Raw genomic sequence first — 69,526 nt, forward strand, 5'->3', positions numbered from 1 at the left:
ACCAGCAGCAGTGATGTTGATGAAAAAATTAAGTCTCTTATTTCTCAGTACCACAGAAATAACGACGACAATATGAGTTGTTATCTGACTTTGGAAAATTTGTTATCATCAAGTTGCCACCCTACAAAAGAGCGATGACAACAAAAATTTACAATACTTTCTATCAGACGGAAATGAAAGTGTGTAGAAGACAGTATAAAATAGTAATTGTGGATATGCCAGGAGGATTGTCAACTGTAGATTCTCCTGTCACATTCATTGGAAGTGTGAGTGACACTGAAGCTGAAGAAGTTTCTTTAAAGGACTAACTTTAATATGAAAAAAAAATAAAAATATGGTCAATAAAATATATGTTTCAGTGATATTAAGATGATGGAATTATACAAAGATAAATAAATATATGATCAATTAATTATATGTTTAATCCTTCAACCAAATCTTCACAATGTGCCAGAACTATCTGATATGATTGGCTTTGAAATGTAGTATAAATGTGAAAGGCTTTTATACGAATCTCCTGTTGCCAAAAGACGAAGTGTAACAATTACCTGGAGGTTTTTGTGTGTTCCTGCACTATGCCTTTTAGTAGTGCTACATAATGTGCTTGTGTGTTCTATTTTTTGAGGGGTGTTTTACATCAAAGATACATGATTTACCTATATAATTGATTTACTTATTGTGTTTATTGTACTTTTCTGTAGTGTAATTAATATTTCTCTGCCTCGTGATGACTGGGTGTTGTGTGATGTCCTTAGGTTAGTTAGGTTTAAGTAGTTCTAAGTTCTAGGGGACTGATGACCATAGATGTTAAGTCCCATAGTGCTCAGAGCCATTTGTAATTAATATGTTCATGTGCTTTCACTTCTTCCTGTGTTTTTTTATTTTCAAAATTTCTTGTTTATTGATTTATTTATTGCATATGTTGCAGTCACAATGCAGAAAATGTATTTTGTGATTTCCCCAGTAATAAAGTACCGAGGAGGGTGGCGACACCAGTCTTAATGTAATGTACTCACTTTTGATAGGGCCAAGGTTTATTCCATATCTGGCCAACCTGCCTTGGTTTCCATAACATCCTCTTGTTGTTAAGGTGAATGCTGGGATGTTTCCTTTGATTAGCCCATAACAATTTACTGCCCTATTCTCACCTAATCCTATCCTAGTTTGTTACTGTTTTGTATGTATATACTACATCTATAGTGTTCATGACATGTCTGATACTATTGTACTAAATGGCCTATGGATGAATAAATAAATAAATAAATAAATAAAATAAAGTCTCTAATTCACAGGAGTTGCTTTTCTGAAATTCGTGTCTTTCTTTGAAACAACTGTCCCTGTAATGTTATAACTTCAAATTCACATGGTGACATTCTAGTGAAGTTAAAAAATCAGAACTGTCTTCCAAATTTAGTTCACACAGCGTATCATTCCTGCCATGTCTTCCATAGTGCGTTTTTGTCCACTGATGACGACTTCATCATTTCTTTGTCTGTTTGCTTTGTCGAACATTATTAATGCAGCACCACATATCATTAATTCTTCCTCTTCACCTTTCATAGATAGTACTTGGTATGAATATACAATATGAAATGTCTTCTGGAAGTTCAGCGTAGTGGACTATACCAATACATATGTACAAATATTTATCATTTGTGTAGATGGGGACGTGAACAAAGCACAATGTTGCCAACATGGTGTGGAACAAGTTGCAATGTGGCTTTATGAAAGCGTGGTTGTATAGTTATGTTTCGTTTTGCTTTGTCCACGTTAAGTAAGAACATTATATTAGAATTTATAGTTATTCAGCGACCATGAATCACTCTCATAATTGAATTTGATATTGGAGTTTCCATTTACATTAAGGAGTAATACAAAATACACATTCTGATTTTGCAAATGATAAACATGTTTGAGCTTGTGCTGTAGAATTAGAATTGATGAGAAGTTCATAGTAATACCATACACAAGGCTCCATCTGATAATCCTTTGTTATCTATGAAACAATTACACCCAAGTTCTTAACTTCTGAACAGAGTGATGTAACATAATATTAAGTGGTCATTTTAATTTAAATGTTCAGGGCAAATTTATTATACAGCTGTACTTGAGCCCCTTGCGTTTCATATAATGGAACTCTCCTTCATACATATAATTTATGATAACAGTTGTGGTAATCAGCAGTGCTGCTGTTGACAATATTCCTCTAGTAACAGCATTTAAATTACAAGACAAATGAATGGAAAAGGCGTTGAAGACTGATAAATGGGAAACGAGTTGTTTTGGCACACTTGGAAAATTTGTCACAACCTACTTGCCTTGGTGAAAACTGTATTATACTCTGTAAAGTAACCGACTGTTCCCAAGAAAAGCGATTCACACAAGTTTAATAAATTACAATTTGTGGTTTTTAAATTCAGTTTTTCAAGTATCTGTGGAGATATGGGAATCAACTGTCAGGGCTGCTAAACATCGCTGATCATTTTCCATAGCAGAAGTTCGTGATACAGAGCGCTGGTTGAAATTGTTTGATAAATCTCTCGTGCGTGGCGATTTCGAGACGAAAGATCGATTGCAGCGATGTCGCTTGCAACGGACCGCTGCGATCCGCCGCTGGTGCTTGGGGCCATATTGTTGTGACTATACCGTCTGCTGAAGCCGCACTTTCTACAACATTGAAAATGTATTTCTGCCGTTCAGACTGAGTATAGGAGAGGTCATGTGGTGGTTCCAGGGGGTACTCTGCTTGTGTAGCGAAGGCATTTGATGTCTATCTCCTATCTGATTCCTGAATTGTCCTCCTTTTACTTGCGATGGTATCAGTCTTTTGATTTGAGTGATGATTTTGAGGTGCGCCAGTTTGTGTAATAGCCCTGTATACCACATATTCTCAAACGCTCGTTCTATGTCGAAGAATAGGGCTAGTTTTCAGTTGCTCATATGATATCCATATCGTACCATAGTGAGTTTTGTAATAGGGGCACTAGTTGCATTTTTTTCTGAAGTATGTTTGGATTTTGTATATGATGTGTCTTCTGCATATCTTCTAAGGCGGTCTGTCATAATTCCACCACACGTAGTGAGCGGTGACATTTACATGATTTTGCAGCTTTTCAATGTCTTTTGTATGGTTTCTTTCGTTACACAGAACTTGACAATATTAAGTAGGGGCGCATTTGCGATGTCAGAGGGGCTTTCTGTAGGTGAAATCTCTTAGTACAGTTTTTGCCCAGTGCTGCGTTTTTTTTTCTTTCAGTCATTAGTGCCTCTGTTAGTTTCGCCTCTGTGATGTGGCTCTTAGTCTGATGTCAGCACTGTGAGATTTTGTTCTAATTGTGAATCTATTATTAAATTTTGCATCTTCAGCAAACGACTGTTCTTTCTAGTATCGTACTATTTTGAAGGTCTTGCTGTCTTGTGATGGCCTGTTGTGGGCTCGCCATCAACACGTCATTTCCTTCAGTGTGATTTGCATTGTAGAATGTTTCGACGTTCCGATCCGTCCCGTCATTTTCCGTTCCGTCAAGGGTGAACCGACAGTCACTGCCGTTGCCCTTCTGAAATGCTTTCAGACGATTTGTTTCCTTCGTCCTTACCTGCTACAAATTTCTGACCAATTTTGAGACCTCACTTCAAGCAGTTCTCTGGATAAGCAACAGCCGCTGGTCTTTCTTGCTCATGTGCTTACTGACATATTTATACCGGTCTGTGAGGTTGACACAGACTGGAATCGTTTGTTTAAATCTCTCCGTTGGATGATTAATATCTTTCATCACTCTCTCATGTGCTCAGTATTTTTTAACAGATCGTTTTTCTATGAAATTCGAAACTATCTCCAGATGGCAACTCATTCTTTGTCAGTACTTTTCAAGGACGATATAATTGACACTTCTATAAATTAAACACGTCATTTCTCCACTTTTAAAAACTGTTTAATAAATATGTTAGGTGGCCTCTTGCATGATGTCAGGGGCCCTTCCAGCAATCTGCACCCGTGGGGTGATCGAAACGCCCCCCATTCGCTCTCTTGTTGCTCTTTCATTTGTCTACAGGTGTGGAATTAGCCTTAGAGAAGGGCGGGACAATACTGTTCAGCGTGGTAATATCGTCCACCGCTATTTCCAGTTTCCTAGAGGGAATAAATAGTGTTGCATAGTGCTGCCGCACGCTGCAAAGAACTACAATCAGATCCAGAGAGGCCGTGAGCTTTTAACGGCACAGTAGGTTTCGACAGTTGGATGTGTTTGATTTCGACTGTTTTGTCATAAAACCAACAGAGTGCGAGTGCAGAGGTAAGCGAAGTATGTTAATATTAACAATATTTAAGAAGCTTCAGCTTAATTGCGCATTTCTTGGACTTGTTCTAAACATCAAATGTTAGAAGTTAAACATCGTGGTTGTTGGTTTGGAACTAAAAATTGCCGGTTCATGGTGTCATAGGACAATACCGCGGAATATGTACGATATTGCCCCATGGTGAACCCTGTTGCCCAATGTGGTATTTTGTTTTAGTATTTTCGTGAGCTATATTTTTGGAACTGTATGCCATCTTACAAGTTGTTTTTTATCGCAGACGGTGAGCAAAAGTATCAGAACGATGGAAAGGGGTAAAAGGTTGGATGGAACATGAAATGAACTGTGCACTCCACGATTTTATGGAAAATGGAAAGCCACAGAGAGGAGCAGCGAGGTTGTATGGAATACCTTCAGAGACACGTTAAAAACTGCAGACTGTTCTAAAGTAAGCTTAGGAAGAAAACGCACATTTTCTAACGAACAGGAAGATTACATAGCAAAAAATTTGCTTTTATTACCAAAGACTTTTATGGTATATCTTCAGTGAAGTTGAGAAGATTAATGTATAAATACGCTGAGACAAATAAAATTCAACATAATTTTAATAAATCATCCGAAATAGCTGGAAAGGATTGGCTGACTGGTTTTCTTATAAAAAATCCGTCAGTCTGGTTTCGAAAACCTGAAGCTACCACTCTTAAATGGATCTCAAGTTCTAATATAAATGATGTTAAACCTTTTTTCTCGAACCTCGCTGATGTAACTGGAGCATAAATTTGATGCCTCTGGAATTTACAATTTTGTTTAAATGGGGATATCAACAGTTAAAAAGCCAGGAAAAATTCTAGTACTCGGATGAACTAAGCAAGCTTGTTGTTCAGTGAGCCTTGAGCAGCCGCTGGTGAAGTATCAGAGCAGCAGCAGTGCAATAGCGAGTCGCATATTTAGCTTTCATATTTGTTTTGTAGTTTGATTCTTAATTTCCTTCTGAGTGTTTGTGCGCTTGCGTATCGAATTACATAAAATCCTTTCGTATTCTCGTGTTTGAGAGGAGTAATATTGCTTATTGATAGCTGTAGAGTATAAATTCGCGGAGTCGTTAGTCAGTTGTTTGTTTTGGACAGCCAGTGCGCTTTTGACACAGCTCAGTGAGCCTTGAGCAGCCGCTGGTGAAGTATCATGCAGCAGCAGTGCGGTAGCGAGTCGCGTATTAGCTTTCATATTTGTTTTTTAGTTTGATTCTTAATTTCTTTCCGAGTGTTTGTGTGCTTGCATATTTAATTACATAAAATCCTTGCGTATACTCGTAGTTGAGAGGAGTAATATTGCTTATTGATAGCCATAGAGTATAAATGCCTGTAGTCGTTAGATATTAGCAGTAGGATGGATAGGGTGTGTGCACGCTGTGTGTGGGCGCAGGAGGAACTGGCCGTGGTTTGCGAGCAGCTGTGTGTGCTGTTGGCCACGGTCAGCCGCCTTCAGGCTGCTGCCTCGAGGTGCAGCGACGGCAGAGGGTCTGGCATGTTGCTTGAGACACCCCAGGTGTCGCTTGCTGCGTTCACTGATTCAGCCGCCGAGGCACCTTCTAGTGTACCCGACGCGTTGGGGCCACCCTCACCTCAGAGTGAGTGGCGGACTGCAACGTGTTCGCATCACTCGAGGTGGAGGGCCAATGTGGAGGCTGGCCAGCTGCCCTCGCTCGTTCATCCTGTCAGTGGGCAGGTGGCCGCTCCTTCAGCGGGGCCCGAACAGGCACACGGGGGGCAAAGGCTTGCTGGTTATTGGGAGCTCCAACGTTAGGCGGGTGATGGAGCCCCTTAGGGAAACAGCATACAGGGCTGGAAAGAAATCCAACGTGCACTCGGTTTGTTTGCCAGGGGGCCTCATCCAAGATGTGGAGGCGGCCTTGCCTGCGGCAATCGTGCGTACGGGATGTACCCATGATGCCTGTCGCCTGGGTTCAGAGGCGATCCTCGGTTCGTACAGGCAGCTGGCGGATTTTGTGAAAACCGCTGGCCTCGCACGCGGGGTGCGAGCAGAGCTCTCTATTTGCAGCATCGTTCCCAGAGTGGATCGGGGTTCTTTGGTTTGGAGCCAAGTGGAGGGTCTCAACCAGAGGCTTTGTCGACTCTGTGACAGTCTTTGCTGCAAATTTCCAGACTTGCGCTATTGGGTGGGTAATTGTAGGACGCCCCTAGATAGGTCAGGGGTGCACTATACAAAGGAGGCGGCTACTCGGGTAGCAGAGTACTTGTGCCGTGCACATGGGGGTTTTTTAGGCTAGGCAGTAGTGCAAGGTGTCCTGATGAACACTCACCAGTCGACGTGTGGGCGGGGAAATCAGGACGCGCTCAGTGTAAACACACTTCAGCTATCATGATATTAGCAGTAAATTTTCAGAGTGTTCGGAATAAAGTTCCTGAATTTACTATCCTCCAGGAAGAGTGTGGCGCGGAAATTATTCTCGGGACTGAGACCTGGCTGAACCCTGAGATAGGAAGTTCTGAAATATTTAGTGTGGGTTGAAACGTGTATCGGAAAGACAGATTAGACACCGTAGGAGGTGGTGTCTTCATTGCAGTTGACAAATGTATTGTGTCTACTGAGGTCGAAGTAGAGTGTGATTGTGAAGTTATCTGGACACGTTTAACAGGGCTAGGGGAAATAAAGTTAATTGTGGGGTGTTATTACCGGCCAACAGGTTCCACTGTGACAGTTCTAGAATCATTCAAAGGGAGTCTACATTCTGGATCACAGAAGTACCCGGATCATGCTATATTAGTCAGAGGCTACTTCAACCTACCTAGTATAGACTGGGATGTCTATGGATTCATTACAGGTGGTACAGACAAGCCGTTGTGTGAATTACTTTTGAACACATTATCCGAAAACTGTCTTGAGCAGCTAAATCGACAGCCAGCGTGTAATGGAAATATTTTAGATCTGGTAGCCACGAACAGACCAGGTCTCATCGACGGTGTCACTGTTGAGACAGGGATTAGTGATCATAATGTTGTCATTACGACTATGGTTACGAAAGTTAAAAATTCGATCAAGAAGGCTAGGAGAGCATTCTTACTATAAACAGCAGATAAGCAGTTGTTAGCATCCCAATTAGTAAATGAATCGACTTCATTTACTTCCGGTACGATGGACGTGGAAGAATTATGGGCAAATTTTTAAACACATTGTAAATCATGCCATTGGACAAGTATGTGCCGAAAAGTGGGTTACTGACGAAAAAGACCCACCGTGGTTTAACAGCGCAATTCGGAGAATGCTCAGGAAGCAAAGGCAGTTGCACTCGCTGTACAAGAAAGACCGGGAGAATGAGGACAGGCAAAAGTTAGTAGAGATGCGTGCTGCTGTAAAAAGAGCGATGCGCGAAGTATTCAACCACTACCACCGTCATACCTTAGCAAAAGATTTTGCTGAAAACTCAAGGAATTCTGGTCTTACGCAAAATCGGTAAGCAGGTCGAAGGCTTCCATCCAGTCACTCACTGATCAATCTGGCCTGGCAACGGGAGACAGCAAAACGAAAGCTGAAATTTTAAATTTAGCATTTGAGAAATCTTTCAAGCAGGAGGATCGTACAAACATACCGCCGCTTTGAGTCTCGTACAGATTCCCGTATGGAGGACTTAGTGATAGACATCCTTGGGATTGTGAAACAGCTGAATGGGTTGAAAATAAATAAATCGCCAAGTCCTGATGGGATTCCAATTCGGTTTTACAGAGAGTACTCTACTGCATTGGCTCCTTACTTAGCTTGCATTTATCGCGAATCTCTTGCCCAACGTAAAGTCCCGAGCAACTGGAAAAAAGCATAGGTGACGCCTGTATATAAGAAGGGTAGAAGGACGGATCCTCAAAATTACAGACCAGCATCCTTAACATCGGTTTGTTGCAGGATTCTCGAACATATTCTCAGGTCGAATATAATGAATTTCCTTGAGACAGAGAAGTTGCTGTCCATGCATCAGCACGGCTTTAGAAAGCATCGCTCCTACGAAACGCAACTCGCCCTTTTCTCACATGATATCTTGCGAACCATGGATGAAGGGTATCAGACGGATTCCATATTCCTTGACTTCCGAAAAGCGTTTGACGTGGTGCCCCACTGCAGACTCCTAACTAAGGTTCGAGCACATGGGATTGGTTCCCAAGTATCTGAGTGGCTCAAAGACTTCCTAAGTAATAGAACCCAGTACGTTGTCCTCGATGTTGAATGTTCATCAGAGGTGAGCGTATCATCTGGAGTGCCCCATGGAAGTGTGGTAGGTCTGCTGTTGTTTTCTATCTACATAAATGATCTGTTCGATAGGGTGGATAGCAATGTGCGGCTGTTTGCTGATGATGCTGTGGTGTATGGGAAGGTGTCGTCGTTGAGTGACTGTAGGAGGATACAAGACGATTTGGGCAGGATTTGTGATTGGTGTAAAGAATGGCAGCAACTCTAAATATAGACAAATGTAAATTAATGCAGATGAATAGGAAAAAGAATCCTGTAATGTTTGAATACTCCATTAGCAGTGTAGCGCTTGACACAGTCAAGTCGATTAAACATTTGGGTGATTCCCGGCGGGGTCAGGGATTTTCTCTGCCTCGTGAAGACTGGGTGTTGTGTGCTGTCCTTAAGTTAGTTAGGTTTAAGTAGTTCTAAGTTCTAGGGGACTGATGACCCTAGATGTTAAGTCCCATAGTGCTCAGAGCCAAATATTTGGGCGTAACATTGCAGAGCAATATGAAGTGGGACAAGCATGTAATGGCAGTTGTGGGGAAGGCGTATAGTCGTCTTCAGTCCATTGGTAGAATTTTGGGAAGATGTGGTTCATCTGTAAAGGAGACCGCTTATAAAACACTAATACGACCTATTCTTGAGTACTGCTCGAGCGTTTGGGATCCCTATCACGTCGGATTGAGGGAGGACATAGAAGTAATTTAGAGACGGGCTGCTAGATTTGTTACTGGTAGGTTTGATCATCACGCGAGTGTTACGAAAATTCTTCAGGAACTCGGGTGGGAGTCTCTGGAGGAAAGGAGGCGTTCTTTTCGTGACTCGCTACTGAGGAAATTTAGAGAACCAGCATTTGAGGCTGACTGCAGTACAATTTTACTGCCGCCAACTTATATTTCGCGGAAAGGCCACAAAGATAAGAGAGAGTAGGACTCGTACAGAGGCATATAGGCACTCATTTTTCTCTCGTTCTGTTTGGGAGTGGAACAGGGAGAGAAGATCCTAGTTGTGGTACGAGGTACCCTCCGCCACGCACCGTATGGTGGATTGCGGAGTATTTATGTAGATGTAGATGTTCAATGACTGCCACTGGGGCATATATACCTCTCATGTTTATTTTTCCTCAGTTCAGAATGACTCCTGCCCTATAAGAGGGTGGGGGGGGGGGGGACAGGCACCAAATTCAATATATGAATGTATCAAGAATGGTTGGATGACCGAGGATCTCTTCCAAAGTGGCTGAAGCATTTTGCTAATATTGCCAGGTGACTAAGAATCATACTAGACTTTTGATTTTAGCCAATCACACTAGCCATGTGTCCCTAGAAGGCTACAACTTTTGCAAGGACAATGGAATACTAATGGTTACACTACAACCTCACTGGTCTCACAGGCTCCAATCTTTGGATGTGGGGTTTTTCCGCAGCTTGACGGCTTCATTTAATCATGAATGTGATAATTTTATGAAGCTTAGCACCCACAAGAAAATAGCACCCTATGATATTTGTCCTGTCTTTAGCAAAGCGTTCATGAGGATTTTCAACAATACAGGAATTTCTCTCTAGATCCAACCAATTTTTTAGTGACTTCAAGCTTTTGCACCCAGAAGAAAAGACAGTTTTAAGACCACCAGCTGTTGAGGATTGCACCGCTAAAAATGATGAAAGTAATGAGACAGCTGTGGTTTGTTCTTGAGAGGCAGCAACTGGTGTCCTCGATGTTGTGGACAAAGAATTACAAGTTCAGCCTGTAGCTGGGCTACAATTGAAAGATATTTCTACATTAGCTGGCCCTCTTACATTGAAGAAAAAAGCCACACAACAGCATTCCTCAATTTTCACTTTGAGTCCTGACAAGGTTAGTTTAGAAACAAGTTGAAGCCTCAGAGAAAAAGTAAGTTCAGAAAGTTCACATAAAAAATAAGACCTCATCAATCTGGCATAATGAAATGTCAGAACATTTCTCTTGAATCCTTATCAGATGATGATTTACATCCCAACATTGTACAAACTCTGTAGTGGCTAGGAGATGGATGACACTGACCCTTTCAGAGAAACTCCTGTTACAATAAACATAGGAACATTTACTGACAATGATTCCGTTTGCCTGCTCTATGGAGAGTTTGGGAAAAACAGGGAGGTGTGGTTTCAATGTGTGTTTTATAGTGGATGGGTTTATTCAGAGTGTAGTGGATGTGACGCTGCTAAAAAGTGTGTTTGTGGCTACTGCCTTGAAATTAGCGTTAAATGTGACAAGTTGAGTCGATCGTGTTACAATGTTATTTTACCAATAAAAGGACTCTTGATTTTTTGCTCTTTGTTGAAACTTTAATAAGTTCTGAGATTTACATTTTTGAATTGTAAATAAATTTTTTCAGTTGTTTTATTCTTACAGGGATTTTGCCATTTTATGTGCTATATTGTACTATGCCTAACACTGCATGGTATTACATCACCCCTTGCGGTAATACCTGTAGAAATGTAAATACATTCAATATACCAAATATGAAACCATAAACATATAGGGAATTGATTGCTTGACAAAATAAGATTTCACCATTTCAGTTTGGTTCAAAAAATAAGAAATATTTTAAAAATGGCTTACGTGCGCAATATTTCCCTCCCCTCCCCCATAACACAAAATATGTGGACTACAGGAATTTAATCTCAAGTAATATGGAATGGAAGGTTGGGAAAGCCTGTAGTGAGATAATGTTAACAATGTGCCAGCCATAAGTAGCATAGTATGAGATGGACAGGGGGGGGGGGTGAAACCTTTGAGACTATATTACCAACATGGTGGCCCATTTGCAAGCCAGTGTATGGGACAAAAATTTTGAAATGGAAAGGGAGTCACGTGGTGTATGAAAAAGGTAGAGAATCATACAAGAAAAACATTGGTGCCTTTCAAATGAGCATGATTTTGTTCATCCTTGACTTATGACTGAGGCTTCTTTCTTACAAATGACGTGAAAACTGATAGCATTAATACAACCTAATGCACTGGGAATGCCCTGCAGAGGGTTTTAGCCAACTCCACCCAGGCAGACCACCTGTTAATGACAATGTGATGTTGGAACTTCTTGTGAAATTCCATTAAACTTGCTCTGTCACAAACAAACCAAAAGCTGCATGGATGAAACAAGAACTGCTACACTGGAATTGTTCAGTAAGGGTCCAGAGCACAGTGTTTTCTCCATACCAGGAAACTGAGGTCAGTCATATGTCAGCAGTGAAAATTTTGATCACACATAAATGGCACCATTGCAAAATGCAAATGCAAATTTCACCAAATCTCCAGATCATTAGGTGAAGTATGCAGAATGGGTGGCATGCAAGCTGGATGAAATCATCATTTCCCCATGTAATGTGCTATTTACAAATGATGCTAATTTCTGTGTGAATGGAGAAGTGAAAAACAGTATAACAGATACTGATCAGATGTAAGCCCTTGCTGGATGAAACTGTCAAAGGTAATTGGCACATCAAAATTGATGGTTTGGTTTGGGAAATCAGGTTCTCATATTGTTGGCCCATTCTTCATACAGGATACACCAACAGCAGCCCGTTATCTGCAGTTGTTAGATAAAGGTGTCCAGCTGTCTTTGTTGTCTGAAGATGAGACATTTCTAACTTTCTTCCAACATGATGGTACACCACCTCATTATGGACTAGTTGTCTGGGCACTCATGTATACCAGTTTCTCCGGAGATGGATGGCTCATAGATGTCCATTGGAGTGGCAGCCATTTTCTCTGTATTTAAGTCCATCAGATTTCTATGCAGGAAATTGTGTATGCCGTAAAAATCAGAAATATTGCACAACTTATGGAACGGACTGTTGATTCTTGCGCTTGCATTCTGATACATGTGTTGGTTAAATTCCATGAGGAATGTGTGAGGCAGATAATAACAAACTTCAAATGTACTGGACAATATGTTGAGAACATCTTGTAACCTTTATGTGTTACAACTAGCATTTGCCTTGTTCTGTAAAAAATATAATGTAACTCAACACTGAATGAAGCTATGCTCTAAGGAACGACACATAAGAAATTTCTGAATTTAGGTGTCATAATGGGAGTTGTACTGAAAATTACTTGTCTTTTTTCATTTAGAGCACATTTTTGTAACTGGTTTTATAGTAAATAGTTTATTATAGTAGCAAGAACACTCGTCTATTCCATTAGCACAGAGCATATACCTTACAGCAGCAAGAAAGTTTTCTCTTAATAAGAAACAACCACACATATGAGAGCAGTGTATATCCAGAATAACTGTTAAAATTCTCTCTACAACATTTGAATAAAATTTTGACAATTATATACCTCAAGAAATGTACACTTTTTTCACATTGGAACTTAAGAAGGTTCAGTAAAGATGATAACATAGTAGTTTATTTCTTACTATAAACGTATGAAATGAAGTAATACTGGATGTGCAAATTGCAATTTTAACAACATTTGCACTAGAAAGTTAATTATTATTATGAATTATCATGTCAGTCTTATCATAAAAAAACATTCATTAGTGTATGCTTTCAATCAAGAGAGCAATTCCTTGGCCACCGCCAATACAAGCAGATCCAATTCCATATTTTGCTTTCCTCCTCCTGAAAAGAAAGGTTGGATTGCTTAGGACTGTTTATTTATTCATGTTTAAGCACTTTCATTTAGTCATTGGCATCACTTATACACATGTACTTATACAATAAATCTTAAGGATAATATAGAAATTTTTACTATATATATTAATATAAATTATAATGATATTAATATAAATTATAACAGATATGTCCTATAAAAATACATGTAACAATAATTAAATATAAATGTTTGCTGCCATGTATTATTCTGCTGGTTTTCGTTCTTGTGCGTGAAACAAGTGAGAGTGGATGTGAATATTTTCAGTGTTTTAAAACAAAATTTGCAAGTCTCGTCATATTCCTCAGATGCTCCCCAGTGCTTTCTTATATCAATTAAAACTTCTTTCCTCTTCAGAGAAATAGTCTGATAACCATTGCATTTGCATAAGTGAGGTGAGTGTAAGAAAAGGCATAGCAGGTATTCCATAAGAACTTGTTCAAGTTTACTTGGTAAATACGGAACTTAAATTAGCGATGCTGAGGTAGTTAATGTGGCATTCGCATGTAATTTTTTTTTAATTGAAAGAAAAGCAGAGGAGTTTAGACAAGACATCATAACAGTGATTGTCACATAGATGAAATTTTTTATCCATTTATTCTGTAGCATTTACTGAACAACCTGGGATATTCTTCAGCTTTTGAATTGAATATGTTTGAGTCTCTAGCAGTTGTAGCAACGCTAGTGTCACCTGTGTAAAGTGAGGACTTAAATAACTTAGTGCTGAACATTCACGTAAGCTAGTAAAATCAAAGGTCCATTCACAGAATCTTGTGGGACATTACATAATTATGAAAATGAACTTGGAAACATCTTCATTTTCACCTAAAAAGTGTATGTATGAGCTCATCCTTAAATAAAATAAAATTTTATGCTGCTCTGAACTGGTCACAGGCCACCACAATATACCTTCTAGTAGGAACAAACCTTTAATAACTCATGTGATTTTGTGCATGTAACATGCTCTTCTGCAAGTACATTTGTCAAGCAGTTCTTAGAAAATATTGCCTCGGCCAGACAGAGATTTTCCATCAGATAGCAACTTCCCTTTCATTTCTCTTTGTAGCTTCCTCAATCTAGCACCCATCCTCTTTTGCACATGTCCACAACACTCCAGTTTTGTTACCAAGGTATCGCCATGTTTTGCACCCATCCACTTTTGCACATGTCCGCAACACTCCAGTTTTGTTACGAAGGTATCGCCATGTAAAGTAAATTCTTTTTATTAACGTATTTAGAAAGAAGTTTTGTGTCAAATTATCAATCATATATGAGCATAATGTTATGTTTAGCTCTGTTTTTTTATTTTTATTTTGAGTCTCAACACTCGCACTTTTACTCTTAGGTGTTTTTAGAAGCTCCTTGGTCAAGTGACTTCTTGTGTAAACAGTGCTTCCAGATTCAGAAATAAATCTAAGTATTTGAAAACCAAACTCACCACTTTTTGTCAGCACCTGATCTTTACTGAGAATAAATAAGTTTTTTTCTCAGTAAAATACAAGACACCACAAACATTGAACTCATTAATTATATTGAAAGTTTTAGAGTCCCCATCGCCTAGGTACTTCGTATATCTAACGTTATAAATGGGCACTGACCTCTGAAAAATTTTTAGAGTTCCTCCACTGTAACATTCATAATTCTTAGAACACTGATGTTCAATATGTCCTTCACTGTTAACGTGACAGGTGTGGCAGTACTTAGATAAGCACTCAACATCAACAACTTTTCCAGTCTCCAGAGAAGTAGCACTTACAACACCATTCAAGGAATGATGTCCTCGATGTTGCCATGTCTCATTGAGTGCAACAGGAATGTCCCTGGTTCCATTAATATTTACAGTTCCTTCTACTGCACGTTTCATAGATGCTTTAGACACAACCGTCAAGGCACCTAAAAGTATTTTTATGTACTTGCAGAACCTACTGGGAGGAAGAGGAAGGTCCACCAAACCACAAAACGTTTGAGCAGCCTTTTTTCCTTTTCCTAATGTACCCATTGCATCCACTAACTTCAAATTCACATTGTATGAATTATGCACAATGTTTAAGTCAAATTCGCGGTAGATTTATTGCAGAATCTAACAAAACAACTAATTTTGATTCTAAACCCTCCCTGCTACTTTGTTGTTCAGTTATTTTCAGGCAGCCTACCTCACATTGTTTACATTTCGCCAATTCCTTTATCAAAGAAGATAAGATGCTCACATCAACAACAACAAATCCACCACAAACAGCGTCATTGTTAACACAAAAATTTGAATCACCAGGAGGTGCGCCATGTGGGAGTTTCTTCCCTGAAGAACTGATACATAGGTTACTTTCAACAGTGTGGCTTGCTTTTTTTGTGAACTGGTTACCACAGAATTTCCTTTTATTGAATTTCTTGATGTGTGGCATAGTTCGTATTTATTGCACACTAAAGGATACGTACTTCCACAAATATATGTAGCACTTGGACAACAAACATCCTTTAACATGTGGACAAACTGGTTCAGCGAAACAAAAGTAAATACTAGCAAAGATAATCATTTACAGCCACTAGAAACCTGCACTGTCATCAACATATACAATGTATCATACTATAATTGCTGGAAACAGAATGTTCACAGTTCTTTTCTAAATAATACTAGTTTCTGTAACAGAAATAAAGGGGGTGTGGCGGCATATGTGACCATAACATTAAAATTTGGTATATATAGGCCATTTTTCATTTGAAACCCTGTAATGTATATATCAATGTAAAAGGAAAGACTATAGAATTTAATAAAGTCATAAAAAATTTCGATTTTTCCACCATTTATAATTATATCCTTAATTAAAGATAATTTACAGCTAATCTGAATATTCATCAAAATGTTTACCTGAGCTCATGTACAATATGTGTGGTGATTCTAGCCCCTGATGCTGCAAGTGGATGACCTAGAGCAATAGCACCTCCGTTGACATTAAGTTTATCAATATCCAGTTTCAGTTCTTCCTGGCAGGCCATTACCTGGGCACCAAATGCTTCATTGATCTGTAAGTCAGTAAGGACAGTTATTTTTCTGTAGTCCTAAGTAAATAGGCAGTTTGATTGTTTGAAAGTGCGTGTAATTATTACTTGGTAGAGACAGTGCACAGGTTATATGCAATAATTTGATCCAAAGAACATAGTTAACATTTTTTCCCTTGAAATCTACTCACATCAACCAGGTCAATATCCGCTAAAGATTTTCCAGAAACCTTCAACAGATTTTGTATTGCAGGTGCAGGACCAATACCCATTATGCTGGGATCAACTCCAGCAACAGAGTAACCAACTAGGCGGGCAAGAGGTTGGTAATTATATTCCTTGCAAGCTTCTTCACTGGCAATTATCACAGCTCCAGCACCATCACATATACCCTGTTAATAGATACAGGAAAGTTAATAAAAATATAAGTATCATCTTAATAAAATATATATTTAAATCAACCAGTAACAGAGAAACAAGAAGCTCAGTAACACTTGATGATGACTGTGTTCTCTTGTATATTTCAGAGTTGCTTCTGCACCAGAAGTATCACATAAAGTAAATTTATGAGAAGAGGCCTATACATTTAGGTCAGGCATAAAAATAAGTTGCTATTTATTCATTCATTAAATATTTGTAGATAAATATTGTTTCTATATAGTAAATGAAAATGTGCAATGATGAGTATTCTTAGGAAAACGAATTGTGAGGGAACAGTGTTAATCAGCACACTTATTCTAATCAAATCCAGCTTGTAAAAGACATAGTTTCAGTTTATGCATGATACAGGACTATTGCAAAATATGAGAATGCGGTGCATGTAACTGGAGCAGCAACCTTCAAACAGCAAAAACTTTGAAACATATGAAGTACTTTTGTTATCTTTAGTTAATGTTGGATTTCACCTGATACTACAAAAAAGAAAAAGGGAAGACTAGTGCTTAGTGTTTCATTTATGATAAAGTCATTACAAATGGCATACATCAGAGGTAGGAACTGTCAGAATAGTTTTGAAAACAACTATCTTAATATTTTTCTAAATCAATCTAAGAAACCCCAAAAACAAGATCACTGGACGTAAAACACGTGCCGAATACCAGTAGGACACTATGGTTCATGATGGACACAGCCTTCTGGTGATCAGCTACAGAACTTTACCAAAGAGCTGTATGCAGGTGTGTCATTGCAACATTTCCCAAATGAAATCAATTTTTGCTAGCCTTTCCTCTGAATTATGCTTCCTATTACTTAGTGTGGACAGACATCAGTTAGTAAATTTTGATCCTAAATCAGTTATTACATTCAATGAATAAAACAAAGTAACTGCCATTCCTACTTCCTTTGATGGCTTCTTTGCGGCAAAAAAATTAGTTATGAGACAAATGAACAGCACATGCACAAGTAAAATACAAAACGTTATCATTGCTCTTTTGGCAATAGCAACAGATGCTGCCAAAGTTTATAGAAACGTAAATGGAAGCAGTATCAAACACTTTGCAGGGAATCAATATCTCTTACCGATGCAGAACCTGCAGTAACGACTCCACCTTTTTTAAAAACTGGAGGAAGAGCTGCTAGCCCTTCAGCTGTAGAGAATGGTCTAGGATGCTCATCAACATTCACAACTTCTTCACCTTTCCTTGTTTTTATGGTAACTGGAGCTAATTCTTCCTTAAAGTAACCTTTTTCATTGGCTGTAATAAACAAAAAGAGTTTCATAACAGTTCAAGTTAAAAGTAAGTTTAAATTGGCTCTTGGCTCCATACACTCAGTGTATACATACATACACAGCCTAAACTCTTTTTATACAAGGAATATTAGATACTCATATGATCAATACCTCAATGGAGTAAGTATACTGATTCCTTGTTTAGCAAACAAAGCTCAGCACTCTTGGCCCTGAACACAACTTATAATTTTTGATAGGCCTTCAAAACTGAAATCTTTGTCTGAAGCATTAGAAATGCTTGCTCTCCCAAGTCAGCAAAAGTCTACCAGTAAATGATGTGTCAATAAAAACCTTTTCATATTAATAGGGATATTCAAAATCTTGTCTCAGATACGGAAAACAGATACAAATCTTGTAAAGTCTTTAGCCCATCTTAAGGGGCTCCGGAAAGCCTCAAAATCATGAAATGTTCAATTTTTACTTTTTTGCGTTTTCTGAATCTGCAGACTATTACCTTTTAATAGATATATAATTTATTCAATTCCGAAGACTACAACTATTTTTAAATTTTTTTTTGAAATGTGTTCTACATGGGCGTGACCCACTGTGGCGCTGTTAAACTGCTGTCAAATGGTGTTATTATTAACGTCCGTGTTCATCAGGTACATTTTAGTGATGTGAGATAAAGTATGTGTTGTGGCTAACCTGTGATGGTTCAATATATATCGCTGGTGTGATTGTCGATTGTTTCATGTTTATTTACTCTGTCTTTATCTCGAAAATATTCGTAATTAATTCTGTTTCTTGAGTCTCTGTTTTGTTGAAGTATAATAATGAGTAAAAGTAAAGTTATTAGAAATCCTCTGAAGGCTTTTAAGAAAAGGAGAAATGTTGGAAAGCCAAAGGTATGTGTTATTACTGTAATAGCAGTCAAAGTGGGAAAGAAAATACTTAACAGAAGAAGCTTGGTTCAATGAGTGAAAACTATGAATGTTTTATGAGCGAATCGGATGTGAATGAAATATTTGATATGTCGGTTCTCAAAGGAATTTTTTCAAACTGTGTAAGATGTATTCATTGTAGTGAAGTTGGTCTGGAACTCTCCTTAATAAAGCACGTAGGACTTGCTAGTGAAATACAACTGAAATGTGATAAGTGTTCATACATGACCACCTTTTGGAACAGTGTTGCAGTAACTGCAACTGAAGAAAATGGTAGCAAAATCTACGAACACAACAACGAGCGATGCATGCCTTAGAGCAAGGAACGCCTTCGGGCTGCAGACAGGGCTGTAAAGAGTCTAGAAATACAAGCAAGAGTAAACAGGAGGAGGAACAAGAGGAAGCTGGAGGAGGAGTTTGCAGAGGATGAAGATAATCCATCCTATGGACCTGGAATGCACTAAAAAGTTAATCCAATCTTTGTCGCTCGATTCCCAAAACATTTATTTTCTCATACTAATTACATGTTTTCTAAGGATCTTCCAAACATATTTGTTTCAAACTTTCAGTAAATGTTACACAGTACCTTCTGCATAATTTAACACAGCCTTTTCGAAAAAACTGTATATTTTTGAATATATAAATAAAAAATTGCAAACAAAAGTTGTGAATTTTCATTACAATTGAAAAAAAATCATCTTTAATAACTGAACTAAAATTTTGTAAAATCCCTGTGTTAAGTTGTAGCCCATATTCCAGTAAATAATCTGTAAAAGGTTCAACTTCCTACTTCAAATACTTTGTGAGGAAAGATGTAATTTATAAGCGTTATTTTAACATTGCAAGTATAGGGCGTTCCAGAGCCCCTTAAAATCATGTACCTTCAAACACAGAAGATGTTTAAAACATGATAATTATAAACATTTTAATTAGAGAATATTTATAAGAAAATATAGGATGAAAAGATTGTAAGTGCTAGGAAGACAGAGAAAACGCTAAAGATAAATGTAAAAATTAAGATGTGAGAGAGGCTGTTTTCGTCTGTTGAGTTTGAAAGTGCTAATGTTGAAAACTTAAAAGTCCAAGTGTGTCAGGTCCTTGATGTTCAACATTTTCAGCAATAGATTTTGGCTGCTATTGGCCTAGTTTTGCCTAAGGGAAGTACTTGTGATTGAAAACTTGATAATGGTCACGTCAGTACAAAATAAAGATCTATATCTGTCTGTGTTTCTATCACAGATCTCACTTTCCTAATTGTGTGTTTCCCAAATGAGTGTGCTGGAATGTATAGTAGTAGTGGATTGGATAGGGAAAATTGTTCAGCATGGCCCTCAGTTTAGGAAATAGCAAAGGCATTTTCATGTGTGTCTTAACTGCTAACAACCATGTTAACTCAGTTGGAAGAAGGGTAAAAAATTATTATGATTAAAGGTGGTACAGGTTTTAGAAGTGTTGGCCTTATTCCAATGTAACATTAAAAAAAATTATATCGCCTCATACCAGATGATTCGTAGGTTTAAGCATTTTAACTATGAAGAAGACATGGTGGTAACACACTGGACTTGCATTCAAGAAAACAGTGGGTCAAATCCCTATCTGACTACTGAGATTTAGGTTTTCTGTAGTTTCTCAAAACCCTTAAGGCAAATCTCAGGATAGTTTCTTTGAAAATGATACTGCTGATTTTCTTCTCTATCTATTTATTCCCCATTCAATTTTTTGCTGTACTTGAGAAATAAAGGCAGTGTCTCTCTCTCTCTCTCTCTCTCTCTCTCTCTCTCTCTCTCTCTCTCTCACACACACACACACACACACACACACACACACACACACACACACGCCAAAAGTACTAGGCTGCTGATTAGGCTTACCATTCTTCCAAAGCATCTGTGATCGAAGGGCAAACTTGTCAACATTCTCCCTGGTTAATTTATACTTTACAGCTAAGTTCTCCGCTGTCATAGCCATATTTAAATTACAATATGTGTCTGTGAGACCAGCCCAGAAGGAGTCTTCAAATTCAATTTTGGTTCCAAGAGGTGCTCCAAACCTGACATTACGCACAAAATATGGTGTCTGACTCATATTTTCAGCTCCTCCAGTTAAGACCACTTTTGATTCACCCACAAGTATGCTCTGAAAGCAGAATTATTTGAGGTATTAAAGCATTGATGGACAATACAGTAAAATTAATTTAAGACACTTATGTGCTGCTAAAAGATATTGATTCAGTTTTTGATACCTAGGATTGTAGGGACTACTTTTCTAGGGTGACTGAAACAGCCATTGTGTAATTCTGTCACAGATACCAGTATCAATACTGCACAGTCAGTAATCACACACTATGCCAGATTTCCTCAAGGACATTATTACTTTTGTGCTTACATTATTACTGTATTACTAAGTCTACGCCATTCACCAGCTGCTGGTGGATGGTCTACATCAAAAATTATAAAATTTGTATGTGCAAATAATATGTAACAATACAAAAAATTTTAACAGGTTAAGCATTTTACTATGCATATAGTACGTTTAATCTGCTACTGACATCACTAGTTTTGGAGAAAGTTCCTTAAATTCATTCACTTTCTTCACAGTAAAAAAACATGACAATATATTTCCACTCATTGCTCTCGTGAAAGCTTGTTTCCAAAAATTATAATTTTTAAACACAACATAAGAGATAAAAGTAATTCCAATATTTTTTGCTTTATTGGAATGGCGTGCAGCTATATAACAAGCTACCACCATCAATGGAAGACTTACCAGTGACGTTTTTGATGACCACCTTCATAAGCTGTTAGTTGGTAAGTGTGTGTATAGTGCTAAGGAATTTTAATGTACATAGTAAAGCTCCTCATCCCCATGCATTGTTCTAACCTGTCACCTACTGTCAAAATTAAGCTAAGAAGGAAATAAAAGTTCAATATTGTGTATTCCATGAACTGTTTAAGGGTATGCAAAGTTTGGCATTTGTACAACATAGAGTCTTTATAGTTTACTTACCAGTTCCAAGTGCACCACTTCAATTTGACAGCTATAAAGCAAATTTCTAACACTAAGATGATGACTGTTAAATATGTTGTAGAATTTGATTTGTAAAATTGTCTGTTTCAACATATGATGGCTAACAACAAATAAATAAATGAAATATTTTTTCATTAAAGTTGATTCCTTTATGCAAGCTTTTGTTGGAGTCATAAAATAAGAGAAAAATGTATATATAATAAAAATTATATATCCACAATGATTGTGGACCTGATGAACTTCATAAATCAGAGTAAATTATTTTTTAAATTCAAATTTGTCAATGTTATTGGATTAGCCTTTAAGTGCATAAACTTAAGCTTTTTCAATGAAAAATTGATTGTTTGCATCATGCACCAAAAAGGAAATAGCATAAGCTCTTACTAATTTGGAAAACATAGCTTTATACATGATTCAATGTAGAATTCTACGGCAGAATTTATTTTGTTTCCACTGTTTGAAAATGAGCAAAGGTCAGTCTCTTGAATTTACAACTTATACATACACGTTGCCAGTAATGAAAGGAAATTAAAAATTAACACCTTGTATGTCATTTTTTGTAAGTTATGTGAAAATAATACTGCAAATGACATTACCAAGGGAGGAGGGTGCGAGGGAGGGAGGGGTGGAAGGAAGGAAAACAAACTGCTTCTCAAGTTACAGTACTACTTCTTGCTCAGTTACACGAGTAAATTGAAAACTGCAAAGGACAATTATTATCAGTGCAGTATATGAATGGAGACCTGCTTACGAAGAACATCATTACTGCTATTCTAGTGATATAGACTTTCTATTATTAGATCTAATTAATCAGATAAGATATGGCTAATTCATACTACTGTAAAAATGTATGGTTTCAATTTCTTTCGTATTATTATTTCTCTTTGTATATATTTTCGATCTAAAGCTCTACACACTATGTGCTCACAGTTGTCTTCCTTGTTGTCAGTTTTACTGAAAACAGGAGAGTTGTATTAATGGCTTACAGTTATAATACTACTACTACAGAATCTGAATCATTTAATACTTCGTAATCTTATCCATTTGTAGATTAAAATTGCAAAACAGTGACATAGTAACTACTATTGTCACAAATCCAGCAGCTGGAGAGGTGTCTCTCATACCCCATATACCAATTATTACAACCGATCTTCCCGTTCGTTATAAGTGATATCAGTTCCCAGTCAAGGTTCCATTTAAAATAGCAGTAAACAAGGCTCAAGATCAGAGACGTGGTAAGAGAATAGAGAAGGGGAGGAGAAAATGGACATAGAGAGGGAGGAAGAGGAGACTGGCAGAGAGAGTGGCGGGGGGAGGGGTTGGAGGAAATGGACAAAGAGAGAAGGGAGAAGGAAATGGGCACAGAGAAGGGCAGGAAGGAGTCCAGGATGTATATCCAATTCCCATACATATTAAGCAATTGTGGAGCATTGCTGGTTTCATTAGTGAAGTACAAAGGTAACAATGAATAACAACAGTGAAAATTCATGGGTGGAATAATATGTAAAATAAAGGAAATGCAATGATTCACCAATATCTGACTGTATACTGCATAGAAACACACAACAGGAAACTATTTATACTATCTTCCATGCTCGTGCTCTTTCTCTAGATGTACACACATTCACACACACAACACCACAGACATTCCAACACATACACCTGTAGCCACAGTGAGTCTCACTATGGCCACGGATGTGTGAGTTTGGGTGTCTGTGGGGTCGTATGTGGGTGTGTGTACTGCTACAAGTTTACTAGACAAAGGGCAAAAGCTGGTAGGAATGGTTTTGTGTTGTGTGTTTCTGTGTGCAGCACATCAGTCAGTTGACAGCTGAAGGTAACAAAGAAATTTTGTGGGATCCCTGTCCTTTTGAACTGCACCAGTAAGCACTCATTAAAGACTTTTCCATCAGAATATAGAAACCCACCTACGCAAAGAAGCAAAGGCTACATTTTTTTGTGTCTTCCATTCTGTTTACGTATAAGCCTTCTGCAGTTTACTTCAGACTGGTTTTTATCATTACTTGTGAAATGACATACAGAATAAATATACTCCAAAAAGAAAGAAAGACTCTGTAGAAGTCTGTGCAAGTTTTTCAGTTCTCTACATTACACAAATTCTTGTTGCTCATTGTAGAGCCCATAAAATATACTAGTTTCTTATTTCTACAAATGTCTAGGGCGTAATATAAACATCATCTCACCTGAGCGCCACTGACAATGGATTGAAAACCAGATCCACAGAGCCGATTTATGCTCATGGCATGCCTGTCTATTGGGACACCACTGTATAAAGCAGCATGTCGAGCTATCAGTATTCCATCTGCTGATGAAACCTGTAAAATAAGATTTGTTCATCACCTGTAATATAATTTTGAACATAACATGCCAATATGTATAATATTCTTACCCTATACAATACAATTAAATTAGAAGTATCTAGTAATTTGAAATGCACAGTTAAAGCTGTATGAGTATTTTTAGCTTCTTATTTTTAAAACAAATTGCCACAAATACACATTCAACTACATATTTTATGATTACTACAGATTTTACACATATTACTACATTTCAGGTTGACATGCTGAAACTGAACTCTAAGAAAACCCAAATGTGGATATCCCCATCATTTTTACCTATATTCTAATTTATGTTCATCAATTTTTTTATTATTATCAGAATATTTCTTTTATTTTACTCCTGAGATTCTCATCATGCATGTAACTGATGCAGACTCTTGGTGCATCTGTCTGCCTATGATGTTGATTACCCATTGAATGCTAGCAGTTTCAATTTAAGTGTCTGCTTCTGCCTTTTTATGATGCTGTGTTACTGTTGCTTTTCTTGATGAAAATAAATTTGCAACAATTTAAAGATACTGTTCTTTTGAAACTTTCTGTAATTTATCAGTGTGGAGATAAACATTTGTAATACCTTAATTAAGAAAAACTTTATTATTGTTTTCTTTTTTATTCAAAACAAGGTTCTTTTTATTTTTATTATATTTTTTATTACCATGGATTTGGTTGTAGAGGGAGAAGAATTGGTGGAAGAGCGATGGAAAGGGAGTGGAAGATTTCTGCTTCTCCTTTCTGATACACACATAAAAAGAAACATTCCCCTGTTTCCATGTCAGTGTATATTGAGAATCACTGTGTAGGCAAAAAATAAAGACACTTCTGTCAAGAAGATGTGGCACCACTGTGAAGTATAGTTATGGATACCTATAGCACTGATATCCATCTACATCAATATTTTGAAAGCCACTGGTGCAGGGAACTTTGTCCCAATTTCAGCAACACTATCCTCCTACATTTGTGTATGTAGGTGGGGAAAAATGTACCCACGGATTGCAAAATAGGCACCATAATCTGAACTTTTGAGGAATAGAAATAAATGTTGTAACTATAGACATATCACATTCAGATTTCAAGTGGATAAACTTTGTGAAAGAATTATAGAGTATAAGATCAGACTCCTTATTAAAGAAAATCTTTTGGAATGACTATATGGATTCAAGAAGGGAAAATCAACAACTCATTTAATTTTTGCTCTCTGCCAATAAATGGTAAAATACTACGAACATCACTGAGACCAGTGGTTATCCTTCCTGAATTAAAGAAAGCATTTGATGCTTTAAACAGGAGAAAAGGTATGCAGAACACCCAAGAAAATTTGAATATGGGCTGACGTGGTACACAGGATGAAGAATTTATATGAAGACACAGTAAAGTCAAAACACCCTTGAGAATGACCTAAACATTTGGAATGAAGTAAGGGTTAAGGTAAGGTGCTGTTCTATCTCCTATTCTTTTTGTCACTGTAGCATACGAGATCCAGACAAAGGTATACCAAATCCTGGGGATGGAAAAATGAAATCCATATGTCTGTGGGATGATTCTAAAGAAGACGTTCGAGGTCAAACAAACTCTCAGTCAGTAGCTGCTGAAGTATATGGCCTCATCTTCAACCAGGAAAAAAGTGAGGTGATAGATGTGAAAAGACACAGGCAACCAATGGGACATGTTGAAATGGAGAGGAAACAGCTACAGGTGACCTATCATTTTGTCACCAATACTGGTTCTATAGTCAAAGATCTCACTCACAGAATTCAAGCAGTAATAACTTCTATCAAACAGTTAAAGATCTAATATAGAACAACAAAGCACCATTTAATTGTAAGAGGGTCATCTATGAAACCTATTACATGTTCATTTTGCTATATGGTTGTGAAAGATGAACCTTGAAAGTAAATACATTACCAGAATTCAGGCAGTTAGAAGAGTTTCAGACAGAGCATGTGACATGGAGTGATTCAATCCGAAATAAGAATGTCTGATAATAGGCTGAAGACAATGAAGGTAACAGTGACATGACTGTGAAGCAAAATAACCTCACATTGGCTGAGATGCTGTGGACATATATGACATGTGAATTCTAACAGACTACCAAGATTAGAGTGTGACTTGGGACCCAGAGACAAAAGACCAAGAGAAAGACCGACACTAAGGTATAAGAATATGCTGAAACCTGACATCAGGCAGAGAGGACATACATGGGACAACATCGAAGAGGGAGAGAAGTATAAGAACCATAATTCATAGAGAAGCCTTGTCAGCTGACCCTTCAAACATTGTGGAATGATCTGCCAAGGTGATAAGATGATGATGAAGGTGATGATGATAATGGGAATATCTCAATACAATTCCTAATCTCTCTTACCTTGTTCTAATAGTCTGTGTGAGATATCCAATGGGGACACTAGGTCAGTTGCTCATTTCAAGAGAATTATCAAATTTCTGTTATATCTGTTGTTAGACCTATTTGATAAGTAATTTATAGGTTAATTCATTAGAAGATAAAATTACAATGGATAGTCCAGTTGAATCACAAGAGTCCAAAGACGAGGACCATACTCAAACCTTAAGTTATGGGGAAAGACTATTAGGTCAGTGACTACTACAGTGATAATAATTGCTGTCATACTTGAGCTTTGAGACTTCAAAATGAGACTGAAGAAGGTAAGAATGACCAATTTTATCTATCTCTATGAGTGATAGAAATAGTTACAGATCCCTTGTGTATTATAAGATTCAAATGGATTTCAATTATTTAAAAAAGTATCCAGGGAAGATAAGACGAAAACAAGAAGCTAAACTGTTTTGAGGAGATCTGAAGACAAATAAATGAACAAATATCACCTGAAACACAACTTTTTATTACTGACAACTGGTTTCAACTGACACTGATGATCATTTCAAAGTCTGGGGCTGTAAAGGGCAGTTCATGAACAGTAGTGTAAAATTCCAGTATTGGTGACAGATATTAAGAGCCACATTTTCAAAAATAGTTGTAATTACGTTGAACTGGCAGCTAATACTTTTTCAAAATTTTTCAAACAAGGCTCTTTCTTCAGTTGGGTGTTATACAAGCATGCTGCATTTCATTAGTCAGTAAAAGGCAAGGAGTATCATTAACAGTAGTAAGAGGCAAGGAGTATCATTGAAAGTAATAAGAGTATCTCAAATCCAACTGCAAAAATTTTACATTTGATTTTCTCTTAAGCTTTGCATGAGATTCTATCTTATTATCTAAGACCTTGACAGTTCTTCTTATCTTGTCTTTTGCTTCCCCTCCCCAACAACCATCGCCATCTCTTTACAAATAAGAAAAAATTAATATAAAAGTTGGAGATTTGAAATCAACATTTTCATCTTACTGTGAAATTAATTTGCAAGTCTAAATTTTTGTGAAAATGTATTTAACTTTTTGTTAATATGGTAATGACAAGTTACAATCACATGCGTATTTCCACGAGGCACAAAAATTATCTTTGCAAGCATTGAACACTTACAGACAGAACATGTCCAATTACTGTAGAATCTATCTGTTCTGGTTTGACGTTCCCAGCTTCCATTGCTGCTTTTGCTGCTACTGTTTGGAGCTCTACCGCTTTCTTTTGAACAAATTTCCCACCCATAGTTCCAAATGGTGTTCTTTTGGCAGCAACAATAAAAATTCCTGTGAGAAGAAATCTGAGATAATTTATTTTATTCAATTTTCCATTGTTAACTGTATGTATTATTGTTAAATACAATGCAGGAAAAAACTTATGAACTGCATTAGAAGCATGTCCTTTTCCACAATTATGCTAATTATTATATTAAATGGTAGCAATGACACAAAGATTGCTCTTGTTGTGCAGTATATAATGTAGTGTTCTGTCAACTGGAGAGTAGTCTTACTTATTCACTCATGATTTTTGTGCTACAAATTTGCTGTTTTTATATTTCTCATAAGTTCTTTTGAGTTGGTGTACAACCTGTATGAATGGCGGTAGTGTTGCTTCTGACTGATTCATAAAACAAATCTAATGTGTGGAATGTAATTCCATGTAATGACCATGGAGTATCATTTCCTTGTGGTTTCAAAGAGATATTTGTTAATAAATCTGAACTTCTTTTTTCGGCAATTAAAAAAAAGAACAAGAAGTGTTGATTTAAATACAAAATTTTCATCTTAGGGCTCACTGTGAGTGTTATGAATATCAACTGAAAATACAAATTACCATACCCAGTCACATTTGTAATTCTTCATACTATTTGTTTGGAGGATTTTACTTCCATCATCAAGCAGATTTATTTCATATGTTTCAAAGTCATAGAAATTGATTATCTGTGTCTCATCAACTGAAATAAATCCACTGTTTGATGAAGATCTGTCTCTATAAAGAGACAGGTTAAAATATTTTTTTATTTTCAACTGGAAAGTAGTATACTCCTCTGTGCTATTCTTTAATTTTATTTTATATCAGGACTGATCATTACGATTTCTCTCTCAGCATTTCTTGGGTGGTTAGGTATTAATATTCCCTAACAATCTACCAGAATTGTTTGGAATATTGGAAAATTTATCCCTATGTTCTATGATATTCTTCCCCCCTCCCTCCCCGAACAGCTGGCATACATGTCCAACTACTAGAAGGACAATATTTTTTAGGTAACAGAAAGAAAGGCAGATAAGGTCAAGTGTGGCAAACAAGGAAATTGTGGAACTGTTTCAAAATGTAAGTCATATACATTTGTCATCATGGTGATGGCCAATGTGTGTAGTCCTCAGGGTGCAAAAACATTTTCCCACCCAAGCGACTTATCATTTGGCATCTCCCAACTGCATCCCTTTTCCCCTGTTGTGGGCGGCCTATGCCAAATGTTCAGTGATGAAAGCAAGGGAGATACTTATAATGGTGAGCAAGTGCAAGTAATTGCAATTGAACTGGGGAAAGTAGTATGCCCAATTTTGAAGGAGCTATCACTCCTTTTTAGGGACATCGCTCAGCAACAAGACAAAGGCTCTGAGCTGGCCCATATTAAAATGCATTTAAGAAAGGCAAAGACCATTAAGCCATATCTTGTAAGAGGTAATGTTTTATGCTGGTAGCTCAAGGACATCAACGCAAAAAAAAAAAAAAAAAAAAATACATTGCCATTGGATCCGGTGTCACGTGAAATTAAGTATTTTCATGAAACACCAGTGGGAGGATGCTTAGATAACTTTTAACACCAGACTGAAGGTTCTTGAGAGGTTTATTTGAAAAAGATTGGACAAGCTGATTCAGAAGTTAGTAAAGGAATTCAATGTTTGTTGCCTTAGTAAATCAACATAGAATACCTGGTGGGGGTTGCTGTCTTCCAAAGTTGAGTTGATCCTCATGACCAAAATATATATTGACTATGTTGGCCCACTTCCTAGATCAAAGGAGGGAAACTGGTTCATATATGCATATGAAGATATGTGTACACAATTTTGCTGGCTACTCCCCACAAGGAACATTAGCATACCAACAACCATAAACTGTTTGAAAAGGATCTATGGAATGTCTGGTCCATTTAGTGCCATTGTATCAGATAATGTGACAGTCTTTACTTCTGCTGCATTTATGAACTTCTATTTTCAAATGGGGATAGCCTATACTATGAAAACCCCCTACTACCCAAACATCTCATTTGTAGAGCAAATTAACAGAAATTTATAGGCAGTGTTGATCACTTCCCACCAAGATGACACACTAAGTGGGACACTTCCTTGCATTGGTTAAGTTATACATTCAGTATCACTGCTCATGGTGTGCACCAGGTTCTCCAGCTACCCTTATTTTTGCCTTCAAGCTAAATTCACCATTTTCCAGTTTATGGGCCTTAAATGATCTGTTACCAGAGAAGGTTGACACAGCACAAATTCAAGAAATTTGGCAATGGGCAAAGAAAATCCTAAAAATTAGTCATGAGAAGTTTGCTCAACATTATACGTGGGGAAACGACCCCCTTCCTTGAAACCAGGAGATAAAATATTTGTCAAGTATTTTGGGATGGTAAACAAAGGTGCCAAGAAGGTCATGGGCAAGCTGTTGTCAGTTGACATTGTGAGGTTCATCACTCAGTTATCCTATTAGTGAGTGACCCAAAGAGCTGTTGTATTTGTAGAGTCCATATTTCTCAGACAAAGCTGTATCTGAATTGGATTGTTTCCTAATTGTAATAAGCTGGAGACAGAAAGTATGTTGTACACTGTCCAGTCTCATGTGTCCACCTGCCATATACCTGAATAACCACTTTTTGCTGTGTGAACCACTGCAAGACGTGTAGGAAGAAAGTCAGTGAGGTTCTAGAAGGTACAGACACAGATGTGGAACCATACCAACTCCAGTTGGGCTCAATTTCTGGGTTGGGGATCCATGGCACAAAAAGCCTGATCGAGGTGGTCCCACAGATTCTCAACCGGGTTTAAATTCAGGGAGTTTGTTGGCCAGGAGAGAGCAGAAACTCATCCTGTGCTCTCTGAATGATGCATGTGCACTGCGAAATGTGTGGTGACATGTTGCATTGTCCTGCTTGCAGATGCCATCATGATGAGGAAAAACAAACTGCATGCAGAGATAGAATACTTCCCAAGGATAAATGCATAAGTGTGTTGATCCATTAAGCCTTCCAGTGTGAGAAGATCACCAAGGGAATGCCCTCTGGCCTGGACCCTTCTGAAAATTGTTACAAGGCTTTAGCTTTCAGATGTTTCATACTATACACATAAATGGCCATCTATCTTCCGAAAAGGCTACCTGTTGTTACTCAGAGGATGTCCAGCTGTGGCACTGGCGTGCAAATTCTAGCCTTTGTCACTGATGAACAGCAGTCAGCATGGGTGGATGAATCAGGTGCCTGCTGCAGAGACCCACGTACAGCAATGTTCGCTGAACATTCATTGAGGAGACACTGTTGGTAGCCCCATGGTTCATCTGGGTGGCCATCCATTCAACAGTTGCACACCTATTCACCTGTACACATCTCCACAGCAATTGCTCACCCTTATCCTCTATGGCCTGTGGTGCACCATAGTTGCCTCAGTGCCGAGTTTGGATGCCACCATGTTGCCATGTACGGTATACATTAACTGTGGCAGCATGGAAACAGTTTACAGACTTAGCCATTTTGGAAATGCTTCCACCATTGGCCCAATAACCAATGATTATGCCCTTTTGGATATCAGATAAATTGTTCTGTTTCCACATTACAACAATGACTGTACTGTTTTTTGCATTCTCAGAAACACTTTTCATACCCTCCACTGCTAGCGCTGCCACCTACCATCTGCAAGTGATTATTGCACATTGACGTCAAACATAGGCAGTGGTCACAATAATGTGACTGGACTGTATATTTATGTAATATGTGAGAAGGCCTGTCATTTATGATCTGTTAGTGTTCTGGATTTTGAAGTGCGAAGTGGTGGACAGTGTATATCTATGTATGTGAGAAGATTGGTAGTGTAGGATCTGTTAGTGCTCTGGATTTTGAGATGCTGGGTGGCTGATGTGTGTAAATACTGTGTGCCATGGTTGTCTTCATGTTACTTAATGGTGTGTGGGAGTTTTTCAGCCAACTTCTACGCCAAGTCCTTGAAGATTGAGGTGAGGAGGATGTGCCATCATAAGACGTCACTGAGCCACAGGTATTCGAAAACCAAACTATTGGTGCTGCAACTACCAGTTAGAAATTTCTTCAGGAGGTGTTGTTGTCAGGTGTACCATAACATGGACACCACTATCAGGTGCCGGACAAGACCAGCTGGCAAGAGTGCAAGAAGAATGATGCAGTCACCAAAATGAGAAAGTACAAGAAGGAACCTGGGGATACCATTGGAAGAGTTGACCATATGGATTTAAATGTACATCTGGGCAGCCACAGTCGAGTCAGCTGGCAGTGGGAGGAAGTTGTTGGCTGAACAGCTGTGCTATGTCACATTGGGCACAGTTTGCTGTAGGGCTACCTATCCAGCTTGTTCCTACGTGGAAACAGTGGAGACAGTGATTCAGCCTGTGAGAGTGTGTGATCAGACATGGCTATTCTAACTTTCCATGACAACTGGTGATTAGCTCTCTCCCAAATGTAATCAAGTAGTGTGTTTGATTGAAGAGAGAGCAGCAACTTCTAGGGCAACATTTCTTGCCATTACTAGGCTGACCTTTAATTACTGTGTGTTCTGCAGATTCGTAATAAAATTACGTTGCCTCTGTCCAAGAGATATTGGTCGGCACACTGCGCATGTTTTGTACTTGTTATCTCTGCATGTATGCATAGTTAGTGGCAACATATCCATCATGAATTGGTTTTTGGTATGCTTTTCTTGGTTTGGTTCCTTCTCACTTAAATATGTCATAAGATTGTTTCTTTTTTGTAATGTGTTCCAGTGAATCTGCTCTAAAAATAAATTTTAAGTTACTTAAGGAATTTTAAATTTTTGTGGCCAGTTGTGGTACCTGGAGGTGTTTTGGTATCTGTCACATATTGTCAGATAGTTTGTTGGTTGAAGTTGCTTTTGTGGCTAGCTGGTATGCACAATCTGAAATAAGTTCCATATAAGAGTAATTACCGTATTCTTGTATCTTGTTGTGTTTGCACTGCACTCCTTGTGTAACTGGTCTTAGCTGTATTTCAAAGTGTTTTACTAAGCGTATTGTTATTGTTTTGGGATACCCAGCATGTATCACTTTTATAAAATTGTGAATTTTGATCTGTTGTTTTTTTATTTTTTTTTAAATTGTGAAATTTGTTTCTGGTTCTCCTTGGTGTTGAACAGTATAGATATTACACTGTGCATTGCAGATTTAAACTGTGGTACATAAATCTGATGAATATTTGTTGTAAAATTAATCTTGGGGATTTGTTGGATAAAAATTTGAATAAAAATTCTGGTTCTCCTTGGTGTTGAACAGTATAGATATTTCATTTTGTAATGCAAATTTAAACTGTGGCACATAAATCTGCTGAATATTTGTTGTAAAATTAATCTTGGGAATTTGTTGAATAAAAATTTTAAAGGTAACAGACCACTCTCTGCTTTACACAGTTTACACTTTCGAGAGTGGAGTTGTAAACAGAGTGGATATGAAAACACAGTACACAGTGAGTGCCCCTCACGCCAGTTGCTTGTAGAGCATGTGTTGTGTTGTACGAATGTTGGTGGTAACATGGAACATTAAAGTGATGAGGAATATGCATATTTGCATTACATGTGTGCCAGGGCTAATGGCATTGTGTGGGAGGCTGCATACTTGCACCAAGAAGCAGCCCAAGAGTCAAAACATTTATAGGGATGCATCAGCGCCTCTGAGAAACTGGGAGCTTTGCATATGCTATGGGAATGGTAAGACATGCACAAATTACTCCTGTGCTTGAATATGGGGTGCTGGAAACTGTTGAACACTCCCCAGCACCCTCCATGAAGAAATTTGCCACACATATTCCTGGAATGAGCCACAGTAGTATTTGGTGACTACTGCATCGCAACACAATGTACCTGTACCACCTCCAGTGAGTTCAGTGCCCTAGGTGTGCTCTTTGGCCTTAGACTAATGTTCTGTCAGTGGTTACAACAAGTTGTAGGCAACTCTAAGTCCGGTAACAACATTTTATTAACAGATGGAGCAGGGCTCACTCGTGGTGGTGTATTTAATTATCACAATTCTCCCATTTGGAGTTGTCTAGACTCCAACCCAGATGCTGTGCTAAAGTCTCTGCATCAGTGAGATTTCTCATTGAATATGTGGTCAGGGGTACTAGGTGATCATCTTATTGGTTCACACATGTTACCTGAAAGCTCAAAGTACGGAATTACCTTCCATTTCTGTGACATCATCTTGCAGGATTGCTTGAGGATATACCCTTAGAGCAACGTCAGATGATGTGTTACATGCATGATGGAGCAATGGCACTTTTTGCTGCTATGGTGGAATAACATCTAATGCGCCAATGTGGTGAAGATGGACTGGGTGATGAGAATCTGTTCCGTGACGTCCAAGATCACCTGATATTAACGCCATGGATTTCTGTGTTTAGGGCCACCTTAAAGGTGTAATGTACACCACTCCGCATAATAGAGTAGAACAATTAGGGCAGATATTTGTTAATGCTTGTCAAGAATTTCAAAATGATCCAGATGTTTTTTAAAACATTCAAAAATTCATTACAGTGATGGGTACAGGTCTGCACCGGGGTACAAGGATGACACTTTGAACACATCCTGTAAACTTGATGTACTGTCATGTAGTTTTGTCGTGTTCCTTCAACACACCTGCAGTTCTACCAAAGCATGTCTTATAACTTTTCTTAATGTTGTGTAATGTTGTTACCTTTACCTAACTGGGATGACATTTGTACCAATTCAAGTCAGCAGTGGCTAGTCACCACAAAGTCGCAACTATCTCGCAAATGGTCCATTTGTGGGCCTATGTTTGCTGAGACTCTTTTGCTTCTATATCTTGTACTTTCAGAGAGATGCATTTACACAACTGGTTATGATATATCCTGTAGGTCTGTATGAAACTTAATTCTGTTTATAAGGATACACCACAATTCTGGCAGTGGGAATGGGAATGATGCCACAAGCCACCGGAATAAAAAAAGTAGTTTCAGATGAAGGTGCATAGTTGTGAAGATAGTCTTGGCATGTTATTGACTGTTGTAGCAAGCAGACGCTTGGACAGCTACAAATGTGCATATTTTCAAGATGGCCCAGTATTGTTTTGGCCTGATGCAGTGCATATCACCAGTGTTGTTGTTCATATTCGAAAGCTAAATAAGAACATAATGCATGATGTTATTGTTTATTATTTCCAACCTCAACAATCATTTCAAACATAAAAATAATTTGTAGTTCTGCAACTCTGGAGAACAAACTACCACAAGCTACGTTCCACGTCTGCATCCATACTCTTTAAACCACTGTGAAATGCAAGGAAAAAGGGTACATACTGTTATACCAGTTAGTATGGCTTTTTCTTGTTCCATTCATGTACGAAGTTATACCAGTTAGTATGGCTTTTTCTCGTTCCATTCATGTACGAGTGATCGCTTAAATGTGCTCTGTGCATGCTGTAATTAGTCATATCATGTCTTTGCAATCTATATGGGATCAGTATGTAGCACACTACAAATGTTTTATTACACCTTTGAGCATATTTAAATGCAGCTGGCACCCCAGTGTTAACAGAATAATAATAACAATAATAATAATATAAACTTGGACATATGTCACTAACTACAGTGTAATAATCCAAGATGGACACAATACATATTTATGCAAATGTCAATGACAACAAAAAGTTTCCTTACAGATCAGTTACAAGATAAATGAACTACATAGTTCAGTGATTGACAGATAAATAATCAAACAGATAATTAACAATAAGTACATGAAAAAGTAATAAAATAGTATATTTTTCAGTTAATTTATTGCTCATTCTCATAAGGAGAATGGGTCATTTGTCACATGTGCAAGGAACTCTTGAGCAGAGTAAATTACTTTACTTTTCATCCACCTCGAAAGATTAGTTTTAAATTTAGTTACTGGCACTGTGTAGACACTTTCAGGTAATTTGTTGAAGTAGTCAGGACCAAGATATTAGTAACTGTTTTGTGTCTTTGCAAGCCTAGCATATGGCATATTAATTGTTTGTTTGCTTCTTATATTATGGCCATGAACTGTCCTCCTTAAGTCAAATTTACTCAGATTCTCTTTAAAAAAAAGTCAAGGCAGTTGTAAATATACAGGCCAGGCACTGTCATTATAGGTTGGTTGGTTTTTTGGGGGAAGAGACCAAACAGCGAGGTCATCGGTCTCATCGGATTAGGGAAGGACAGGGAAGGAAGTCGGCCGTGCCCTTTCAGAGGAACCATCCCAGCATTTGCCTGGAGCGATTTAGGGAAATCACGGAAAACCTAAATCAGGATGGCCGGACACGGGATTGAACCGTCGTCCTCCCGAATGCGAGTCCAGTGTGCTAACCACTGCGCCACCTCGCTCGGTCACTGTCATTATATTTAGTTTCTTAAAATAACCTCAACATGATTCATATGGGCTAAGTCCTGCTATGCACCTTATTGTTTTCTTTTCCCATTTAAACACTAATTTTGAGCCTACAGAATTGCCCCATAATAGTATTTCATAACTCAGGTGCCAATGGAAGAATACAAAATATGCATCTAACATACGTTCTTTACTGACACTGCTCCTCAGCTTGTACAGCAGATAGATGACACATGCCAATTTACCACATAACTTCCCTGTCTGGGTATCCTAGCTGAGCTTTTGATCTATACGAAATCCTAATAATTTTACTGTTGATTTTTTTATCATGGCTGGGAGCATTCAGACTGAATACAATAGCTTCAGTTTTACTATCATTCTTCAGCAGTACATTTGCCTCAAACCAAGTAGTGTATCTCTCCATTGCCACTGCCATGCTGTGTTGCACATTTCCAAGGTTGGTATTGCATGTGATGAGTGTTGTGTCATCAGCATATAGCACTGCATCTCATGGTACAACTGCATGTAAATCATTTATATAAACAGTGAAAATGAAAGGTCCAAGAATAGATCCTTGAGGTACACCCAAAACTGGGAGACAACTTGACATTTGATTATTTACCTTGACTAACTGTTCTCTATTGTCCAAGTAAGACCGCATTAGGCATAGAGCATTTTCTCTCACTCCTCAGTGGTAGCGTTTTTTAATGAGAATACTGTGGGAGACCATACAGAAGGTTTCCTGAGGTCCAAAAGTGTTACACAGATAATATCTTTATTTTAAAAACAATTGTATATTTTTGCTACCATACTCTCGACTCCTTTGACTGTAGAAAGGCTGGACATGAAACCATATTGTGAGGAGGTAAGTATATCATTATGTTCAAAATATTGACTCATCTGTTTATGCATGCAGTATTCTATTACTTTTGATATTATGGGTGTAAGTGATATTGGTCGATAGGTATCTGGAGATGTTATATCTCCTTTCCTATGTACTGGTTTAACTACAGATATTTTTAAACATTCTGGATAATCACCTTCATTAAAATTTTGTTGATTATTGTAGTCAGTAGTGTTACAATTTGATTTCTGATATATTTAATAGCATAATTTGAGAGACCATAGTAATCCTCTGCTCTAGAATTACTGAGCCTAGCTATTGGTTCATTGACCATCTTCTCAGTTACACGAGTCCAGTGAAAGCTGCCCATGTGCTAACTGTTCATTTCTGGCAGCAGTGCCTCTGCCTTACTCACATCCTCCATTATGCTGTTATCTGATTGAAGACAAACAAAATTTGCATTTAGAATATCAAGTGGAAATGGTGTCTGGTATACTTCATCATCACAATTTATTTCTGTTTTAATAATTTCCCCTCAAACTTTGGATTTATTCACTGAGTTCAATATATATGCATCATTTGCTTTGCCCTTAGCTACCTTGGTTTCAGACCTGTAAATCTTTTTCACTTTCATATCCATTTCCTTGTCAGCATTACTGTGCTTAGACCTATCATAATGGAGTAGCATTATGATTCTTATTCTACTTAGATGTTGGGTGTACGAGCTTTTTAGAGTGTGTGGTGTGGTCTAACTATTTTGCTTTGATATTTTCTTGCAGTGTTTAGGACAATATGCTTCAAAATTCTCAGTTAACAGTTCTAAAAATTTGTTGGTAGATTCATTTGCACTTGCAGGGGATATTATTTTAAACCATTTTATTAAATTAAATTTACTTATCAAGTTGTCTAGGGATTATAATGTATTTCAGGATTCATCACATAAATTTGATTCTAGAAATTATCTAAGCAGCTTTTTGTGGAATAGTTTGTGTCTACCTTAAAGTGTCTGCCAGTTCAATTCTTTCACTATCTGTGTAACACTTACCGGAAGGTTGATCCAAAAGTGTGACTATTCTATCTGCCCTTCTTTGTATCCTTTCAACATCCCTTGGTTGTCCCATTTGGCATGGATCATACACACTTGAGCAACATTCTCTAATCGGTCACATAAGTATTTTGTATTATGCAGCCACTTATGTAGACTGATTGCATTTCCCTGGTATTTTGCCAATGAACTGCAATCTGCCACCTGATTTACTTACAACTGAAAGCATGTGATTGTTCCATTTCCCTACAAAGTATTGCACCCAAGTATTGAATGATTACGATTTCAAATGTGGCTTAATGATATTGTAGTCATAGGATACTATGTTTCTTTGTTTTGTGAAATGCACAATTTTAAGCTTCTGAACTCTTAAAGCAAGGCTCCAATCATTATCCATATGAGTTGTGGAGTTAGTATTCTGTATTATCAGAGAGAGCTTGTATCAACACCATTTCAAACAAATGTAGATAGATCTAACAGTCCAAGTGTAAGACTTCCAGGTGTTGCTCAGAGATTAATCCACAGGACTCAATTTTTTAACAAGAACAGTTTCAAACCCTTCTTAGGCCATCTAGCCAGAGATTTCTGTGCTTCTCTAAAATCATTTAAGGCAAATTCTGGCACGGTTCCTTTAAAACGCAATGACCGAATCCTGTCACATGTTATGTTTCTTCTGGAATGACTGTATCACTTGTGGAAAGTTATATGTAATAGACATTCACGCACTGATGAATCATACAACTTTCTAACGTATGTGTTGTCGTTGCTGTTCCTTTTTTATTAATTTATCAGACGCCACCACTGTCCAAGTTTACTAACATGAGCAAATGCTTCTGATGCCACATGACCAGTAGAGGCAGAAGCAGATCTGGCATTGCAGACATGCTGAAGAGAAAATGATTACATACAGACACACTCTTGGCAGTGTGACCATATGTAATGTCATACTGGCTTGGTAGCCACTGAACTGTGGAAGTGATAGCAGTCCACCTGGATTTGAGGATCTCTCCGACTGAGGGTGGGAGGTTCCACAAAATAGGTAAAGCAGTCAGGGAAAGTATAAAATAAGTGACAAGGCACCCAGATCCAGAACTGGTAGTCAATAACAGATTATAAATAGGGGTCACAGAGAGTAGGTGCCAGTTATAGCTGGACTCACAGATGATGGCGGTCTAGTTTACACTTGTTCTGCAGGCCTACATCACACAGTCAGTGGGTGTTCAGTAGTGTCCTGAGCTCTCTGCTGTGAACATCGTAGCTAGTGCGAGCGTTAAACATAATCCTAGCGAGTTATTTCGCATTAAGCGACAAATTCTACATAAGCAAGCAAGAAACACAATTTGCAGAAAACACGCTTCCTTCAAGTACAAAGCACATGTATGCATGTATAGCAGCTGTCACTTGGAACTGGAAACACTGGAGTCTCCGTCCATGCCTCGACCTGTGTGAACCACCATTGTTCATGAATCACACTATAATTAGTCGTGAGTAGCCATTACTGTACAGTTGGAGACTGGGGACGTACGAAGATCCTGAAGAGCAGCAGTGCAGCCTCAGTGTCCCATAACTAAGAGCCATGCAGAAGTAAGCATTCTATAAAGAAGTCTGTATTCCATTTTGGTGAGCACCTGACTTAGACAATAAAGCACCAGGCGAATTGGGTATCTTTGTCTGTGTGTCAGATAATAGAAGAACACGAGCAGTAAGCTAACACAAATAGTTCTGTGAAGAGCTTGAATAAGTTGTGGCATTGCACTCCTCTCTTACAAAACTGAGTAATTAAGGAAGAGAGTGACATATCTGTATTTCCCTATGGGTAAGCAGAATAAGTCAGGGGACAACACTTGTCTCTGGTAGCTAGGTACCGATGTTGTTAAAATAATCACAACAGTTTGCTGTAATGTAACTGTCTGTTGAAGGAGTTAGGCCAGCGAGTCATAAGGGTAAAACTGTGTAACACATCTCTCCCAGTTAAATATATAACGGAAACAAATTATTGAATTACTTAAGCAGTACTTGTTTAAAATTCAGAAAACTTCCTAGCCTGATAATGACCCTCTCCAGTCCTCTCACCTTTCCTATGAAATTGAGGAACGCTTTTACTTCCTCTCACTTCCTATGATGTTAAGAAAGAGCCAGCCCACAAGGAATTGTCGCTCAAGTCTGTGAGCAGTTGACGGTGATGTGACAGCTTGTAGACTCGGAGAGCCTAGGGAAAACATCAAATGAAAAAAAAAAGCACCGCGAAAGAATTATCCGAATGGGACGGATATATCGTTTCTAACGACCTCGCTGTCGACGGGACGCTAAACGCTAATCGCCTACTCCTTATCCTCACCCCGGACGGATATCGGTAGATGTGATGTACATGTACAGAAAAAAATTGTATGATTTATTCAAGAGAAAGAACTTCACAAATTGAACAAGTCAATATCGTGTTGGTCCAACTTTGATCCTTACACAAGCATTTATTCAACTTGTCGTGATTGACAGAGTAGTTGGATGTCCTTTAGAGGGATATCCTGCCAAATTCTGTTCAACTGGCGTGCTATATCGTCAAAATATTGAGACTGTTGGTGGGCCCTACCCATAATTCTCTAAACGTTCTCAATTTGGGGAGAGATCTGACGACCTTACTGGACAAGGCATGGTTTCGCTAACATGAAGACGAGCAGTGGAAATTTTCTCCATGTGCAGGAGGGCATTATCTTGCCGAAATGTAAGTCCAGGTTGGCTGGCCATGAAGGACAACAAAATGGGGCATAGAATATCGTCGACGTATTGCTGTGCTGTAGGAGTGCAGTGGATGAAGCCAAAGGAATCCTGCTATGAAAAGAAATGGCATCCCAGACCACCAGTCCTGGTTGTTGGGCCATATGGCAGGCGACAGACAGACTGGTATCTCACCGCTGTCTCGGACATCTTCAGACACGTCTTCACTGGTCATTGGGGCTCAGTTCGAAGCAGGATTCATGACTAAAGAGAATTTTACTCCTGTCAATGAGATTCCAGGCTGAAGACGTGTCTGGAGACACACTCGACAGTGATGGGATGCCAACCTGACCATCGCCTGCCACACAGCCTGACAGCCAGGAGTGATAGTCCGAAGTGCCATTTGTTTTCATAGCAGGGTCCCTTTGGTTGTCATCCTCAGCACCCGTACAGCACAGCAGTACATCAACAATATTCTGTGCCCTGTTTTGTTGTCCTTCATGGCATGCAATCCTGGGCTTTTCAGCAAAATAATGCCCGCCCACACATGGCGAAAGTTTCTACTGCTTGGCTTCGTGCTTGTCACACCCTAACTTTGCCAGCTAGGTCGCTGTATCCCTGCCCAATTGAGAATGTTTAGAGCATTACGGGCAGGGTCCTCCAACCATTTCAGCATCTAACACGCTGTTTGAACAGAATCCAGCATGATATCCTTCAGGAGGACATCCAACAACTCTATCAATCAATGCCAAGCCAAATAACTGCTTCCACAAGGGTTCGAGGTGGACCAACATGTTCTTGACTTGCTGAGTCTATGGAGCTCTTTCACTTGAATAAAACATCCAATTTTCCTTAAATTTTAATCATTTGTTTGTCTGTCTGTACGTGTAGATATACATAATTTTATGGCAAAGGAATGAAATGTGGTTTAGCTTTGTTTGGGGATCTTTGGAATTCATTGCTCTGCTTGGCAACATGACAGTGGAAGGTTGGGAGGATATTATGAAGACTTTCTCTCCATCTCTTTATTGAAGAACAATAAATTCTGGAATGAATGTTATGCACAACAAAAAGTTTTCCTTGATCACGTATAGTTTATAGCACACGATTTAACGAAAAGAAAACTACAGATTATGGAGTGATTTAGATAGAAAAGTAAATTGAGCTTGTATGAATATTTATGGAATTCTTTGGATTGCCAGTTGTCTACGAATGACCATTTCACAGAAAAAATTTTCTGTTCAGTGTTAGTGTACCAGCTGGACTGAATGTTATTATAAACTCAAAAAAGGAAAGAGGATGGATAAAACTATTATTATTTGTCGTCAGTTGAATTGGATCCATGAGAAAATTTCGACTTTATTGTTCTTATGTGTGGCTCACTGCCTGGTGAAATTCTGCCGCCAGCAGTCTTCAAGTCTAACTGTTTTAATAAAAGTGACTTTTTTTAGCTTGTTTAAAGAATAATGTCACGTTCATGCTGATGATGACGATATGAGAGAAGGTGGCCGGTGAAACTTAGTGCCATCACATACAGCGGGTGGACAAAAATATGGAAAAGAAAAACACAACATATTACGATGCCCCAATACGGTGTAGGAAAACCGTCGAAACTGAAAATAGCTTCCAGTCGTCTCTGAATGGATAACCCCAGCTGCTGCATGTTTTTCAATGGAGAGATGTGACAATTCATGCTTGAGCTCGCAAAACAGTTCCTTGACGATTCAAGTTGTGTGAACAGCGTGCAACAAGATACATCCGACCAAATGACTTCCTTCCATTGCTCCATAGTGCATGTTTTATAGCTTTGTCACCTTGTTTCGGTGTTACAGGCATTTGCATCATTGGTGTGTGGTTTTGGAGTTCCAGCTGACCCTGCAGTTCTCTGCTTATGGAGCTCCATTCACCTTGTTTTGGTCCTGACAGGGTTCATGAGTGCGACATTCAGTTCAGCAGTGACTTGGCTAGCTGTCTTTTTCTAATTATTTGTCGCAGTTCTCTTCAGTAACCTCTGCCACGATCACTCAACATTCACTTTCGTCTGCGTTGTTACTTAGCGTTTAATGTTTTACACATTCCCTTTATGCAGCATAAATTTTCGATATGTTGCCACTTCAAACACTGAATGCTTCGGTTACATTGGTTATGGAAGCACCCAGAATACGAGCATGACCAATTTTCCCACTGCAACTGCAACTGAAATCACTCAACAGAGGAAAGTCCACTGGACCTGACGGGATACCAATTCGATTCTACACCGAGTACGCGAAAGAACTTGCCCCCTTTCTAACACCCGTGTACAGCAAGTCTCTAGAGGAACGGAAGGTTCCAATTGATTGGAAAAGAGCACAGGTAGTTCCAATTTTCAAGAAGGATCGTCGAGCAGATGGGCAAAATTATAGGTGATCTGTTGTAGAATTTTAGAACATGTTTTTTGCTCGCATATCGTGTCATTTCTGGAAGCCCAGAATCTACTCTGTAGGAATCAACATGGATTCTGGAAACAGTGATCGTGTGAGACCCAACTCGCTTTTTTGTTCATGTGACCCAGAAAATACACTCCTGGAAATGGAAAAAAGAACACATTGACACCGGTGTGTCAAACCCACCATACTTGCTCCGGACACTGCGAGAGGGCTGTACAAGCAATGATCACACGCACGGCACAGCGGACACACCAGGAACCGCGGTGTTGGCCGTCGAATGGCGCTAGTTGCGCAGCATTTGTGCACCGCCACCGTCAGTGTCAGCCAGTTTGCCGTGGCATACGGAGCTCCATCGCAGTCTTTAACACTGGTAGCATGCCGCGACAGCGTGGACGTGAACCGTATGTGCAGTTGACGGACTTTGAGCGAGGGCGTATAGTGGGCATGCGGGAGGCCGGGTGGACGTACCGCCGAATTGCTCAACACGTGGGGCGTGAGGTCTCCACAGTACATCGATGTTGTCGCCAGTGGTCGGCGGAAGGTACACGTGCCCGTCGACCTGGGACCGGACTGCAGCGGCGCACGGATGCACGCCAAGACCGTAGGATCCTACGCAGTGCCGTAGGGGACTGCACCGCCACTTCCCAGCAAATTAGGGACACTGTTGCTCCTGGGGTATCGGCGAGGACCATTCGCAACCATCTCCATGAAGCTGGGCTACGGTCCCGCACACCGTTAGGCCGTCTTCCGCTCATGCCCCAACATCGTGAAGCCCGCCTCCAGTGGTGTCGCGACAGGCGTGAATGGAGGGACGAATGGAGACGTGTCGTCTTCAGCGATGAGAGTCGCTTCTGCCTTGGTGCCAATGATGGTCGTATGCGTGTTTGGCGCCGTGCAGGTGAGTGCCACAATCAGGACTGCATACGACCGAGGCACACAGGGCCAACACCCGGCATCATGGTGTGGGGAGCGATCTCCTACACTGGCCGTACACCACTGGTGATCGTCGAGGGGACACTGAATAGTGCACGGTACATCCAAACCGTCATCAAACCCATCGTTCTACCATTCCTAGACCGGCAAGGGAACTTGCTGTTCCAACAGGACAATGCACGTCCGCATGTATCCCGTACTACCCAACGTACTCTAGAAGGTGTAAGTCAACTACCCTGGCCAGCAAGATCTCCGAATCTGTCCCCCATTGAGCATGTTTGGGACTGGATGAAGCGTCGTCTCATGCGGTCTGCACGTCCAGCACGAACGCTGGTCCAAATGAGTTACGAAAGTGTGCTGAAATGTGGCGTTAGCGAGTCATGGCAGCAGACGACTGACGCGAGTGCTTTCGGAACAGCATGACACACAACTCTTCTGGGCTTGTGGCCATATTGGTTGGACCCTAGGCGACTGGAAAACCGTGGTAAAGCCACAAACCTAATTTGTCAACAAGCCACTGTGCAAGTTGGTGGTGGCTGCATAATGATGTGGGTGGTGTTAACATGGAATGAACTGGGTCCTCTGGTTCATTAATGGTTGGTTATATTCAGCTGCTTGGAGATCATCTGCAGCCATTATGGACTTCATGTTCCCAAACAACGATGGAATTTTTATGGATGACAATGCGCCATTTCAACTGGCCACAGTTGTTCGCAATTGATTTGAAGAGCGATCTGGACAAAACAGCTCCACCAGCAGGCTTGGCTGTCATCTGCATTTATTTTCAAGCATGCAATTCTAGTGGTGTCTCCATATTTTTGTCTAACTCCTGTGGCTTACTACTCTTTAATAACAGCTGGGAGGCGACTGAGGTTGACATTTCCCATCCGTTGGACGACTCAGCATCTACAGTGGCATTTGCCCAAATACCATGTGACATTGTGAAGTGGTCAAAAAACAGTGCATATTGTGGTGATCACAACTTAATGCTTTTACTTCTCCTCCACTTGCCGGCCAATTATAGGTAATCAAATTTCTTGTACCGCCAGTATTAGAACTGACTGTTTCAAAGTCTATTGCCACCACTCCAGTGTGAGTTGCTGGCCTCGGATGGGGAAAGAGTCAGAAGCCTAATGTCAATTGTGCTTGTGAGATCTTTTGAGCTCATGGCACATATGGCTGTGTGCTAGTCACTGCAGACTCACGTGTACAGCGATGAAGTATGTTTAGAAGCAATTAATTTTTTTGTATTAGACGTGTCACATTTGTGAGCTACAAATTTCCTTACAAAGTTCTAGAACTTTCAGAAGAAATGATTCAGTCCACTTTTGCGCAACTTGGTACAGCAACTAGACGTGCTATGGACTCAAGTCTTTTGAAGTCCCCCGCAAAAATATTGAGCCATGCTGCGTTTATAGCCCTTTATAACTGCAAAAGTGTTGCCAGTGCAGGATTTCAGGCACAAACTGACCTCTCAATTTTGTCCCATAAATGTTCGTCGAGATGCATGTCAGGCGATATGGTTGGTCAAACTAGTAGAAGATTAAATGTCCTAATATAAGCAGTTTATTAGAAAAAAGGAGATCTTCGAATATGAATTCACCTAGTTCAACGAGCGCACTGGAAAGGAAAAATATGGAATGAGGAGGTATTAAATGGGTGAATAAGAACAGAGAGACACTAAGGAAATATAATTGTGTATGTGATTGTAGTAGACTGCTTAATAAAGAATGCTCCAGTGGATACTCTGAATCCTCGGAAGATCAAAGGACGATGGAGATACCAGTTAAACCGTTGGAAACAGTATCTGCCGTAAAATATTTAGGAGTAACTATCCGTAGCGAGCTTAAGTGAAATGACCACATAAAACAAATAGTGGGAAAAGCAGATGCCAGACTCAAGATTCATAGAAAGAATCTTAAGGAAATGTAACTCATCCACGAAGGAAGTGGAATATAAGGCACTTGTTCGACACATTCTTGAGTACTGTTCATCTATCGGGGGTCACCATCATATAGAACTGATAGAAGAGATAGAGAAGATTCAACGAAGGGCGCCACGTTTCATCATGAGACCGTGTAGTTGGTGCCAGAGCGTTACGGAGATGCTCAACATACTCTACTGCAGATGTTACAAGAGAGCCGTTGTGCATTACAGAGGCACTTCTATTGAAATTTCGAGAGAACTTTCTGGGAAGAGTCGGACAACACGTTACTTCCCCCTGCATACGTCTCGCGTAATGACCGTGAGAAGAAAATTCGAGAAATTAGAGCCAATGCAGAGGCTTACCTACAATCACTCTTCCCATGCGCTATCCGTGAGTGGAACAGGGTTGGAGGGCTCAGTTAGTGGTTCAAAAAGTACCCTCCGCCATACTCCATTAGGTGGCTTGCGGAGTATGATATAGATGTAGACGACATTAGGATAAATTCATCAGTTGCCAAAATTAAAAGCACCACGAAGAAGAGAAAGAATAGAGAACGGTGGATTTGCTGCGGCTGACTTAGCGCGATATTGATGCTCTGGAAAGTCGAACTTACTATGGCAGTTCGTTAGATAACAAAAATACTAATATTGGCCATACAGCAAACAAATCTTTCTTATCTGTAATTGTCGAAACTCTTTTTTTCCTTATCGCCAATGGTTCCAAAATCACTTGTACTTACCAGATTACGTTAGTCACTTTGTATCCTGACTCTGTTGTTTATACAGGGTTATTACAAATGATTGAAGCGATTTCACAGCTCTACAATAACTTTATTATTTGAGATATTTTCACAACGCTTTGCACACACATACAAAAACTCAAAAAGTTTTTGTAGGCATTCACAAATGTTCGATATGTGCCCCTTTAGTGATTCGGCAGACATCAAGCGGATAATCAAGTTCCTCCCACACTCAGCGCAGCATATCCCCATCAATGAGTTCGAAAGCATCGTTGATGCGAGCTCGCAGTTCTGGCACGTTTCTTGGTAGAGGAGGTTTAAACACTGAATCTTTCACATAACCCCACAGAAAGAAATCGCATGGGGTGAAGTCGGGAGAGCGTGGAGGCCATGACATGAATTGCTGATCATGATCTCCACCTCGACCAATCCATCGGTTTTCCAATCTCCTGTTTAAGAAATGTCGAACATCATGATGGAAGTGCAGTGGAGCACCATCCTGTTGAAAGATGAAGTCGGCGCTGTCGGTCTCCAGTTGTGGCATGAGCCAATTTTCTAGCATGTCCAGATACATGTGTCCTGTAACGTTTTTTTCACAGAAGAAAAAGGGGCCGTAAACTTTAAACCGTGAGATTGCACAAAACACGTTAACTTTTGGTGAATTGCGAATTTGCTGCATGAATGCGTGAGGATTCTCTACCGCCCAGATTCGCACACTGTGTCTGTTCACTTCACCATTAAGGAAAAATGTTGCTTCATCACTGAAAACAAGTTTCGCACTGAACGCATCCTCTTCCATGAGCGGTTGCAACCGCGCCGAAAATTCAAAGCATTTGACTTTGTCTTCGGGTGTCAGGGCTTGTAGCAATTGTAAACGGTAAGGCTTCTGCTTTAGCCTTTTCCGCAAGATTTTCCAAACCGTCGGCTGTGGTACGTTTAGCTCCCTGCTTGCTTTATTCGTCGACTTCCGTGGGCTACGCGTGAAACTTGCCTGCACGCGTTCAACCGTTTCTTCGCTCACTGCAGGCCAACCCGTTGATTTCCCCTTACAGAGGCATCCAGAAGCTTTAAACTGCGCATACCATCGCCGAATGGAGTTAGCAGTTGGTGGATCTTTGTTGAACTTCGTCCTGAAGTGTCGTTGCACTGTTATGACTGACTGATGTGAGTGCATTTCAAGCACGACATACGCTTTCTCGGCTCCTGTCGCCATTTTGTCTCACTGCGCTCTTGAGCGTTCTGGCGGCAGAAACCTGAAGTGCGGCTTCAGCTGAACAAAACTTAATGAGTTTTTCTACGTATCTGTAGTGTGTCGTGACCATATGTCAATGAATGGAGCTACAGTGAATTTATGAAATCGCTTCAATCATTTGTAATAGCCCTGTATACCTAGTAAATGATTGTTGGAGCATTTTACATAATACTTTTCAGCACCCGATTTGGTGTGATAATGAATCTTAGTTTAAGGCCTGCATCCCTCCAGAAGACTGCACAGCAAATGGAAACAGGCAAAAGACACTGTCTGATCTAAAGTATCCAGACGCCTATGGTTGAGTCGATGTAAGTTTAAACCCGACATTGCAGTGGGCTGGGTGCGGCTGCTTTGCGGGTCTACCTCAACCAATAACGTCAACGCGATTTTGAAAAGCCTGTATGGCAAAGCCTCAGCGTTGTCACAGCTGTTACGGTTTTCGCCTGCAGCGCTTCGCAGCTGAAGGCCAGCTGTCGGGGATCTTCGACAGTAGCAGCAGACGTTTATAAGGGGTGTTAACAATCTTCGGCTCTATGACGGCTTAAACTCTACTGGGCACACTTTCCGTGGGATGTCAAAATATCTTTAGAGGAATGCCAGTTCATTCTTCTTCAAGAAACTAAACCAGAGTAGGCAGTCATTTGGAATGCTGTGATCTTGAGCAAAGTCGACATTGTAACTCATCCCAAAGGTGTTTTGGGTTCAGGCCGAGATTCTCGTCGGACCAGTCCATTTCAGGACTGTTACTGTCCACAAACCTCGCAGATGCTGTTTTGTGGAAGAGTGTGTTGTCATGATGATACAATCATTGTCTCTGAACTGGTCCTCTACTGCACACAGTGCACGATGATGTAAAATGTGTTCATATCCTCCCGCATTTACTATTTTCTTAAGTGCAATAAGGAGACCACAGTTTTAACTGTGATATTGCGATATACGGCCCCCTCTACCACAACACTACTTTCTCCATGCTTCACTGTTGGCACGACACATGATAGCAGGTAATGTTCTCCAGGCATTCACAAAACCCAAACCCTCAATCTAACTGCAAGGTATAGCGTAATTCATCACTCCAAATCATTCTTGAACTCATCCACTGTCCAGTAGCGTCTCTCTTTACACCACCTCAACATTACTTAGCACCGACTACAGAAATCTGTGGCTTATGCACTGCTCGACAATTGCAGGCCCAGGTCCCTATGCCGAGTCATTGTGGTGGTTGGACTGTTAACAGCACTTTGGAACTCACGAGTGATTCCTTCTGCTGATATCATACGATTTTTTTCAGCCACTCTCCACAGTGGTCGACGGTCGATGTCCGTTTGTAGATGAGATCTGCCTGACCTTGGTTTAGTTGCAGTTATTCCTCCGCATTTCCACTTCACAGTCACATCACCAACAGCTGAAGTGGATAGCTTTGGAAAGGCTGAAATGTCCCTGATAGATTTTTTGCTCTGATAACATCCAGTGACTAGCCCACGTTCCCTCCAGACCGACCCTTTCTGCCATTATTGCTTCTCTGATCGCAAAACGATACCCCCCCCCCCCCCCCTCCAACCGTGACGTCTAGTGGGTCCATTTCGTGTAGGCCTACATAAGGATGTCCGGATCAATTTAATCAGATAATGTACCTCAACTTACTCATCACTTGTTTCCCACCTTGGTTATGACACGAATAATAAAAACTGTAAAACTTTTACTGCTTTAGAAGTTCCATTTTACTTTTTCAGTAATGTGAACTTTCTGCCTAAGCAACTTTTCACTGGCATTATTTCCATTTGCTTTGCAGGAATTAAACAACTGTAATTTTTAAAAATTAAGAGAAAGTCCATTTGCAGTCTGTCATATAATAAATGATTTACTGACGTTATTTACGAGTTTTTCTTTTGACCTCGACTCACTTGCATGTTTACCATACTTGTGTTTCTTCAGAAAGGTTGACCTCACTTGTTGGCGCAAACAGAATCGATGAACTTCTGCTTGTTAATATATGCTCAACTAAATGCCAATTATTTTCACAAACAGAAGACCAGCTTATTCCGTCGAGTAATACATTCAGTTAACACACATTTTGAATTCCATCAGCCATCTGCTTTCTTCTCATCAGTTGTAAGGTACATCATCATTTATTAGACCATTATGGCATATTTTTTGTTAACAGGCTGTCGTGAGGTACAGATAATCAAGCGCGGTGACCCGTGACAGTTTGTTGTTTATGTTTTCATTATTCTGTTGCGTGAAGGTACGAGTTTCATTAAACTGACCAATCTCCTAAAACTGTTATTATGATTCACTCGATACCTTAATGTTACATTAAGTAGTCGACTTATGTCGAAAGCACTACCTGTTCAAAGAATTCAAGAAGGCACCTCGTAATGGAATCTTGTCGGAAAATATCCTCTTAAACGTGGACTGTAGCCAGTTCACAAACAAATCTGGAAGATGGTATCTTGATTCGATGTCTTCCAATCTTTTACCGACTGCCTACAAAGGCATTACATGTCAGCTAACAAGAGTGCAAGTTTGCTGTTTCAGCTGTAATAATCGCATTATTCTAACTGTCAAAGACATTTCAGAGCCGGGGAGTGACAGAACATGTCGTTGAATCTGGAGCTATACAGAGCACATTACTAATCACTGGTGCAAAAAGCATTCAATAACTTTAAAATCCTTTTCTTCGGCAGTAGCAGCTCAATGTGGTAGTCTTCCAGAGCAGACAATTAGTTTTCAAGGTGTCGTTGGTTGATGCAGATCGTTATATAACAGTTTATTGATTGTTTTCTGTAAGAAATTGATCGTTGCTTTACTGGCTGTTAATGATTTCTCACTTTAAATGCTAGTAGTCTGCATTTCATAATTCTTTCTACTTCAGGTTTTTTTCTTTTAGTCGGAGATCTAAATGTCCCTTAGAAAGTAGGGGACTTGTCATTTTCTTACGTAAGGAGGGCAGGTGTAGCTGTCGTATCAAAATATCTCAAGTGCTTCGTTTGCGTTGTTACATGTGCGGCTCACGCGGCTTTTAACAGATAAATCGAGAGGCGCATCATCTACCGATTTAGCACACAGTGCGTCGATGAAACTTGTCGGTTTAAGCTGCCAAAGTCCATTGGGAAAAGGCAGTGTTTTTACTGCATTAGAGTATCAGCGATTCTAGCCGATTTGGTACTAGGCCATGCCATAAGGAAAATCGCGAGATAAGATTCAGCTACCACCAGAAGTAAGTTGTCAATAGTATAAGACATACCTTTTGTCAGAGATGCCATGGCGTAGATGTTCTCTTGGCAAGGCAGAGGAAATTGCAGCCCTGTATTGGGTGGCAGGTGTGCTACTACTGCAAGTCTGCCCCTGAGTTCAGAGAGCCACAAACCAGCTGCTCACCAGATAACGAAAGCGACTGTAACGAGTACGATAAGACAAAAAAGAATACTCCATTCGCGGGAGACCTTTGACCGCCACTGGGCGGTACGCGGGACGGCAGTTCGTCTGTTATCTCGAATGCAAACACTCCCACAAAAATATAGGCGTGACATGACGCTCATAGATGCTCGCACCCGCGCAGACATTTTTTTCTTAAAGAATGGAATTTCTCTGTCAGTGGCCGAAATAAACATTCGTGACACGTTAAAATTGTGTGTCTTGGCCACTCAATCCTGACTTCCCGTCTCTTTGCAGTACTGTGGTGTGCAGATAAAGCGATAACGGTATGTGGCTAGACCACCGGTGATCTTGCTCGTTAGTCGAAATGGACATGTCTTGCTTTCCGTGCCGTTGGCAGCTTTCCTATCGCAAACGCTACTGTTCTGAGCAGGTCTGTGTAGAGAAAGCGAATAAGCCAAAACTTGGCGTTCATATATTTAATATTTTTTTCTGTAGGAAAACCAAAATATCTATCTATTAGTTACAAACATAGCCAGTTCTAACATACGAGGCATGTTCAGAAAGTAAGTGTACTTTGACCATAATGGGTTGAAGTTTTTTTTTATTTTTTGAGGTTTGGCAACACTGAGTTGTAGAATGGAGAGGAATCCCCTGACCATAGCGAGTATCGCAAGTACATAAACTCAAGTTGTAGTGTCCAGTTACGTGAAATATGTTAATAATAAATTCCACCAGGTGCTAGCACGTGCTGTGATCCTCTTCCTACTCGCAGAAGTAATAACACACACAGACGTTTTTTCGTGAATCAAAAGAGTTTGCGGCGAAGGTGTTATGAACAGAACGAGTGTGGTTAAGTGATGTAGGAAATTTAGTGGAGGCAGAATAAATGTTCAGACGAACAGAGGAATGGAAGTGCGTACTTCAATGCGAGATGCTTTTAATAATCTCCAGAACGAAATTCTGTCTCGAAATCTGGCAGAAAACCCAAAGAGATTCTGGTCATACATAAAGCACACCAGTGGCAAGACGTAATCAATACCTTTACTGCACGATAACAACGGTGAAGTCATTGATGACAGTGCCACTAAAGCAGAGTTATTAAAACACGGTTTTCCGAAACTCCTTTGCCTAAGAAGACGAAGTAAATATTCCTAAATTCCAATCAAGAACAACTGCCAAGATGAGAAACATAGAAGTAGATATCATCGGTGCAACAAAGCAGCTTATATCACTTAAGAAAGGCAAGGCCTCCGGTCCGGATTGTATACCAGTCAGGTACCTCTCAGAGTATGCTGATAAAATAGCTCCATATTTAGCAATTAAAAACAACCACTCGCTCACAGAAAGATCCGTACCTAAGGACTGGAAAATCTCTCAAGTCACACCAATACCCACAAAGGGAAGTAGGAGTAATCCGCTGAATTACAAGCCTATATCACTAACGTCGATTTGCAGTAGGGTTTTGGAATGTATACTTTATTCGAACATTATGAAGTGCCTCAAAGAATACGATTTGATCCGTACCTAAGGACTGGAAAATCTCTCAAGTCACACCAATACCCACAAAGGGAAGTAGGAGTAATCCGCTGAATTACAAGCCTATATCACTAACGTCGATTTGCAGTAGGGTTTTGGAATGTATACTTTATTCGAACATTATGAAGTGCCTCAAAGAATACGATTTATTGACACACAGTCAGCAAGGATTCAGAAAATATCGTTCTTGTGAAACACAACTAGCTCTTTATACTCATGAAGTAATAAGTGCTATCCACAGAGGATGTCAAATTGATTCCATATTTTTTAGATTTGGAGAAGGCTTTCGACACCGTTCCTCACAAGCGTCTTCTAACCAAACTGCATGCCTACGGAGTATCGCCTCAGTTGTGCATCTGGATTCGTGATTTCCTGTCAGAAAGGTCACAATTCGTAGTAGTAGACGAAAAGTCATCGAGGAAAACAGAAGTAATATTCGGCGTTCCCCAAGGAAGTGTTATAGTCCCTCTACTATTCCTGATCTCTATTAACGACATAGGAGACAATCTGAGTAGCCGTCTTAGATTGTTTGCAGATGATGCTGTCATTTCCCGTCCTGTAAAGTCATCAGATGACCAAACCAATTGCAGAATGATTTAGATAAGATACCTGTATGGTGCGAAAAGTGGCAGTTGACCCTGAATAAAGAAAAGTGTTAAGTTATTCACATGAGTACTAAAAGAAATCAGCTAAATTTCGATTACGAGATAAGTCACACAAATCTGAAGGCTGTAAATTCAACTAAATACTCAGGGATTGCAATTACAAATAACCTAAATCGGAACTATCTCATAGACAATATTGTGGGTAGAGCAAACCAAAGACTGCGATTCATTGGCAGAACACTTAGAAGGTGCAACAGGTCTACTAAAGAGACTGCTTACACCACACTTGTCCGCCTTATTCTGGAGTATTGCTGTGCGGTGTAGGATCCGCATCAGGTGGGACTGACGGATGACATCGAAAAAGTAGAAAGAAGGGGAGATAGTGTCACAGACATGATACGTGAATTGGAGGGCAGTCGTTAAAACAAAGGCGTTTTTTGTTGCGACGGGATCTTCTCAGGAAATTTCAATCACCAGTTTTCTCCTCCAATTGCGAAAACAATCTGTTGGCACCCACCTACGTAGGTAGAAATGATCATCACGATAAAATAAGAGAAATCAGAAAAAATTAAGTGCTCGTTTTTCCCGCTCGACGTTCGAGAGTGGAACGGTAGAGAGACAGCTTGAAGGTGGTTCATTGAACCCTCTGCCAGGCACTTTATTGTGAACAGCAATCAGTTAGATGTAGATGAATGGAAGACCTTCCATTTTGACTGATGAGTTGGGGCAAAAAATTGAGGAAACTGTTCATGAACACCACCAGCAGACAGTGGATGTAATTCTTACAATGTTTCCACAACTCTCCAGAACTCTCTTATAAAACACACTCTCAGAAACGCTGGAATACCAGAAACTGCACAATATAGGTCTCAAAACTTCTGACAGAAGAAGAAGAAAAATCTGGTCAATACTGCCTGCTAGTTTCTTGAGCGACTTGAATTGTAAGTTGAGGATTTTCTGTGCTCTATTGCGACAGAAGATGAAATATGGGTGGCACATTGCACACCTGAGACAAAAGTACTTTTGTCATAGTTTGTTGTTGTTGTGGTCTTCAGTCCTGAGACTGGTTTGATGCAGCTCTCCATGCTACTCTATCCTGTGCAAGCTTTTTCATCTCCCAGTACCTACTGCAACCTACATCCTTCTGAATCTGCTTAGTGTATTCATCTCTTGGTCTCCCTCTACGATTTTTACCCTCCACACTGCCCTACAATACTAAATTGGTGATCCCTTGATGCCTCAGAACATGTCCTACCAACCGATTCCTTCTTCTGGCCAAGTTGTGCCACAAACTTCTCTTCTCCCCAATCCTATTCAATACTTCTTCATTAGTTATGTGATCTACCCATCTAATCTTCAGCATTCTTCTGTAGCACCACATTTCGAAAGCTTCTATTCTCTTCTTGTCCAAACTATTTATCGTCCATGTTTCACTTCCATACATGGCTACACTCCATACGAATACTTTCAGAAATGACTTCCTGACACTTAAATCAATACAGGATGTTAACAAATTTCTCTTCTTCAGAAACGCTTTCCTTGCCATTGCCAGCCTACATTTTATATCCTCTCTACTTCGACCATCATCAGTTATTTTGCTCCCCAAATAGCAAAACTCCTTTACTACTTTAAGTGCCTCATTTCCTAATCTAATTCCCTCAGCATCACCCGACTTAATTAGACTACATTCCATTATCCTTGTTTTGCTTTTGTTGATGTTCATCTTATATCCTCCTTTCAAGACACTGTCCATTCCATTCAACTGCTCTTCCAAGTCCTTTGCTGTCTCTGACAGAATTACAATGTCATCAGCGAACCTCAAAGTTTTTATTTCTTCTCCATGGATTTTAATACCTACTCCGAATTTTTCTTTTGTTTCCTTTACTGCATGCTCAATATACAGATTGAACAACATCGGGGAGAGGCTACAAACCTGTCTTACTCCCTTCCCAACCACTGCTTCCCTTTCATGTCCCTCGACTCTTATAACTGCCATCTGGTTTCTGTACAAATTGTAAATAGCCTTTCGCTCCCTGTATTTTACCCCTGCCACCTTTAGAATTTGAAAGAGAGTATTCCAGTCAACATTGTCAAAAGCTTTCTCTAAGTCTACAAATGCTAGAAACGTAGGTTTGCCTTTCCTTAATCTTTCTTCTAAGATAAGTCGTAAGGTCAGTATTGCCTCACGTGTTCCAGTGTTTCTATGGAATCCAAACTGATCTTCCCCGAGGTTGGCTTCTACTAGGTTTTCCATTCGTCTGTAAAGAATTCGTGTTAGTATTTTGCAGCTGTGACTTATTAAGCTGATAGTTCGGTAATTTTCACATCTGTCAACACCTGCTTTCTTTGGGATTGGAATTATTATATTCTTCTTGAAGTCTGAGGGTATTTCGCCTGTTTCATACATCTTGCTCACCAGATGGTAGAGTTTTGTCAGGACTGGCTCTCCCACGGCCGTCAGTAGTTCCAATGGAATATTGTCTACTCCGGGGGCCTTGTTTCGACTCAGGTCTTTCAGTGCTCTGTCAAACTCTTCACGCAGCATCATATCTCCCATTTCATCTTCATCTACATCCTCTTCCATTTCCATAATATTGTCCTCAAGTACATCGCCCTTGTATAGACCCTCTATATACTCCTTCCACCTTTCTGCTTTTCCTTCTTTGCTTAGAACTGGGTTTCCATCTGAGCTCTTGATATTCATACAAGTCGTTCTCTTATCTCCAAAGGTCTCTTTAATTTTCCTGTAGGCGGTATCTATCTTACCCCTAGTGAGATAGGCCTCTACATCCTTACATTTGTCCTCTAGCCATCCGTGCTTAGCCATTTTGCACTTCCTGTCGATCTCATTTTTGAGACGTTTGTATTCCTTTTTGCCTGTTTCACTTACTGCATTTTTATATTTTCTCCTTTCATCAATTAAATTCAATATTTCTTCTGTTACCCAAGGATTTCTACTAGCCCTCGTCTTTTTACCTACTTGACCCTCTGCTGCCTTCACTACTTCATCCCTCAGAGCTACCCATTCTTCTTCTAGTGTACTTCTTTCCCCCACTGCTGTCAATTGTTCCCTTATGCTCTCCCTGAAACTCTGTACAACCTCTGGTTTAGTCAGTTTATGCAGGTCCCATCTACTTAAATTCCCACCTTTTTGCAGTTTCTTCAATTTTAATCTGCAGTTCATAACCAATAGATTGTGGTCAGAGTCGACATCTGCCCCTGGAAATGTCTTACAATTTAAAACCTGGTTCCTAAATCTCTGTCTTACCATTATATAATCTATCTGATACCTTTTAGTATCTCCAGGGTTCTTCCATGTATACAACCTTCTTTCATGATTCTTAAACCAAGTGTTAGTTATGATTATGTTGTGCTCTGTGCAAAATTCTACCAGGCGGCTTCCTCTTTCATTTCTGTCCCCCAATCCATATTCATCTACTATGTTTCCTTCTCTCCCTTTTCCTACACTCGAATTCCAGTCACCCATGACTATTAAATTTTCGTCTCCCTTCACAATCTGAATAATTTCTTTTATTTCATCATACATTTCTTCAATTTCTTCGTCATCTGCAGAGCTAGTTGGCATATAAACTTGTACTACTGTAGTAGGTGTGGGCTTTGTATCTATCTTGGCCACAATAATGCGTTCACTATGCTGTTTGTAGTAGCTTACCCGCATTCCTATTTTCCTATTCATTATTAAACCTACTCCTGCATTACCCCTATTTGATTTTGTGTTTATAACCCTGTAGTCACCTGACCAGAAGTCTTGTTCCTCCTGCCACCAAACTTCACTAATTCCCACTATATCTAACTTCAACCTATCCATTTCCCTTTTTAAATTTTCTAACCTACCTGCCCGATTAAGGGATCTGACATTCCACGCTCCGATCCGTAGAACGCCAGTTTTCTTTCTCCTGATAACGACATCCTCTTGAGTAGTCCCCGCCTGGAGATCCGAATGGGGGACTATTTTACCTCCGGAATATTTTACCCAAGAGGACGCCATCATCATGTAATCATACAGTAAAGCTGCATGCCCTCGGGAAAAATTACGGCTGTAGTTTCCCCTTGCTTTCAGCCGTTCGCAGTACCAGCACAGCAAGGCCGTTTTGGTTATTGTTACAAGGCCAGATCAGTCAATCATCCAGACTGTTGCCCTTGCAACTACTGAAAAGGCTGCTGCCCCTCTTCAGGAACCACACGTTTGTCTGGCCTCTCAACAGATACCCCTCCGTTGTGGTTGCACCTACGGTACGGCTATCTGTATCGCTGAGGCACGCAAGCCTCCCCACCAACGGCAAGGTCCATGGTTCGTGGGGGGGTTGTCACAGTTGCATCACACTAATTCCTGATCTGCTAAGAATTTCAAAAACACAATTTCGAGCAAAAAAAGAAAAATCATGGCCTCAGTGTATTGTGACTAAAAAGCATCATTTTTGTCTAATTTTTGCCTCTGTAAATTCACAATGATATGTGAGCCCCTAAAAAACTCAAAAGGAGCATTCAAAACAAAAGGAGGGTAATGCTAACAAGAGGAATGCGGTTGTTATACGTCAACGCCCGCCTTCACACAACTTCAGGCACCAAGGCTCTCTTTTACTCATTTGACTGGGATGTTTTGCGTCACCCCCTATTCCCCTGAATTTGTGCCTTCAGATTACTATCTTTTAATCTCCCTGACGGCACACATGAGTGGAGTTAAATTTTCAACTGATGAGCAGGTGCAGAAAGAAGTTCTGATGTGGAGGATGGAGGAAGGAGCTGATGGGAGAGTTCTTAGAAGGGGATATGTAGAAGCTTATACTACAGCTCATCACATACATTGGATGGGATGGCGATTTTGTGGGAAACTATCCAACAATTATGTCAACAATTTCCTGTATTTTTTTCAAATACATTTTTTCCAAAAAATAAAAAAAATTAAAATTTTGTACACATACTTTCTGAACATGTCTTGTATGTGAGTAGTAGACCAAAGCTAATTCGACATCAGGAGGGTCCATTGTTCTCTTATACAAACAGACCGGCCACTTGCCGTGCTCTAATTTAACCCTTTGCTGACCAGAAAATCTGTATAGCATTGCCGACCAGTGGGGTCTCTCAGGTCCATGTTGTTTAAATTGACACTACTTTCACTACTTATGATGTGAACGACTTTTGAGGTATAAATACTTTTAAAATAATCTTATGTCTTTAAAGTTTATATTTTAAAAAACACAGTTTTTATACTTTTACTTATGACTTTTATTCTTATAGCAAACTTGTGCAGGGTCTACAGACAATAGTAGAATGTTCCAAGCATACAGGTTTGGTACACTCTTACCCCATACTTTGACTTTTTCTATCTTTTTCTTTATATAATACATACACCTTCTCCTTTTCTTAGCTGGTGGTTTCACTGGCATTCCTGGGTCTGGTGCTACTAATGAATTCATTGCCTTCTTTACCCCTGCTAGTTGCTTTGCCAGATTGACGATGAAAGTCTGATGTCACATTTTCCAAATTATGTATGCATTCATTATACCTATATTGATCATGTCAAACAAACCACCAATGGTCAGCGCCTCGTTTTTCTTATCACATTGTAGCATAATGTTTTCTGGTCCATAGCGCCAATGCTGACCTTTTATGGCACTTTATGTCGTTATCACTTAAGGCTTCTTTACTTGTGATGACATCACCGTTGGTTGGTTATGAAGAGAGCTAAGGATGGTAACAACTTTGTTTTTCTTAGGAACATAAGAGGCTGTCATCACATCTGGTTGAAAAACAAATAATGTAAAGTATACTCCACATCCTGTAGGTGTAGTAAAATCGGCAGGCAGTACACCTTTGCCTTTTTGGATAGTACTGACTAGTGTCAGTGCTTTGATAATAAATAATGAGCTAAATTGAGAGATATAAAAAAGAGATCACAGGTGATCTTAGTTCCAGACTTTCCAAGTTCAGTCACCTGGGTTTCACAAAAATCTATGCAGGTTGCATGGCTCTGGTTTCTTCCTCCTTCCCCAAACACACTTTCAACTTATAGCAATAGGTTGTTGCACTGTCACAAATTGCCCAGAACTTTATTCCATATCTACCAGGTTTTGGTGAGATGTATTGTCAAAATGGAAACTGAACTCGAAATGTGACCAATTGTTATCCACAGTCGTGCACGATCCTGGAATATAGGCATCCCTAATGGTAATTTCCCATATCTCAAAAGCTTCTCTGAGTCATTCCAATTTGTCACTTGACGTATGTTCAAGTCGGGCTGCTGCATTGACAAAGTGCAATACCCTAAGAATAGCATGGAAGCAGTTGTGAGCCATAATTTCATTGAACAGTGGTTGGCCATTCTCAGCACTCTGATGCTGACTGATATATTCATTTATTGACTTGTAAACTCCAGTCAGGTTCAGAACACCAAGAAACTTTTTCAGATCATTCATATCTGTATCCACCCAATCCCCTGAATGATTCAACCTTCCCTGTTGGTTTGCATACACATTTTGTCAATATGCGGTACATGGAAGAATGAAGAAAACAAGATTCTTCATTATCACAGTTCCTAATCGAATATGTTGTAGGTCTCTGCTTTTCTTTCAGTACACTTTTTTTGTTCCATCTACCAGAAACTCCAGCTTGAGGAACTGTAACCCATATTTCATTCCCATTACAAGAAAACAATAAGTCACACTCAACAGAATTATCACTAAATTGTTCTTATGCAGCTTTGTAAAGGGATTCTTCATGATCATCATCTTTGTGTAGTTCTGAGTTTTCCGCAACATCTGCCTCATTAGCATCATCACTGGAAGATTCACATTCACTAGATGTGTTTCCAGAATCAGAAGACTGCTCCAGCAATTCCCTTACCTCCTCATCTGATAGTCCTCTTCTCCATACAATTTTCAGTTTTTATCACAGACAACTGTTATGAAACAATGCATCAAAATAAACATGTGCATATCACAAGGAGAAATGTTGAACACTGAAAGAATAACGCACGAGTCAGCAATGGCAAGTGACATAACAGATGCTGCACAGAAAGACATCTGGTTGTTGAAAAACTGCTTATAAATGTATGGGCCTGTGAGGCCCATACGGGAGGAAACGTGCAGCAATACTTTGACACAAAGTCATAGGTAAATTTTCATAATCATTTTTTCCAGAATTATGACTAACTTGACAAAATTAGGAAAAGTCTTAAAATTTTGTTTAAGTGAAATATATAGTCAGGAATAGAGAAGATATTAAACATCACGGACAGGCCTCTGAGGCCTGGTGGTAGATGAAGGGTTAATGACCCTTGTTTAAACAAACCACTCACTTGAGCTCTTCTTTTGTCTATTTAGTATCTAGGGGGGGGGGGGGGGGGATGCGGACTGGCCGACCTGAACTGGACTGGCACAGAAGATATCGTCATTGCAGTACCGGCAGAGAGGGGGATGCGAATCTTGAGCATCCCGTCGGTGCTGAACGTTGCAGCTGTCAGCCGTATCCACCCCATTTGGGATAGGGACTGTACGCAGAATGGTGATATGTGACGTGGGTGTGGACCCACGTGAAGTGGCCCCTATGTGGAGGACAAAGATGGATCCCTCGTGGAGCTGCAAGGAAAGCTCATCATGTGGGCACCCAGAGGCGTTGATTGCGATGCAAATTTCGTCGACAGTGGATGTAGGGGGAACTAGGGGGGGGTGGGGGGGGGGGGGAAAGTAACATAGTTCAGGAGAAACACTGGAACACTTTGTTGGGGTATTGGGTGCCAACACTTGGGACGGGGTAATGTCACACACAACATGTAGTTGAGCCTGAGGTTGTGGATTGTCACACGCAGTGCCTGTGTGAAATGAGGGTAGAGTATCATCACACGCAACCACTGAGTTGCCCACAGGTGTAGGCTCAGTGCACATACAGTCATGGTGGGGCACAGGGGAGTGGGCAGTCTGTGTGAGATCGGGGTCGTCACCTGATGGAAGAACACTCAACTCGGGGGTGTGTGTTACAGATTCCTCGATCATCCAGGCTGGTTTCACACGTTGGAGGGAAATTGTCTGCCAGCAGCCACTGACGAGAGTGTCCATAGTATTGTCCATGCGAGCCACTACTCGATGCGGGCCAGAGTAAGGTGGCTGTAATGCCGGTTTGACTGCGTTATCTCGTAACATAACGAACTTGCAAGAGTCCAGTGCCGAATGCAGGAACACCCGAGGACGGGTATGTGGTCATGGAGGAGGGGTGTGGATCGCAGCTATGTGTGTTTGGACGTGCTCAGCTAGGTTGGCGATTGCTTCGTCATTGACGAACTCTGCAGGGAGAACTAGGGTCTCGTTATACAGGAGCTCTGCGAGTGAAGCCTGGAGGTCTGTCTTGTAAGCCATGCATATTCCTAGCATAACCCAGGGAAGGGTGTTGCACCATTCACCACCGTGGCACATGAGTGCCGCTTTAAGAGTCCTGTGCCACTACTCAACCAGCTCATTGCTCTGAGGGTGGTAAGCCGTAGTGTGCGGAATCTATCCACCCCACAGAGGACGCAAAGTTTGTTAAACAGCAGGGATTCAAACTGTCCTCCCTGGTCGGTGGTGATGGATGTAGGGCAGCCAAATTGAGCTATCCAGGAGGATACGAATGCGCATGCTACAGAATCTGCTGTGATGTCCTGCAGGGGTGTTGCCTCCACCCAAAATGCAGTGCAGTCAATGACGCACAAGATATACCTGAAACCATTAGACACAGGTAACGGTCCTATGAGGTCCACATGTACATGTCGGAAGCGGCCTTTCGGGGTGTCGAATTTACCTAGACTGGGTTGTGTGTGCCTGCCGACTTTGCTGCGCTGGCACTGTAAACAAGCACGAGCCCAAGTACGACAATCCCTCTCCACACCTGGCCACACAAAGTGTTCTGTAACCAGGCACATAGTAGCCTTAACACCAGGATGTGCCAAGTTATGTAAATTAGTGAACACTTGACGATGCAGCGCAGGTGGAACAATAGGCCGGGCAGTGCCCATGGATGTATTGCACCACAGTGGCCTGGCCGAGCCCGGTAGGTTGCATGAAACGATCTGAAGGGAAGTATCTGGGTCCTGTTGGAGGTTGTGCAATTTGGTGTCACTGTCCTGTAAGTGGGCCCTTTCGTCGAAATTAATGGGGGACGAAATTGCAGTGATACGTAGTCAGCCATCACATTTTCTGAACCCCGAATGTAACAGATGTCTGTTGTCTATTGGAAAATTAGGTCCATTTGCCGAAACCTAAGTGGGGGAAGGTCAGCAGCAGGGTTACGGATAGCCTCCACAAGGGGGCGATGGTCTGTGATAATTGTGTCTGTGCAGAAATATTTTACAGCTTCATAAACTGCAAGCAATTCTCTGTCAAATGCTGACCATTTACATTGAGCTGTAGATAGTTTTTTGGAAAAAAACCGAAGTGGTTGTGTCATGTCATTGACATGCTGTTGGAGGACTGCACCGATTGCAAAATCACTTGCATCCGCTGTGATACAGATGCAGGCATCTGGCAAAGGGTGAGCAAGAGTGACACCACGTGCTAACGCTGATTTAAGGTCTTCAAAAGCTCTCACCATGTTGTCAGACCACTGTGCTCGGTGAATGCCAGAGGTTTATTTCCCGGCCAATGCATCAATCAAAGGGGCTTGAATTGCTGCCGCCATTGGCAGGTTACGGTGGTAGAAATTGACAGTTCCTAAAAACTGGCGTAATTTGCAAAACAACACTGGGAGAGGTAGATCACGAATGCAGTCAACCCACTCCTGTGGGGGGCATATACCATCCGAGGAGACAGTGTACCCCAGAAAAGTGACAGCGGTGCAGCGGAGTTGTAACTTGTCATTATTGATCTCGACTCTGTTACGTGTCAATAAGTCCTGTATCGTGGCCAGGTGGAGTTCATGTTCCCTGTCGGAGGGGGAGAAAATTAATATGTCATCGAGGTATGCGTAGCAATATGTGCAGTTAAACAGAAGTGAGTCTATAAAACGCTGCCAAGTTTGGGCCGCGTTTTTGAGAGCATAATGCATGTAACAAAATTTGTACAGACCAATAGGTGTGATCACTGCTGTCTTTGGTATGTCACTCTGTTCTATTGATACCTGTAAATATGCCTTGCAGCAGTCCAAGACACTGAAAATGCGTGCTCCGCTAAGTACTTGCACAAAGTCCTGTATGTGAGGTATAGGATAATTGTCTAATACCATCCACGCATTGAGGTGAGGATAGTCGCTGCAGAGGTGCACTGTGCCATCATTTTTGGGGACTAAATGTATGGGCGAGGACCAGTTGCTGTCCAATGGACGAACAGTACCTGCCCGTAGGAGATCCTCCACTGCGGCTTTAGCAAGGCGTAGTTTATGCTGTGGCAGTCGGCATGCTTTATGACGCACTGGTGGCCCATCTGTCGTGACAATTTTGTGTGTCGTGCCATTCGTGATAGCGTTCAGCTCGGCTGGCGAACTCGCTCGGGGCCCGTTGTGAATGGGAATTGGTAGCACACAAGAGTCACTAACCTGATGTGCCGGGGAAGCTGTCTGCATCGGTGGCGACAAAGTGCCATGAGTTGCATCTCCGGTGTCGGATGGTGGTGGCGTTGACAGGCGTTGTACGAGGCATCATGTCTCGGTGAGGGCTTGTGTAGCCGACGATATGGCCCAGTTCAGTTCAGTGTTGTGAGCATGGAGATTGTCGACTGCAGGGCGTTCGGGCTGGAGCTGGGCAATGGAAGTTGTGAGGCTGACCGCCAGTGAAGAGCACTCGATGGGAGCTGTGTCGAAGTCGTCGGGAAGCTGAAGGGGAGGGGGAGCTGAAGAGGTGACTGAACATGCAATATGAGTGGACGAGACGTGGTGCAATAATGCGGCCGACTGAAGATCTGGAGACAGTCCGAAGTGGAAAAGGAAGTCAATGCCTAATACTGGATCTTTGACGTCAGCCACATAGAAGGACCAAGTGAGCTGTTTGCCAGGTATGAGTTCAATAGGTAACTTGGCCAAACCATCGACACGAAGTGGTGACTTATTTGCTGCTTGAAGGGACAGTTTGGTTGGTGTCGTGTCCTTTACAGAAAATGCGGGAGATATGACACAAACGTCTGCTCCAGTATCGACGAGAAGATACCAGCACAAACCTAAATCCAAGGCGTACAGACGTCCTCGTGAGGTGGGGGATCTGACGGAATGCAACGTCTGTGGGCGCCCCTGCATGTACCCGCGGGCTGTGGCGCCTACTGCGGCCTGTGTGCGGCGTTTGGGAACACACAGGGCGGGCGGCAGTTGCGAGCGGCATCCCTGAAAGTGGAGTGGAACCAGCATATGTGTGAGTCAGCTGTACTCGTCCCGCCAGCCGCAGCGTCAGGCGAGGGGAAGGCGGGGCGGGCAGGTGCTAGCCCGGTTGGGATGGAGAGAGGCTGTTGCTGACCTGCTGGCGGTTCCAGGTCTTGACTGCTAGATGGCTCCTGTTGCATGTACTGTCCGTGATACGCACACGCCCAGCCTCTACCGCCCGACAGTGGAAGTATAATCACCGGATTATCAACCTCGGCAGTATTAGGCACTGTGCTGCGCGGAGGGAGGTGACTGTGTTGAATAATGGCATATGCCTGGTCTGCCAGCAGTAGTTTATCCTCGAATGATGCTGCGGTATGTGGAAGCAAATGTAACTGTAGTTCTTGCGGCAGCTTCACCAACCACAATGCCCAGAGCGCTAAGCTTGGCAAGATCTCAGTGCTGACCTGGGCACTCAAGCGTCGCCACAGCTGTGAGGGTGTTATGTTGCCTAAAGTCTCGTCGTAAATTATGTTGTGAATCGTATCGGCTGGTGGACGAGAGAGGCATTCAATGAGTAATGCATGAGCAGAGGCATATTTGTTGCTCTTGGGTGGGTTCAGCAACAAGTCACTGATGAGATCAGGGTGGTTGTGCAGGCGGTTCACTAGACACACAAATCGAGTGTTGTCATCCGCCATACTGTGTATGTCCAACATGTTATCCACCAAGGTAAACCACGTCACTAGGTTGTCCAGTTGTAACGGCTGCAGCTTCGGAAAATGACCAGGGGCAGTGCTTGTGGGGCTGTAGGAAAGGCACAAAACGTACAGGGATTCTGCATGGTGTTCGCTGGTGCGAACTGTGCCTCTGTGACGGGCGATGTGTTGCATTGAACATCCGTTAACTGTGTAGGCGAGACGTAGTATCCAGTCCTTGTAGGCACGGGATCTGTACAGCCACACCGCGTGGCAAATGTGGAAGGATCAACTGCCGATGCAGCCGAAATCTCGAGCAGAGGCACGAGATCGCGATTGAGTGCTGAGTGATGGGGCAGAACCACGGCAGGTGTGTCGCCTGAGGTGTGCGCGGGGCGGCAGGATGGATAGGCATATAAATGGCCCGGCACAGTTGGCGCGAGTATCCCTTCAACCGTTGCAGAGGGGGGCACGTTAAATGGTGGGCCGCACTGAGGAGGGGGCGGCTGTGCAAGTGGACCCACAAACTGGACAGCCGCGTGGTACATGTTGTGCAGTAGAAACTCAGGGTTTCCAGGGTCTTGTGCTGGAGGAGCATTCTGTCGAGTGTAGAATGCCATATAAGGTATCCGCGACGATGTATACAGCGCCCGGTGTGGTATGCCGGCAGAGGTTAGAGTCGTCCGGCCAGGCGTGACAAACACCGGAGATATGAACATTCCAGGTGTATTAGTAGCACACGGAGGAAAGCGTTGCGCTTCACAGTCGAACGTCCATTCTGCGGTCGTGGCGTCCTGCACTGCCGGAAAAACTGGAGGCTGTGACATTGTCTACTGGTGCGAAACCGGTCATACACAGTGAGCGATGGCAACATATTTTCACGACTCGGGGTCACCAATGTGGCTTTTTTGGCTATAGTGATGGGCCACACACAGAAAACTCCAACTTATTGTGATAAGACACTTTTATTAGGGTTCATATGATTACAGAGAACACAAGGAAAACATTGCAGAAATTCCCAACACGTGTATCACTCAGTCAAGTAGTAGACAGGACTACCCAAAGAACTCCAGTCTCCAAAGACCATTTACTCTGCACTTCACCAGTGAAGTTACTGGCAGTCGACTGTCGCCACAAGCCTAATCTTAATGACAATAATTTATGACCCAAAACTGTCAGTATACCCTCCCACACCAATAGGCCCGCAACACCAATACTCCTTAGGTATTCAGCTTCATGAGACAGGACTTAGCATTTGTGCTCTGGACCTTGTTTGATCAAATGCAGCAGCAGCAGCAAATTCAGGTGGTATTCAAAATTTCCAGTAGGATAATTGTGCCCAATGGCATTTTCTGTAATATTTTTATTTATTTGTTTATTTGTCCATATAAATCTCTTTTTCAGTACATATATTGTACACAGGATATTGGACAGCAAACCTTTTTATCTATTGGCTTTCCAAACATCAAACATACATTATTCAAATTTTTATAACATATTGGTTGTATGCAGTTAATAATTACATTTTAAATACTGTATATTTTTAAGTCATTTCTACAATTAAAGATACAAATTACATTTTTTCTTGCTCAAGATACTGTTAGATTGATTAGTAGTAGTTTTTCAGAAGGTGGGCTGAAGCTCCATAGTTCAGGAAGAGATTTTATGTCTTGGTAGTCTGTTGTATGGTTTTGTTCCTACATGATATACACCTTTTTGGCATACTGTGGTGTTACAATGACTAACATGTATGTCACTGTCTGACCTGGTACTGTAATCATGGAAACTTTTGTTTTGAGGAAAAAGGTTTTCTTTTCTCAGTATACATTTCTGACATGTGTGACTACTTCCAGTATAAAAATGCAGGGAAGGGGTAAGATCGTTAGATCTTTAAAGAATGTTTTGCATGGTTTTCTGCTGCTCACTTGTTTCATTATTCTTATAATTGTCTTTTGTTTCCTGAACACTGTTATGGCCTGGTGTACATTTCCCCAGAAAATGGTCCGTACTTCAGTAGGGAATGTACACGAGTGAAGTATACAGGCCACTAGTATTCTTGCAAAGAATTCTTATTACATAGCTCATTTTTGCTAATTTTGAATTTAGGGATGTGATATGAGTGCTCCATTTAAGATTTTCCAAAATATGAATGCCAAGAAATTTAGTTTCATTGTCAGCACTAATGGTTTGGTTATCTATACATATTATGGGCTGTGCCACATTTTTATTATGATCTGTGTGAAAATTCATGAGTATTGCTTTTTGGGGATTAACTACACTCCTGGAAATTGAAATAAGAACACCGTGAATTCATTGTCCCAGGAAGGGGAAACTTTATTGACACATTCCTGGGGTCAGATACATCACATGATCACACTGACAGAACCACAGGCACATAGATACAGGCAACAGAGCATGCACAATGTCGGCACTAGTACAGTGTATATCCACCTTCCGCAGCAATGCAGGCTGCTATTCTCCCATGGAGACGATCGTAGAGATGCTGGATGTAGTCCTGTGGAACGGCTTGCCATGCCATTTCCACCTGGCGCCTCAGTTGGACCAGCGTTCGTGCTGGACGTGCAGACCGCATGAGACGACGCTTCATCCAGTCCCAAACATGCTCAATGGGGGACAGATCCGGAGATCTTGCTGGCCAGGGTAGTTGACTTACACCTTCTAGAGCACGTTGGGTGGCACGGGATACATGCGGACGTGCATTGTCCCGTTGGAACAGCAAGTTCCCTTGCCAGTCTAGGAATGGTAGAACGATGGGTTCGATGACGGTTTGGATGTACCGTGCACTATTCAGTGTCCCCTCGACGATCACCAGTGGTGTACGGCCAGTGTAGGAGATCGCTCCCCACACCATGATGCCGGGTGTTGGCCCTGTGTGCCTCGGTCGTATGCAGTCCTGATTGTGGCGCTCACCTGCACGGCGCAAAACACGCATACGACCATCATTGGCACCAAGGCAGAAGCGACTCTCATCGCTGAAGACGACACGTCTCCATTCGTCCCTCCATTCACGCCTGTCGCGACACCACTGGAGGCAGGCTGCACGATGTTGGGGCGTGAGCGGAAGACGGCCTAACAGTGTGCGGGACCGTAGCCCAGCTTCATGGAGACGGTTGCGAATGGTCCTCGCCGATACCCCAGGAGCAACAGTGTCCCTAATTTGCTGGTAAGTGGCGGTGCAGTCCCCTACGGCACTGCGTAGGATCCTACGGTCTTGGCTTGCATCCGTGCGTCGCTGCGGTCCGGTCCCAGGTCGACGGGCACGTGCACCTTCCGCCGACCACTGGCGACAACATCGATGTACTGTGGAGACCTCATGCCCCACGTGTTGAGCAATTCGGCGGTACGTCCACCCGGCCTCCCGCATGCCCACTATACGCCCTCGCTCAAAGTCCGTCAACTGCACATACGATTCACGTCCACGCTGTCGCGGCATGCTACCAGTGTTAAAGACTGCGATGGAGCTCTGTATGCCACGGCAAACTGGCTGACACTGACGGCGGCGGTGCACAAATGCTGTGCAGCTAGCGCCATTTGATGGCCAACACCGCGGTTCCTGGTGTGTCCGCTGTGCCGTGCGTGTGATCATTGCTTGTACAGCCCTCTCGCAGTGTCCGGAGCAAGTATGGTGGGTCTGACACACTGGTGTCAATGTGTTCTTTTTTCCATTTCCAGGAGTGTATTAGCATGTTTCTGTTAAACCATTCAGACACTTCTTCTGTAATGTCTTTTGCAGATGCAGTAAGATTTTCTTCTCTATTTCCTTCAGTCAATAGACTGGTATCATCTGTAAACAGTATTGGTTCAGAATCCCTAAAGTGTGATAGAAAATCATTAATGTGTACGAAAAAAGAAAGGGACATAAAACAGAGTGTGGTGGAAGAACATGACTTAGTCCACATGGTTCTGAAAGGTGTACCTGGAGTTTGTTTCCTTCCATATACTTAATTTCAGTTACCTGAAAACAATAT

At 40.8% G+C, this 69,526-nt stretch overlaps 1 protein-coding gene across 1 annotated transcript; it reads right to left on the reverse strand.

Annotated features, from left to right (window-relative positions):
* Positions 1-12,667: 12,667 nt before the first annotated feature.
* Positions 12,668-51,428, reverse strand: LOC124795918 (3-ketoacyl-CoA thiolase, mitochondrial-like). Its single transcript, XM_047259999.1, has 8 exons — positions 51,291-51,428; positions 27,662-27,828; positions 24,012-24,143; positions 20,652-20,916; positions 17,689-17,864; positions 16,362-16,562; positions 16,040-16,194; positions 12,668-13,145 (listed from the first exon to the last, which is right to left on the reverse strand). The coding sequence occupies exons 1-8, from the start codon at positions 51,307-51,309 to the stop codon at positions 13,061-13,063; spliced, it is 1,200 nt and encodes a 399-aa protein (XP_047115955.1). The 5' UTR covers positions 51,310-51,428; the 3' UTR covers positions 12,668-13,060.
* Positions 51,429-69,526: the final 18,098 nt, after the last annotated feature.

The sequence above is a fragment of the Schistocerca piceifrons genome, chromosome 4 (assembly GCF_021461385.2).
Source record: "Schistocerca piceifrons isolate TAMUIC-IGC-003096 chromosome 4, iqSchPice1.1, whole genome shotgun sequence".
Taxonomy (NCBI): Eukaryota; Metazoa; Arthropoda; class Insecta; order Orthoptera; family Acrididae; genus Schistocerca; species Schistocerca piceifrons.

Bases quoted from the DNA above. Each gene is read 5' to 3' on its own strand.
- LOC124795918 (XM_047259999.1), bottom strand. The intron at 20,917-24,011 runs GTGAGATGATGT...TTCTGCTTTCAG, and splicing joins CCATTGTCAGTGGCGCTCAG to AGCATACTTGTGGGTGAATC. The intron at 17,865-20,651 runs GTAAGCCTAATC...TGTTTATTACAG, and splicing joins ACAGATGCTTTGGAAGAATG to CCAATGAAAAAGGTTACTTT.